The sequence below is a fragment of a genome, unplaced genomic scaffold (assembly GCF_019419815.1).
Source record: "Pyrus x bretschneideri cultivar Hongxiangsu unplaced genomic scaffold, Pyrus_bretschneideri_v1 Contig16, whole genome shotgun sequence".
Taxonomy (NCBI): Eukaryota; Viridiplantae; Streptophyta; class Magnoliopsida; order Rosales; family Rosaceae; genus Pyrus; species Pyrus x bretschneideri.
In genome coordinates, this window is record NW_025999457.1 from 1,929,487 (window position 1) to 1,995,608 (window position 66,122).

The 66,122-nt window shown below is 38.1% G+C and overlaps 3 protein-coding genes and 1 long non-coding RNA gene across 4 annotated transcripts; 2 read left to right on the forward strand and 2 right to left on the reverse strand.

Moving 5' to 3' along the window:
• Positions 1 to 27,749: 27,749 nt before the first annotated feature.
• On the reverse strand, positions 27,750 to 30,494 carry LOC103935586 (trihelix transcription factor DF1). Its single transcript, XM_018644579.2, is given in 3 exon segments — positions 27,750 to 29,320; positions 30,043 to 30,300; positions 30,302 to 30,494. Coding segments are annotated over 3 exon segments (1,689 nt in total). The 5' UTR covers positions 30,343 to 30,494; the 3' UTR covers positions 27,750 to 27,930.
• A 3,265-nt stretch (positions 30,495 to 33,759) lies between these two features.
• Positions 33,760 to 34,762, reverse strand: LOC125475799. The gene is made up of 2 exons (XR_007257222.1): positions 34,525 to 34,762; positions 33,760 to 34,489 (listed from the first exon to the last, which is right to left on the reverse strand). It is a non-coding gene; the product is annotated as an uncharacterized LOC125475799 (long non-coding RNA).
• Positions 34,763 to 55,446: 20,684 nt separating this feature from the next.
• On the forward strand, positions 55,447 to 58,656 carry LOC125475718 (WAT1-related protein At1g43650-like). The gene is made up of 7 exons (XM_048580888.1): positions 55,447 to 55,749; positions 55,841 to 55,903; positions 55,990 to 56,106; positions 56,230 to 56,479; positions 56,751 to 56,909; positions 57,907 to 58,058; positions 58,374 to 58,656. Exons 1-7 carry the CDS (start codon positions 55,547 to 55,549, stop codon positions 58,492 to 58,494), a joined length of 1,065 nt encoding a protein of 354 aa, XP_048436845.1. The 5' UTR covers positions 55,447 to 55,546; the 3' UTR covers positions 58,495 to 58,656.
• Positions 58,657 to 60,400: 1,744 nt separating this feature from the next.
• Positions 60,401 to 63,461, forward strand: LOC125467829 (DEAD-box ATP-dependent RNA helicase 21-like). The gene is made up of 2 exons (XM_048580889.1): positions 60,401 to 62,685; positions 63,001 to 63,461. Exon 1 carries the CDS (start codon positions 60,401 to 60,403, stop codon positions 62,579 to 62,581), a length of 2,181 nt encoding a protein of 726 aa, XP_048436846.1. The 3' UTR covers positions 62,582 to 62,685; positions 63,001 to 63,461.
• Positions 63,462 to 66,122: the final 2,661 nt, after the last annotated feature.

The window sequence follows — 66,122 nt, forward strand, 5'->3', positions numbered from 1 at the left end:
GATTTATGCGAAAAGAAACTAGAAAACCTTCTTCTCAAGGTTGCATATAATATGATGATAAGTTACTGTAAGGTGCAAGCCATAATAACAAGTAGAAGACGCAGACAACAAGAAAAGCATCTATCATGTCTTTCTGCTTATCCAGAATACCCTTTAATTCGGTGCAGTTAAAATACTAATGAACTAGGTTTAGTGACGACATTTTTAGTGGGGACAACTGTCGTATCTGCCACCGATGTTTGATGTTTATCTGCGATTACGACAATGTACAACTATTCGTATTCATTGGGGCCAATTATTTCCTAGTTTTTTTTTCTCAGAAAGTAAAACCCTTGACAGAGTGAGAGTTTAACTGAAGAATTTTAAATCCAAACCTGCTGTTAGATTTACAATTTCAGTTATACTGTCATTCCATTTAACATTGCGGTTTAGTAGTCTTATATTTGAATATTTCAAATGACATGTTTGTTACTATCTATTTGCCACATTTTAGTTCAAGTAGTATCGGAGTTTTTGAGTAAAAATCTATTCTAGCTCATTGTCTCGTATTGGTCATCACCAAAAGTTTTTCACATTTTATAAGACTTTGTCCCTCTCACACAGTGATTGGAGAGTTAGACATTGGAGAGTAAAATTGAGCTTGAACCTTTAGTTTGAGCTCTGGTGACACACCCCGACCGAGGTAGGAGCGTGCTGGCCGTCACACAAAGGCGACGTAGCCATGTGCACGTGCGGAAGCTAATAGAGTAGTAAAATAAAAGTACGAATAATTAAAAACTAGCATTCAAGTACTAGAATAAGTGCTAGTTAGTGCGATACAAATTCAGAGCAGGTCTATAGCAGTCCAAATAAAATAACAACCGTAGTACGCCCGAAGGCGAACCTACAATGTGGAGTATCTGTCAGAACGCCGAAAAGCTCGCAAGGGAAACCACCGCAACGGCTAAGCTACTAGAACCTGGAGGGGCGCAAAACAAAAGTGTGAGTGGGCAAAAACAAAGCTCTTTGAAAACCATTTAATAAAACACAATCTAACCCCTCGCCGTAAAACCTGTATACTTCCCAGAAAATAACATATGTACGTATGTATAGATATGCTCAAACATGCTCAAGGGTATGCCAATCATGTTCAATATATGCTATGTCAAAATCTCCTAATGATATGCAAGTGCTCAGGTGTGAGTCGTATCAATCACACAATCCTCTGGCAGCCGGAGTCACCTAACGTGACCTGTACGGCTGTATATAGAGCTCAAATGTCAGACTCAATAACTAAACCTGCCCACGAGTCGGAACCACCTAAAGGGGTCTGTACGACAGGCCTGGGTGTAACATGTATATACGCTCTAGTGCTACGATCACGTGAAGGCTGTGCGAATAATCGCGGGTCACCTACGAGTCGGAACCACCTACTGTGGTCTGTACGACAGGCCTATGCACCTAACTTGGATCCAAGCTGAGCGTGTGGTGCGGGAGGTGAACAACACGTGAAGGACTGTGCCCTACTCTGGGCGGGAGCACTAACACCGGGGGTGCAGGTTATGAGCTCTCTAATCATCTCTAACCACTATTTAATGCAATCGTTAATTAACGCTTACCTGGCACTTACCTATGCCTCCACAGCACCCACACATAAATATATATGACATATGCATATGTATATGTATGCCACAAATGATGCATGCAACGATGCATAAACGATAAATAATAAAGTACATGGCATAAGGCAAATAACCCTTTTTAAATCAATTTCTGGGAATATAAATGTATATAGGTATATACGGAAAACAAAAGCCCACTCACTGGTATGTAGAAGGGTCGTAGCCCCCCTGTCTCGCATGTGCACGCTCGTCCTCTGGGTACGTGTCACCTAGATGCGAAACAACTATAAAAACGTTAACTTTAAAGCACATAGCCCGTTTCTCGTAATAATTTCTCATACATTGCTCAAAATGGACAAATGAATATACCAACGTGATCTACACAACCTCACGATCACACACATATTTTTATAATAATTTTTGGACCACGCACGCGCCCCCACGCGCCTGGAATGGCACGGGTCCACGCGCCCCCACGCGCGGCCACGTGCACGGCACACCGACGGAATATTCCGTTGACTGACGGAATATTCCGTTGACTGACGGAATATTCCGTTGACTGACGCCGTTAGTCCTGTAGGAATATTCCGTTAAGTTTAACGGAATATTCCCCTGTCTTCTCCGGCGAGCCGCCGCCGCCGTCGCCGGCGCCGTCGCCGGAAAACTGGAAATTTTCAAACTTCGTTTTCTCACTCGTTTTTCAACCATTTTTCACGTTCTTTATACCAAAATGAAGCTTAGGACTAGTAGAATCACGTTAGACTACTCTTAAGGCCTAAAAATCAAAGAATCTCACCTGCAACAACGATCCAAGTTCGGCCAACTTTGAAACTAAGCTTTCCCGACGTCCAAATCCACCCAACGAAGTATTCCCAAGCTCCTTGAGGCCTCACTAACACATCTACAAGCTTAGAATGTCCAAAAACATACTAGATTAGGTTTGCATGAACAGTGCTCAAAACGGAGCTTACGAGATCGACGTGAAAACGACTGGTTTCTCACCTGAAAATGGCACCACTAGACTCCTCTCGGCCTCACCATCACGATGGTGTACTTGGTTCCCTCGATCCGCAAGGTTTTGGATGGTTTTGGGTTTGGTCCGTACATATATGGTGAAGAAGAAGGGGAAAGAGAGAGACACGGGAGGGAGAGAGTGATAGAGACAGAGACAGAGGGTGAGGGTGAGTGAGACAGTGTGTGTGTGTGTGTGGCCCAAGTTTTTCCAACACCACACAAACAACCAAACAACATAACAAAGTAACTAGGGGTAAAATGGTAATTTCACGCGTACGGTTCCGATAACTCCGGGACGGGATGTCACAACCTACCCACCTTAATAAAATTTCGTCCCGAAATTCAAAACGACCAAATAAAGCCCCTAGTAACCAAAGAACAATCTAGGATACAAATCCCTCATCCGATCTTCTGTCTCCCACGTCGCTTCCTCCACGGAATGGTTCCTCCACAAAACCTTCACTAATTTCACCGTCTTGTTCCGCAGAACTTTCTCTTTCCAATCGATGATCGTCACCGGTTCCTCGTCATACGTCAAGTCTGGGTTAATTTCTAACGGTTGAGGAGTTATCACATGGGATGAATCAGCAACATAATGTCGGAGCATAGACACGTGGAAAACGTTATGCACTCTGGCTAGCTCCGGAGGTAACTCCAACCTGTAAGCTACCTCACCAACTCGCTCCACGACCATGTATGGTCCGATGTACCGTGGACTTAATTTGCCTTTCTTCCCAAATCTCACCACACCTCTCCACGGCGAAAGCTTCAAAAATACCCAATCTCCGACCTCGTACACCCTGTCTGTAGCATGCCGATCCGCTAAACTCTTTTGTCTGTCTTGTGCCGCTTTCAAATTAGTCTTGATTACCTGAACGTTCTGGGTAGTCTCCTCAACAATCTCCGGACCTACTAAGACCCTTTCTCCGACTTCTGACCAACACAACGGTGTGCGACAAGCTCTACCATACAAAGCCTCAAATGGTGCCATGCCAATACTTGAATGAAAACTATTATTATAGGCAAATTCCATCAAATCCAGCCGCTGGTGCCAAGCATCACCAAATTGTAACACCGAAGTTCGCAACATATCCTCCAAGGTCTGTATAGTTCTCTCTGACTGTCCGTCGGTCTGTGGATGATACGCCGTACTATAAAGTAATCTCGTGCCCAAGGCTTCTTGGAAAGCTACCCAAAACTTCGATGTAAATCGTGGATCTCGATCCGAAACAATACTCACAGGGACACCGTGGTACTTCACAACCTTCGAGATGAACAACTCCGCTAAACGGCTCAAAGAATACTTCTCTCTCACTGGAATAAAATGAGCCGACTTAGTGAGTCGATCAACGATCACCCAAATGCCGTCAAAGCCATTATGTGTACGCGGCAACTTGTACACAAAATCCATGGTAATATTCTCCCATTTCCACTCGGGAACTGGAAGCGGCTGCAATAATCCAAACGGCTTCTTCCTTTCTGCTTTAACTTGCTGACAAACAGCACAACTGCTCACATACTCGGCTATCTCCCTCTTCATACCCGGCCAATAATAAAATGGTCGAATGGTATGATACATTTTAGTAGCTCCTGGATGCATGGCGTAAGCCGAGATATGTGCTTCATCCAGAATTTCTTTCTTCAACTCCACGCTCTTAGGCACGAACATTCTACCCTCTAGCATCAACATGCCATCCGAATCTCGAACTCTGAGGTCTCGCCTCCTTCCTTGTTCTCGAGCTTGAATTAGTTCTTGAGTCTCTTGATCAGCTACCTGAACTTCAAGTACCCGATCAATAAGAATTGGCCTAACTTGGAAATTAGCAAGTAACGCCACTTCTCGATCTTCAGCTTCTAATCTCACTCCCGTGGCACGCAAGTCAGCCAAAAGAGAAACACGACTAGTGTACAACGCATTAATGCGGCCCTGTGACTTCTTACTAAGTGCATCAGCCACTACGTTCGCACGACTAGGATGATAATCAATCGTGCAATCGTAATCGCTGAGCAACTCCAACCACCTCCGCTGACGAAGATTAAGTTCCTTCTGAGTAAAGAGATACTGGAGACTCTTGTGATCTGTAAAGATCCTGCACTTTTCTCCGTAAAGATAGTGTCTCCACAACTTCAACGCAAAAATAATAGCAGCCAACTCCAAATCATGTGTAGGGTAATTCATCTCATGAGGTTTCAACTGCCGCGAAGCATAAGCAATCACCCTACCCTGCTGCATCAATACACATCCCAAACCATTCAAGGAAGCATCGCTATAAACCTCGAAATCACCGCTATCGTCTGGGAGTGCCAAAACAGGTGCATGAGTGAGACAATGCTTCAACTGTTGGAAACTCTGTTCACACCTATCATCCCACTCAAATTTAACATCCTTCCTTGTTAACCTTGTCAGTGGTAAGGCAATCACCGAAAAATCTTTAACGAATCTCCGATAATACCCCGCCAATCCAAGGAAACTTCTCACCTCGGTGACGGTTCGCGGTTGCTCCCAACTCTCTACCGCTGCAACTTTCTGAGGGTCAACCAAAATACCCTGAGCAGAAATGACGTGCCCCAAGAACGCAACTTGGTCTAACCAGAACTGGCACTTGCTAAACTTAGCATATAGTTGGTGTTCCCTCAACCTCTTTAACACCAAAGTAAGATGTCGAACATGCTCCGCTTTCGACTTAGAATACACCAGAATATCGTCAATAAAGACAATGACAAATCTATCCAAGTAAGGCTGGAATACTCGGTTCATCAAATCCATGAAGGCAGCTGGTGCATTCGTCAACCCAAATGGCATAACCAGAAACTCGTAATGACCGTAACGAGTCCTGAACGCCGTCTTAGGGACATCATCCCTACTGATCTTCAGCTGATAGTAACCAGACCTCAAGTCTATCTTAGAGAACACGCAAGCACCTCTCAGTTGATCAAACAAATCATCGATACGAGGCAAGGGATAACGGTTTTTAATCGTCACCCGGTTCAATTGTCTGTAATCGATACACAGCCTTAAAGTTCCGTCTTTCTTTCTCACAAACAATACTGGAGCGCCCCAAGGTGAAGTACTAGGCTGAATGAATCCTTTATCCACTAATTCTTGCAGTTGCACTTTCAATTCCCTTAATTCAGCAGGTGCCATACGATAAGGAGTCAACGAAATAGGATTAGTACCTGGAAGCAGCTCGATAGTGAACTCCAAATCTCGATCTGGTGGTAACCCAGGCAAATCCTCGGGGAAAATATCTGGAAAGTGTCGGACGACCCTCACGTCCTCAACATTACAAGGAGGAGCCTCATCCAACACTACATGGGCTAAGTACCCCTGACAACCCTTAGTCAACAACTTTTTCGCTCGTAGCGTCGAAATAACACCATGTCTCACCCCACTCTGCTCACCAACAAAGGTAACCACGGGTAGTCCAGGACGACGAAATGTAACTATCTTCCCGTAACAATCAATATTGGCACGATTGGGGTGCAACCAATCCGCGCCCAAAATCACATCAAAATCCACAATATCTAACGGGATAAGATCAGCGGGCATAACCACGCCCTCCACTATCACTGGACAACCTGGGTACACGCGATCCACAATACATCTCTCCCCTCTAGGCATAGCGAACTCTAAATCATACCCTAGGGGTGTGGGGCGAGGTTGCGTCACTTGAGCAAATGTATGAGAAATCACAGAATGTGTAGCTCCACAATCAATCAAGACTCTAGCAAAATAACCAAGAATATTTAACGTACCCATAATCAGATCCGGGTTGTTCTGAGCATCCTGCAAAGAAATGTTGTGTATACGCCCCTGGCCCTGCTGCCGTCCGCCACGACCTCTGCTCGCCTGAGCACCACGACTCTGCGTACCACGCCCCTGACTGGGCTGACCGGTCTGTCTCGAAGACCCTGCACTACTGGTAGCAATCTCTCATGTCTGAAACTGTCCTCCTTGATACCATTGAGAACCGCCGGCTGAAGCTGGAGGATACGGCATATAGCCGCCCGAATACTGAGGGTAACTACCCTGGGAGTAGGGGTCCTGAGGATACTGATACTGTCCCGAGGCATAGGGTACAACATCACCCTGGTAGTGGTAGGCACCACCTCGACCTGCCTGTCCGTAACCACTAGGACCCTGGATCTGCTGGAGTGGTGCAGGTGGTGGCATAAAGGTCTGCTGTGGTTTCTGCTGCTGCTGGCCCTGGGGACAATGTGCCGCTCTATGTCCCACCTGTCCACATGTGAAGCAACCGTTGCTACCACGTCTACACTCACCGAAATGCCGGTTGTTACACCTACGACAAACTGGGGCTCTGCCTCGCCCACCATCGCCCTGCCTCTGGCCTCTAGCGCCACCAGAAAATCTACCTCCACGACCCTGCCCAGTGGCACTGAAGCCACCACTCGAAGAACTAGAACTAGCTCCACCTCTCTTGAAGTTCTGAGTCTGACGGGGCCCAAGCGATGCTTGACCTTTACCTTTGTCATCTCTCTTCTGGTTGCTGTCCTTCTCTTCATCAGTATCGCTTGACATATTCTCCGAATCCTCGATCCTCAGCAGTATCTCATAGAAGTCCCGGTAAGTCTCGCTGTGGATTGCAGACGCCATAGAACGCCATTTCTTCCTGGTGCCCAAACGAAAAAGACGGAGCATCTCCGCCGGATTACCAGCGACATCAGGGTGGTAACGGGACAAGTCCGTAAACTTACGGTAGTACTCATTTGCTGACATCTTCCGCTGTTTCAGTTCGGAAAACTCCTGTTTCTTACGGTCAATATACTCAGGGGGCACATACCTTCTCCTAAACAACCTCGTAAAAACATTCCACTCGACCCTCTGATCCGGAGTCAACCTACGAAGCTCCTGCTCCCACCAAGCTGCCGACTCCGTATCAAGAAACCAAGCAGTCGTCTCAACCCATCTCTCCATAGGCAAGTTCCCTTGATTATGCAGCACCCGAAAAGTCTTCTCTATGTGTTCTAGCCAGCGCTCTGCGTTCTCGGGTCCCTCACTGCCCTTAAACTTATCCAACTTCAGATTATACATAGTTTCCAGAGGAGTCCTCTGGGGAGGGCGCATCACTGCCTGAAGGGCTGTCGCAAAAGCTTCCCCCAATTGAGTAATATCGGGGAACATAGGCTCAGAAGAGCGACGGGGTTCCCGACGAGGCGGCATAGTTCTGACAGAAGACACCAAAATTATTAGAATACTCACAAGGACACAGGACTGCCAAACCTAGGCTCTGATACCAAACTGACACACCCCGACCGAGGTAGGAGCGTGCTGGCCGTCACACAAAGGCGACGTAGCCATGTGCACGTGCGGAAGCTAATAGAGTAGTAAAATAAAAGTACGAATAATTAAAAACTAGCATTCAAGTACTAGAATAAGTGCTAGTTAGTGCGATACAAATTCAGAGCAGGTCTATAGCAGTCCAAATAAAATAACAACCGTAGTACGCCCGAAGGCGAACCTACAATGTGGAGTATCTGTCAGAACGCCGAAAAGCTCGCAAGGGAAACCACCGCAACGGCTAAGCTACTAGAACCTGGAGGGGCGCAAAACAAAAGTGTGAGTGGGCAAAAACAAAGCTCTTTGAAAACCATTTAATAAAACACAATCTAACCCCTCGCCGTAAAACCTGTATACTTCCCAGAAAATAACATATGTACGTATGTATAGATATGCTCAAACATGCTCAAGGGTATGCCAATCATGTTCAATATATGCTATGTCAAAATCTCCTAATGATATGCAAGTGCTCAGGTGTGAGTCGTATCAATCACACAATCCTCTGGCAGCCGGAGTCACCTAACGTGACCTGTACGGCTGTATATAGAGCTCAAATGTCAGACTCAATAACTAAACCTGCCCACGAGTCGGAACCACCTAAAGGGGTCTGTACGACAGGCCTGGGTGTAACATGTATATACGCTCTAGTGCTACGATCACGTGAAGGCTGTGCGAATAATCGCGGGTCACCTACGAGTCGGAACCACCTACTGTGGTCTGTACGACAGGCCTATGCACCTAACTTGGATCCAAGCTGAGCGTGTGGTGCGGGAGGTGAACAACACGTGAAGGACTGTGCCCTACTCTGGGCGGGAGCACTAACACCGGGGGTGCAGGTTATGAGCTCTCTAATCATCTCTAACCACTATTTAATGCAATCGTTAATTAACGCTTACCTGGCACTTACCTATGCCTCCACAGCACCCACACATAAATATATATGACATATGCATATGTATATGTATGCCACAAATGATGCATGCAACGATGCATAAACGATAAATAATAAAGTACATGGCATAAGGCAAATAACCCTTTTTAAATCAATTTCTGGGAATATAAATGTATATAGGTATATACGGAAAACAAAAGCCCACTCACTGGTATGTAGAAGGGTCGTAGCCCCCCTGTCTCGCATGTGCACGCTCGTCCTCTGGGTACGTGTCACCTAGATGCGAAACAACTATAAAAACGTTAACTTTAAAGCACATAGCCCGTTTCTCGTAATAATTTCTCATACATTGCTCAAAATGGACAAATGAATATACCAACGTGATCTACACAACCTCACGATCACACACATATTTTTATAATAATTTTTGGACCACGCACGCGCCCCCACGCGCCTGGAATGGCACGGGTCCACGCGCCCCCACGCGCGGCCACGTGCACGGCACACCGACGGAATATTCCGTTGACTGACGGAATATTCCGTTGACTGACGGAATATTCCGTTGACTGACGCCGTTAGTCCTGTAGGAATATTCCGTTAAGTTTAACGGAATATTCCCCTGTCTTCTCCGGCGAGCCGCCGCCGCCTGCGCCGCCGCCGGCGCCGCCGCCGTCGCCGGCGCCGTCGCCGGAAAACTGGAAATTTTCAAACTTCGTTTTCTCACTCGTTTTTCAACCATTTTTCACGTTCTTTATACCAAAATGAAGCTTAGGACTAGTAGAATCACGTTAGACTACTCTTAAGGCCTAAAAATCAAAGAATCTCACCTGCAACAACGATCCAAGTTCGGCCAACTTTGAAACTAAGCTTTCCCGACGTCCAAATCCACCCAACGAAGTATTCCCAAGCTCCTTGAGGCCTCACTAACACATCTACAAGCTTAGAATGTCCAAAAACATACTAGATTAGGTTTGCATGAACAGTGCTCAAAACGGAGCTTACGAGATCGACATGAAAACGACTGGTTTCTCACCTGAAAATGGCACCACTAGACTCCTCTCGGCCTCACCATCACGATGGTGTACTTGGTTCCCTCGATCCGCAAGGTTTTGGATGGTTTTGGGTTTGGTCCGTACATATATGGTGAAGAAGAAGGGGAAAGAGAGAGACACGGGAGGGAGAGAGTGATAGAGACAGAGACAGAGGGTGAGGGTGAGTGAGACAGTGTGTGTGTGTGTGTGGCCCAAGTTTTTCCAACACCACACAAACAACCAAACAACATAACAAAGTAACTAGGGGTAAAATGGTAATTTCACGCGTACGGTTCCGATAACTCCGGGACGGGATGTCACATCTGGAGTGTGATAATTAATTAATAATTAATATATAGTTAATTATCAATTTTGGGCTCGGGCTTTAATAATTAAATTCATCAATGAATTATTTTGTAATTAATTATTTTTAAAATCAACAGACTTATCCTTTTGGATGAAGTTTGAGACGATGAAAGAACAACAAACAGCTAAGCACCCATCAGAGCATATGTCTCCCAAACGATGCATCCCATATCCATACTTGTTGCAAACAAGTATAAGTGCATTATACATACATCTATTTGCCTGGCATTTAAAACAGAGAAAAAAAAAATTCTCCTTCTAAAATCTCAAAACCTTCTTACTGAGAGAACCACAAAGATATTTGCCAGAACCCAAGTTTTTCAGTTATGAAATTCTGGTTTGATCGATGAATCTTGGTGAAGCAGACGTTCATCGAACTACAAGCATTGAGTAGGGATGAAATTATGTTTTAAGAATATTCCGATACGCAAGCCTCGATCAGTGTTTTTGTCCATTTTATATTAATTTTATTTTGTTCATAATCTCCCAAATTATTGATTCACATTTATTATTTATTAGCATATTCAAATTTATTTTTATATATAATTTTTTCATTAATTGTTGCAAGGTTCCAAAAGACGTTAGGCTAGTCGGGTGCGGGTTGAAGCCTAGCGCTTAGGCGACTAGGTTAGGCCTAGGCAGGCTCCTAGGTGGAATAGGCAGATTTAAATAATTATATTATATATCCTATAAATAAATGTCTGAATATACTTAAAAAAATATATAATTTCATTGGGATACATAAATTGCAAAATGGAATGACATATAGATTATAAAATATTAGAACATAATGAAAACATAGGAGACACACATATCATGTGTGTTTATCTAAGTATTCAATAAGTCTCTTACTATATATTGAAAAAAATATAATATAAAATGAAAGTTATATATTTTTTGTCTAAGTGAGAGTCGCGATCAAGGGTGTCTAGGCGAGTCTGGACGGGTTAGGCGGACGCCTAGGCAGTCTAAGCGCCTCTTCTTAATTTTTAAACGCTTATGAATTAATTGAGAAGGTGGCCAGTGGCCCAGTACCTAGGCCGGTGCTAAACGGAGATTTTTAGAATAGTGACTAGTTGATAAATATCCAACAAGCATATAGTCGTATAACAAAACTTATCGTGAACAAAGAAATTAATTAATAGGTTAGGGGTTATGGTGTAATAAAAAGATATTTATATGGACTCGAAGCCTCAACATTTATCATTAGTGTGCATTTTCGTTTTGATATTGCTTCCCAATCCATATTTTGTTTGACCCAAGTAGTTGAATCAGATAAAACATATGAACATAAACTTACCTGGAGCTGCCACGATCGAGAGCTTGTGTTGCTTGAAACTCAAAAAATCTGTTAAAACTCAAAACTGGGAGGTCAACACAAAATCAGTATGACCAATTTTTGATGGGTTCAAAATATAAAACTATATCAGAGACTACTAAATGGTTCACCCTTATAAATGTTCTACGTTCACTGGAGCGGTCTGACGTATATTTGCTTTGGATTACAATAGTTCTCAAGACGATGTAATGTAAATCTATTAACATGAATTCGATTGCTTATAAGGAGTACTTGGCCCCTTTATATAGGCCCTTAGTGAGCCCTAAAAGTCTTCGGCTTTGAGGTCGCTCACCACCTTATCAATAAATGAGTGGAACAAATAGGTAGGGTGTGTGGGCTACTTTTCTAATGTTCGACTAATATATGGAGAATAAGTGATATCTTCCTAGGCCTACTTGCTTGGTTCCCCGGGTTGATACGCTATGAGCGTTGGGCTCACACGACGGTGGTTGCAAAGCACTTAACTCGAGAGTTGACGTCTAGGCAGGAGCAGTCGTTGATGGCAATCTTCTTTCGTTGTTGCAACATCGCTCTGTCTACTGGATTCCTTGGGTTGGCTTGTTAGGCTCAAAATGTCTTGATCTTCTTATTCTTTAGTGGGCTCTCTCAAGTCCCCCAACACCTTGTTCAAGGGTTTCTTCTTGTGCGTGGAACTGTCAATCGTTCGGTTTTTCCCTTAAAATATAAGGTAAAGTTGTTTTTTATTTTGCCAAGTGTGAAGCACTCTGGTTTCTTCTTCAGTCAAAGCGCTCAGTCCTGCAGAATGATAATAGTCCTCTAACTCCTTGCACAAGGGGGAAACATATTCGGTCTGGTGTTCTAGTGCATGCAGTTCATATCGATTTCCGCTAGCGAAGGAATATAAGCGTTTTACAGTGGAGGCGTGGTCAGCATGTACCTCTAGTTTTATTGAAAAGGAAAAATTAGACCTATTTGTGTGTTTTTGCCTAATTTCGTTTTCCCTCCAATGAATGAAAGTTTTGAGAATACAAAGATATTTTTACACTAAAGAGTAAGGGATGAGCTAAGCGACTAGCCTTAATAATTTAGTATTGAACTCACCATCCACGGTAGTCAAATTTAAAACCTCTCACTTACAAGTGAAGAATAAACCCCTAAATTGTAGTATTTAAACAAAGTTTTCTTGGTCACTTAGTACTACGGTCTAGTGATATTTCTCTTCACTTGTAAGTGAGAGGTCTTAGATTCGATTCTCGCCAAATGAGAACTTTAATCATATTATTACTAGCCTATTATGAGGCTAAACCTACCATCTCTCTCTTAGAGTAGATAATATCGTTTGTTCGAAAAGAAAAAAAAAATTTCTTGAGATATTATATGTTTTAACCTTGATGCCCTTTGAATTCTTCATTTCTTTGTTTCTTGATTCCACCCCTTGTTAATTAAGAATAATCTGTAAAACTTACTAACTCAGTGTTTCACTATAATTGCATATCCCAACAATTATGGGATGCATGTATTTATAATACTTTCATGATAATAGTTTGGGTTTGAAAACCCTAGATACAAGGAGCATTTGAAAACCAAAGAGAAGATTACATCCACATGTTTAGATTACCACAGAAAACCAATCAAACAAACAAGTCCTAGAAACTAGGAACAGCTGAGAGGATAAGAGTTTGATCCAAGTCAAACTCCTTAAGTTGCGGTGATTTCCTTATCATACTGACCTCGTCTAACAGCCCCCCGCAAGCTGACAGGTTATGGAACAACGGGAAGCTTGGAGACAAGGAACTTAAACCGAGACGAAGACAGACCTTTGGTAAACAAGTCAGCAAGTTGATCTTGCGAACAAAGATAATTAACCAATAATTGCCCACGAACCACCTGCTCCCGTACATAGTGATAATCGACTTCTAAGTGTTTAGTTCGTGCATGGAAAACTGGATTAGACGCGAGAGCTATGGAAGATATATTGTCACACTAGATTTGAGGACGAAACAAATACAAATGCAGATCTTTGAATAATGATCTTAACCAGGAGAACTCAACCGCAGTGTATGCCAACTGCCTGTACTCGACTTTAGCACTAGACCTAGAAACAGTCTTCTGCTTCTTTGAACTCCAGGATATAAGGTTGGAACCAAGATATATACAAAAACCACCAGTTGAATGACGAGTATCCGGATTCCCTACATAATCTGCATCAAAGAAGCACTGAGTTGAGTAGGTCCAGGTTTATATAGAAGATCATGAGTATGCGTGGCCTTCAAATATCATAAAATCCGTTTAACAGCCATCCAGTGAGTTGTTTTGGGAGCATGCATAAACTGACATACTTGGTTGACAGCATAGGACAGATCTGGGCGTGTAATGGTGAGGTATTGTAGTGCTCCAACCACACTACGATACACCTCTGGTTTGTCATACAGTTCTCCCCCATGCGCACTGAGCTTTTGACCAGATGAGACTGGAGTAGAGATAGGCTTGGCTTTAGTAAATTTGGTGCGAGATAACAAGTCCAATGCATATTTAGATTGACAGAGATGCATAGTAGTCCCATAATAGTTAACTTCAACCCCCAAAAAATAATGAATGGTTCCTAAGTCTTTCATGGAGAACAACGTACCCAAGCGCTGAATCAATCGTGATATTTGGTGAGAACTATTGCCTGTGATGAGTATATCATCCACATAGATGAGGAGAAGCAAATACACACCGTTTTTTCTGAACACAAATAAACTGTAGTCGCATATGGATTCCTGGAACCCTAATTCAAGCAAAAAATCTGAAAACCTCTGAAACCAAGCCCTGGGCACTTGCTTTAAACCGTAAAGACTACGTTGAAGTTTACACATATAATTTGGGAATTGCTGATCAAAAAACCCCGGTGGCTGGCGCATGTAAACTTCTTCCTTCAGAAACCCATGCAGAAACGCATTTTGCACGTCAAGCTGCCTGACCTGCCATTTGTTAGACACAGCAAGACTTAAAACAAGCCTTATCGTACTGTGCTTGACAACAGGACTAAAGGTCTCACTGTAATCCACTCCAGCCTGTTGATGAAACCCATTGGCGACAAGCCTAGCTTTATGTCGTTCAATCGTTCCATCTGCACGTCTCTTCAACTTGAACACCCACTTGTTAGGAAGCAAATTCATGTTGGAATGATGGGGAACCAAACTCCAAGTTCCACATCGGTGCAATGCATTAAATTCTTGACTCATCGCATTTCTCCACTCCGGATATTTAACAGCTTGACTGAAACACGTTGGTTCAACAAGTAACGTGTCAACAGTTAAATGCATGGCATATTTGGGATTGGGTTTATGAATCCCTGACTTGGAATGAGTAGTAACTTGATAGTGTGGAACATCATGAGAAGCAGGGAGCACAAGTTCAAAATGTTCAGCGACTTGCTCATTTGATGGTGCAACAGACTGGATAGTAGGGGATGGCATAGGTATTGTAGGGCAAGGTAGAGATAAAATTGGGTTAGGATGGGTGTCAGTTAGAGAGGGTCCTGTGGCAAGAGGGATTGGATTAGGGTTAACTTCTTGGGAAAGAGATGAGACATCAGGATTAGGGTTAAGTGGTGGATGCAAACTAGGGCTGCTAGGGGTGTCAAACATCAATAAGAGATCTGGGGTCAGAAGGTTACCTAAAGGTGTGACGTTTTCTGAAGGAGATGTGAGTCCCTGAAAAGGGAAGCAGTCCTCATCGAATAGGACATGGCGAGACACATAAATGCGTCTTGTAGACAGATCCAAGCACTTGTAGCCCTGATGATTCAGTGAATAACCCAAGAAAACACAAGCTTTGGATTCAGTGAATAACCAAGGAAAACATCGACAACCAAACACCTTTAAAACATCATACTTGGGGTTTTTGTGAAAAAGTTTCTCATAAGGAGATGCGTAAGACAAAAGTTTAGTTGGCAAACGATTTATCAAGTAAACTGCCGTGGAACAGGCATCAAACCAAAAGGTTTTGGGCATGTGAGATTGTGAAAGCATGACTATACTTGTTTCAATAATGTGTCAATGTTTTCGCTTGGCAATTCCATTCTATTCAGGATGTTTAGTGTTGGAAATGTGCCCTAAAACCAATCATATGATGATACTTTATGGACATTTCACATGTTAAACTAATCTAGTTTAATATTAAGGGCAAACATTATTGTTTGAGCCGTCTCATATAAATGTTATATGCTTAAACGATAAGTCCAAGGAATATGTGATTGGAAGAATGCGATCTAAAGAAGTTAGATTCATGAGACCATTCTTTCGTTGACACATCCTAAACGTTCCTGATCATAGGATTGTCAATTGGGCATTGACAGTCCGTTAAGATCAGTACGTGCTATGTCTTCTCTCAGGGAGAGTGACTAGTCTCGAGTCATTGGTGTGTGTGACATCAAGACAAGTACGTAGGTGCTCAATAGAGAATGAGTTCACTGAACACGATCAACGAAGAGTTCTCATATTCATGTCACATGAGAACTCATGGTTGGGATAATGCAAATTAGTCTTTTGACCTGAGGCATCACAGTTGTCTTATGGTTAGGTCCTTAATCTTTGATTATGTCAAAGTCACTCCATCAGGAGGGTGTCCATGGCATCGTTGGGGTTAAGCCACTTAGCCATGGAGGCAAGTGAATGCGCAACAAGGGATCTCTAACCTTCAAACTGTTTGAGGGAGAATACTCTATGATATGATTAAGAATCTTTGGCCAAAGTATGAATGAGATTTAGGAATGTGTTCCAAATCACATTCAAGGTAATCATATAAGCACAAGACTCACATTGGATAGTAGACATGAATAAACTATCAAACCAAACAATGTGGTCAAGAGTATTGTATTAGAGAAAGACCGTATTGCATTTGTAATCCTAAAACTGAATAGGTTCTCCACCTCTTCTGATTAGCTTGGGTAACCATGACATGCTGCTAGGCGTCAACCATGGTTTGTGGAAGCCCTAAAAGTGTATTATCACTAACGGGAGAATTGAAAGTAAGTTTCAATTCACAATCGATTAGAAAGAGTTTTAATCGCCCACTGCCTCGCTAAAAGGAACCTAATGGATCGTTCACCGAGTAAGGTAGAGTTTGAAGAAACAACGGAGATGAGTAAGAATAAGTAAATGGTTTAATTATTTATCTAAGGCTAGGATTAATTAATATGTTAATTAATCAAACGAATAAGTTCGTTAAAGACCTCGGGTTAGTTTTGGGCCGCAAGGCCCAATGGGATTTGAATGTCAAGCCCATTAACTCAAGTTGTATGACAACTTGAATAAACAAAGGGCTTGAAAGCCCAATAAACCCTATAGGCTTGCCATGTTAGAAGAATAGGGCTTTTGGTCCATTAGGTCACTTATTTGAAGGGACTATATAAAGGACTTTATAGTCTAAAATTTACATATGGTAATTTTTGGGGAAAGGATGAGAACACAAGCTCTCCTTTCTCTCTAAAATTTAGGCCACCTTGGAGGGATCATCTAGCAATCAAACTCCTCCAAGGTCACTCATTTCTTCTTCATTATGCCTTGGTGATGAATCATTAGAGGTTCTCAATTTTGGGAACTTGGAGAAACCTTTTCATCCATCCAAATCCATGGATCTAAGATGCAAGGAATGAAGGCCCTCTCTTTGGGTGATTAGCCTTTGCTTATGCAAAGAGGAATCTACAAAGGTATTGATTTCTCAACTCACTTTGTTTTGAGTTGAGTCTTGGTTCACCTATCTACTAGGCTTTGAATTTCATGGGTAAATGTTTTGTTTTTAAGTGCATACAAGCATGATTCCGCCTTTAATTGTTAATTGCATGCTATTGATGTTGCTTAAATGAACATGTTTTTCACAAATCTTCCTTCAAGTGGTATCAAGAGCCTAAGTCTAGTAGTTGGTGAATCCTTTTGGGTTTTGTAGTTCATAGTTTGTGATTTGAATGTTGTAATTGTTACAAGCTTTATTCTTGCTTCTTTGAATGTAAATTTTGTTAGAAAATTTGCCATCTCAAATGTTGTAGATGTAGTTCATATGAGCATGAATTTTGGAGCTAAAATTTGGTGCCATGTTTTTGGGGAAATTCGGCCAAATCCAAAGGGTGGATTTTTGGGTTCTTGTTTGACTTGTTAAAAGTGTTTTAAAGTGACTTTTGGAACCCCAATGTACCCTAGTATGGTTGTATGTTATTTCCCTTAAGTTTGAGTGGTTTTGGTATGTTTTTGGGTGAAGAATGTTCATGGAGCTCTTATGGGTTTTCATGGATGTTCTTCATTGTTCTTGACATGTTCTTGCCAAGAACAAAAGGTTTGGTGTTTTGATTCAAAGTTTTGATTTATTTCATAAAGTTTTTGTTTTGAAATATTTCTTATGTTTAAATATATTAGATATTTATTTTGAAAAATTAAAGAAATTTTAGTGGGTTGGTGTGTAATGATTTATTCCATTACACACACCCCACTTACAAAAACTTTGAAATTTTTATACATTTTGTTTCAAATGGCAAACCACCCTAATCACTTAGGGTCCTTGTGGGGCTTTTGTGCTATATAAAGTTTTGATACTTTTGTGTATTTGCATTTTGACCCAAAAGTTTACGTTTTTACGTAAAGGTCCAAAATCACTAAAAGGACAAATTGTTTTGCTCCTTTAATGAAGTTTTATTTTTTTGTGGAAATTTTTGGGTTCTAGTTGTAATTACATGAAGTAGTGGACTTTTGTGTTTTTACAAAGTGACCCCAAAAGTTTAAGTTTTTGCAAAATAGCCCAAAAGTTGAGGTTAATTGCACTATGGCCCAAACAAGTTGAGGTCATAGCATTTTGGCCCAAATTAGGTAGAGAACAAAAAATTGTTTTGTCTCTTTAAATGAGAATTGGATTTTCATTTCATTAGCTCCATTTAAATCAATTCTATGGATACAAAAACCAAATGAAAATGTTGCATTCAAGTTTAATTAGTTAAAGCGTTAATTAATTAAAGAAAGGGTGATTATGAACCTTAGCCTACGATAATTGAGTTATGTGAAAGGCCGTTTCAAATTTGTTTGAACCATGGGAATGTGTAGATTAAATTTTGGTTGTAATTTGATATGATCAATTGTTGTAAAAGAGCATAAGCTCTTCTTTACTTTAAAGTAATTTGATTTGATCAATTGTTGTAAAAGAGCATAAGCTCTTATTTACTTTGAAGTACTCCTTTCTTGTTTTATTCGATATGCATGAAATTGGAGTAGTTGGGTCTAACGCCCAATAAGACAACACGCCTTAATGTGATTAAATGCGTAACTAAAATCAATCACCATCCCTAGACCGAGATTCAACACTAGGCTCGTGTTGAATCGAATCAAAGGTTCATAGTCATCCTAAGGCCCTAAGGCAACTATATAGTCCATCAATGAATGCAAATCTTATGTTAGTAGTACCATATAGTCTTGCTTTAAAAACCGTTTTAAAAGCATAGTGGGAGTATTATATACTACTAAATCAATCATATGGACCAATAGTTGTAATAGGACCAAAATGTTTTAATTGGATTAAAATGTATGTTTATATGTGATGAGACCTAAAAACCCTCAACCAAATCAATATTAAGTTGATAAGCGAGAGATGCTTTGAATATCTCTTCGTGGTCTTCCACCGTGGTAGGCTCCAATCGTTTGTGACTTGTACACTGGCTTCACCCTATCATGGGGGAGTACAAAGTGCATGCTTACACTCAGGAGGAGTCTATACGCATATGATGAGGTGAGTGTAGGCAACGAGGATGGCCAATATCATATCATTGTGAGGCTATTCTTGAACCCCTTCATGAACTAAGCATGGTGGGAATAACTTAACTAAGTGCAATGACGCCGATATCATATCATTGTGAGGCAACATTCTCTAGAGGCCAAATAAGATGGGTACTTGCAAGAGATGCAAATGAGTAAGCGTACTCTCTCATTATTATTAATGTTAGCCGATATCGTATCATCGTGAGGTAGGCTTGGTAATAGTGAGTCTCCCATACCCTACTAAGAGTTTCCTCCAAAACTCTCGAATTCCGATGAGGGATATGGAATTTGCTAAAAATAGTGGGTGGTGCTATTTGATTTAAAGACCCGAATCAAATGGCTTAAAATCAATCAATTTATATTCGTTATGTATTTGTTTACCAATATATTTGCAAACGCTATCCAAAACTTGACAAAGAAAAGACGAATGCTTTAATTTCCGGACTTAGTTCTACAATCCCATAGATTGTCTTTAATGGCTTGTAGATGTAACTAAGTAGTCTCATCCTCACAATCTTCCTATTGATAATGTATCATTGGAAGAATATGTTAGATAAGTCTAACATGAGAAGGACAACACTTTTAATGTCATAATTCTTCAAAAACAAATTGTTGTATGAAGAAATAAGAGTTGCTTTGAACAACCCTTAATCAACACAAACTTTAGTGCTTGTCTCTTTGTTACACGAACAAGGAACTTGAGAAGTAAGCACAAGGGCATGGACACTTTATGTGCCATGATTCTTCACTTACAAATTGTTGTATGAAGAAATGAGAGTTGCCTTGAACAACTCTTGAAAGTTTGTTATTATGTTTAGAACATAACGGTTGTTTGACAAAAATAGTCCATTTATATGGACTTATGATGATTTTGAATCATTGAGTGTTGAAGTGTTAAACCACTTAACGAGACGGAAACTAGGCAAGGACTTCACCTTTGTGTCCCTATCCTAATGGTTCACTAAGTTTATTGTAAACTATACAGTGAACAATAACCGCACACTCTCCAAATCGTTTGATATGTATAACACATTTGAAATAAGTTTCAAGAGAGATAGTGGGAGTTTAGGGACCATGACTATTGTAGTCAAAAGGGAAGTCAAATGAAGAAGGCAAAATAACTCTAAGGGAACAAACTTTCTTTATGAAAGGATGGACATTGGAAGGGGTATTTGCAAGAAATGTCTTGCAAGTGTCAAGAACACACCTTTTGAAAGGGTTGTAAAATGTTCTTGAAAAGTTCATAACAGTTGGTTCTTCTACTTGAATGCATGATTCTGTATTAGTAACTATGTTTTACAATTGTTGTAAAAGTGTGCTAATAAGAAGTAGAAGATTAATGAGAGAAGAGAAAGTACTTCACATTCCAAACGTGAATCGAATATAGATCTCTGCGAAAGCGGATTGTACTTACTTCCTCATATGAACTACCAAAGAAATTGGAAAATACTAAAGATTGTCTTTACATTCCAATTTTAAGGAACTTAAAACCGTCACTATAGTAGAGATGGATGAATGTTTTGTTTGACAAAACATTGTTCTTTATTAATCAATAATTAGATTATTGTAATTTAATTGGTTGTCTCTCTAGTAGAGATGATGTGGTAGTGTTAACTGTTTAAGAATATAACGATGCTTAAAACCCAAAAGGTTGCAAGGTAGTGACTAATCCCAACTGAGTTGTGATACCTCTAAAACATAAGTTACGAGTTGGTCATAGATGGATGCTTTGGATCGTTAGATCCGGATCCAATACCTTCTTGTTAAAATTGTATAGAGGCGAAATGTTTGAATCTTTATTCTTTTGGAAAGAAGAAAGAATCACAAAGTTGTTGAGGTTAATTCACTTAGATGTTAGTGGCACTTGTCCACAACATAATACTACTCATGTTGTATGACATTCACCGAAGATCACTCTCGGTTGGACTATAGTTTATTTTGAATAAACACAAGTCCGAATACTTTGCAAAAGGTTTCAAAGAATTCAAGAAATGTAAGTAGATGAGTAAGACGTCTAAAGTATTTACCTCCTTAGATTTGATCCAAGGAAAAAGTAACACTTTAGATTAATTTCCTTGAAAAATATCAAGGAAAGTAGCATCATAAGATAATGAATTTCTCCATTAGGAGAAGAATGAACATGAATAAGATTTAGTTCGTTGGACGTTATCAATTACCCATATATATATGATATATACTTCTAAGACATGTTAGTTGTAGAGATCCATCCATCATGGATCTTAGCAAGCTAGTGGGAGCTATAAGCGTCTTATGAGAAAAGATCAATTGTTTGATTTCTCATAAAGATGTAAATGAATCTTTTGTTTACTAGGTTTACAAAAGATTAGTGGGAGTTGATCATATTCCTAAATTTGAATATATATACATGATATATATTAATTTTGAAAATGAAAGGAATTCTTCATCGTTAAAGTTATGACTTTAAACATTCTATAATGATAGAATGTATATGGGAGACATAATCTATATACATGGGATGGAAATCTATAATGATAGATTTCAAGATATAATTGGATTATATCAATCCCTAAATAGACAATGAGATGCTAGGAAGTTTCTCATATGATGATAAACTTCAATTAGAATGACAATTCTAGTGAGACTAGGAAGTTGTTCTTCTCAAAGGGAATGTACCCTTTGACTCCCAAAGAAATAATGCGTAAATAGAATCCTTTATGCATACACAGAAAGGTGATTTATGTATTTCATATTGTATGAAAACATTGATATAAGTTGTACCTAGAACGGTACAAGATGATATCAGTGCAAGCCCAGGATCAGAACCATGGCAACTGTCAAGTGAATGCTTAGGTATTTAAGAAATACTAAGGATGGATTCCTCAAGAATGAGGAAGAATTAGAGTAACGTAATGGAAGCGTAAATGTATTAGATTATGAATCTAATCCATCATAGAATATCTCTTCATTATGAATGAAGTGATAATGACATATCTCTTTATTATGACTAAAGAGATATTTGGGTGGAAACGTTAAAAGTAATGACTTTAATGTGTTCCATCATGTATGCAAAATATATTGCCATATAGAAGCTTACAACATTGTTGTTTGGATGGGAAAGTTCATTTATGAACTCTCCATTCGGTTCCAACCAGAAAGTGTATGACATTAATGGGGCGATAGCTCAAGCCAGGGAATCAAGGTCTCATCAAGGTCCGAACTCAAATGAGAGACTGAACCACATGATTGAGAATCATGTATAATGGTGACGTCATTATTCTCAAGGTTGCTTCTATGGATAACATATAGATATCCATTGTCTAGGCCTACTACTCAGCCATTTATGAAATGACTACAGAAGAGGTATCATCACTGATGACTAAGCTGATTGGCTCTAGTGCAAGTGGGAGATTGTTGGAAATGTGCCCTAAAACCAATCATATGATGATACTTTATGGACATTTCACATATTAAACTAATCTAGTTTAATATTAAGGGCAAACATTATTGTTTGAGCCGTCTCATATAAATGTTATATGCTTAAACGATAAGTCCAAGGAATATGTGATTGGAAGAATGCGATCTAAAGAAGTTAGATTCATGAGACCATTCTTTCGTTGACACATCCTAAACGTTCCTGATCATAGGATTGTCAATTGGGCATTGACAGTCCGTTAAGATCAGTACGTGCTATGTCTTCTCTCAGGGAGAGTGACTAGTCTCGAGTCATTGGTGTGTGTGACATCAAGACAAGTACGTAGGTGCTCAATAGAGAATGAGTTCACTGAACACGATCAACGAAGAGTTCTCATATTCATGTCACATGAGAACTCATGGTTGGGATAATGCAAATTAGTCTTTTGACCTGAGGCATCACAGTTGTCTTATGGTTAGGTCCTTAATCTTTGATTATGTCAAAGTCACTCCATCAGGAGGGTGTCCATGGCATCGTTGGGGTTAAGCCACTTAGCCATGGAGGCAAGTGAATGCGCAACAAGGGATCTCTAACCTTCAAACTGTTTGAGGGAGAATACTCTATGATATGATTAAGAATCTTTGGCCAAAGTATGAATGAGATTTAGGAATGTGTTCCAAATCACATTCAAGGTAATCATATAAGCACAAGACTCACATTGGATAGTAGACATGAATAAACTATCAAACCAAACAATGTGGTCAAGAGTATTGTATTAGAGAAAGACCGTATTGCATTTGTAATCCTAAAACTGAATAGGTTCTCCACCTCTTCTGATTAGCTTGGGTAACCATGACATGCTGCTAGGCGTCAACCATGGTTTGTGGAAGCCCTAAAAGTGTATTATCACTAACGGGAGAATTGAAAGTAAGTTTCAATTCACAATCGATTAGAAAGAGTTTTAATCGCCCACTGCCTCGCTAAAAGGAACCTAATGGATCGTTCACCGAGTAAGGTAGAGTTTGAAGAAACAACGGAGATGAGTAAGAATAATTAAATGGTTTAATTATTTATCTAAGGCTAGGATTAATTAATATGTTAATTAATCAAACGAATAAGTTCGTTAAAGACCTCGGGTTAGTTTTGGGCCACAAGGCCCAATGGGATTTGAATGTCAAGCCCATTAACTCAAGTTGTATGACAACTTGAATAAACAAAGGGCTTGAAAGCCCAATAAACCCTATAGGCTTGCCATGTTAGAAGAATAGGGCTTTTGGTCCATTAGGTCACTTATTTGAAGGGACTATATAAAGGACTTTATAGCCTAAAATTTACATATGGTAATTTTTGGGGAAAGGATGAGAACACAAGCTCTCATTTCTCTCTAAAATTTAGGCCACCTTGGAGGGATCATCTAGCAATCAAATTCCTCCAAGGTCACTCATTTCTTCTTCATTATGCCTTGGTGATGAATCATTAGAGGTTCTCAATTTTGGGAACTTGGAGAAACCTTTTCATCCATCCAAATCCATGGATCTAAGATGCAAGGAATGAAGGCCCTCTCTTTGGGTGATTAGCCTTTGCTTATGCAAAGAGGAATCTACAAAGGTATTGATTTCTCAACTCACTTTATTTTGAGTTGAGTCTTGGTTCACCTATCTACTAGGCTTTGAATTTCATGGGTAAATGTTTTGTTTTTAAGTGCATACAAGCATGATTCCGCCTTTAATTGTTAATTGCATGCTATTGATGTTGCTTAAATGAACATGTTTTTCACAAATCTTCCTTCATTTAGGACAAGAAAATCGTTGTGAAATGCCATTATCATTAAGAAATTTTTGAAAGGCTTGGCTTTTATACTCTCCACCTTCATCACACTGAAGGGTTTTAATGGACAAATCAAACATTTTTTCAACTTTGGCCTTAAATGTAACAAAGATTTCGAACACTTCACTCTTGTTTTTCATAGGAAAGATCCAAGAATAGCGAGAGTAGTCATCCACAAACAAAACGTAATAACGAAAACCTTCATTAGAATTAATGGGAGAACACCACACATCAGAGTGTAGAAGTTGCAAAGGAGATTGAGACATTGACTTAGACAATTTGAAAGGTAACTTTGTACTCTTTCCTAAGGGACACGACTAACAAAAGCTTACATTTGAAGTACCGTGAATTGGTACCAAGTTATTGGAAATTAAAAACTTAATTATAGAATTTGCAGGATGACCTAGTCTTGCATGCCATGTATTCACTGAACACCGAAGGCCTACAAATGCTGAAATTGGATGCTTGAGTTGTCCAGTGCCACATGGAAATGGATATAATCCATTTTCACATCTCCCTCGGAAAAGCGTCTTCCGAGTCTTGAGGTCCTTAACAAGGAAAAAATAGGGAAAGATTAGGAGATAGCAATTGTTGTCCAAAATAAACTTATGCGCAGAAAGTATATTTTGGGAGGCAGAAGGACAATGAAGGATATTATTCATGTCAAACGAGCAAGTTGGAGTATGTAATTTATTTGAACCAGAATGAGAGATAGAAATGCCAGAGCCATTACCTACACCCCCAATAGCTTCATTACCATTATACTCTTTAGGGTTAACAAGGTTCTGAATCTCAGAAGTTATGTGAGCATTGGCGCCGGTGTCCAACAGCCAGGTACCATTCTGTTGTTTGTTGAGAGTGACGGGGGCAGACGACATGGCTGCAAGGCGTTGAGTGGGAATTCGTCCTTCAAAAGCAGCATTCATCCTATTATAACAATCAAGGGCCGGATGACCTGGTTTGCCACAGATTTGGCAAACAATTCTCTCACCATTAGAGCCAACCTGCTCTTCACTGCATGGCATGATGCGAGAGTTGTTGTTGGTCCGAGGACCATTTCCTCGTTGGTTGAACACATTACCTCGATAGGATGAAGAAGCACCTCTCCCAGTCCCTCGAGTACGGCCACCACCTCGACCACGAGAAGCAACAAAAGCATTGACTTGCGCAGATTCCACCAAAGGAGCAGTGTGCGCAGCCATTCTACGCTCAGTAGTTAACAACAGCGCCTCAAGAGTAGGGTAAGTGATTGGAGAATCACAGGCTTGAGTAGCACTGACAGTCATCTCGAAGGCACGTCCTAGGTTATTTAACACAATCTGGACCAGTTCATCATCACTCACTGGTTGCCCTGCTAGGGCAAGGTTGTCAGCGATCGCGTTCATGCGATCAAGGTAATCCGCCACAGTAAGATCACCTTTCTTCGTCTGCAATAATTCATTTCTCAGAAATAAAATCCTGTTTTGTGAAGTAGAAGCATACCAGGTGTGAAGTAGAAGCATATCAAATGAAGTAGAAGCATACCAGGTGGCTCGAGCAGTCCTCTTGCTCGCCACGATAGACAGGACAGAAGCTGTCAACGAGCCATTGATCCAACTAAGGATCATTTGATCCTGTTGGACCCATGCAGTGTACGCAGGGTTCACAGTTGTTACACCAGGCAGATGCTTGGGAGGAGACACCATCGTACCATCAACATATCCCATCAGATATCTGCTCTTGAGAATTGGAAGAATTTGGGCCAACCACAGTGGGTAGTTGGTCCTGTCAAGTTTGATGTTAACGACAGTGGTGAAGGGGTGGAACGGATGAGGGGAAGTGGGGTTAGAAGCGGAGGAGGAGGGGACAACATTGTTCTCAGCCATTGAAGCGTGGGAAGAAAGGAGGATCGGTGTCGTTAGACCAAAAAAGGGCTCAATACCATGTAAAACTTACTAACTCAGTGTTTCACTATAATTGCATATCCCAACAATTATGGGATGCATGTATTTATAATACTTTCATGATAACAGTTTGGGTTTGAAAACCCTAGATACAAGGAGCGTTTGAAAAACAAACTACAAACAGAAAACCAAAGAGAAGATTACATCCACATGTTTAGATTACCACAGAAAACCAATCAAACAAACAAGTTCTAAAAACTAGGAACAGCTGAGAGGATAAGAGTTTGATCCAAGTCAAACTCCTCAAGTTGCGGTGATTTCCTTATCATACTGACCTCGTCTAACAGAATCATCTTCAAGTTGAACGATGAGTGGGATGAGTGTATAATCAAGGAAACGGTTAAGTGAGAAAGTCAAAAGGTGTGGATACATACATTGATAATACTCAAAACAATTTTTATATGAGAACTTTGAAGATTCCTTCTGTACGGTGGTTGGGTATTCAAATGAAATGAGATTAGCGGATGTTGGCATGCTGTAAGAAGCCACCTTCTGCAAAGTGGAAAGGGCTACTTCTCGGTCCCCTTCATTTTTAGCTCATATGTGCGCACTATATATCTAAATCGAGTAATGTTGATTTCTGCAATGCCAATCAAAATCCTCCGATAAAAAAATGCTTAGTATGTGCTCGCACTTTCATAATTCTTATGTGATCTTAGTGGCAAGGCCAAGCTAGCTATGTCTATAAGTAGTTTAGTCTGATCGTGGAGTTTGTTTATTCCAATCAACTACAAAATAACCCTTCCACTAATTCCCCCGTTTACATGAACACACAAGGAAACATACAACTTTGGTTTTTGGCTGATTTTATTTTAGGTTTGAGGAATCTCCACCTCCCTATTAACACAAAAATACATACAACAAATACAAAAACTATATGCATATAGCTTCTCCTTTTATTCTTGAGATATATCTATGTGTGTATATATCACAAAAATTAGATAGAGGTAAATAATGCATAAAGAAGTAAGAACCATCTCATCCTACTAAAATAAAATCAGCCATTAATACACTGTTTAATGGTATTCTCCCTGCGTGTAAATGGAGGTTTTATGTTCAACTTCCACAAATGATTCATTGTGTGACTTGACCCTAAATTTTTACCTTCTTGTAAAAAACTAAAAATAAAATTCGCACTAAAGTTACTATTTTAGGACCTTATGTATTACAATATATAACTAATTGGGTGTGTGGTTTCGAAATTTTCAACCTTAAAACCTGATCCACCTAGTTAGAGAGGATCATTATTTTGGTGCAAACCCACTTGATGATTAATTACTAGACTGAGATCAGTTGGGACCTGAGGAAAAATAATTCACTATCCTTTTTATCTTATTTTTTGTATGTGCCTTTACAGTCATGTGTTGGGATAGTTTTTGGGATTGACATTTTATGTCAAATGGATCTGAAGAGTAAAAACAAAGAGACTTAGATATTCTATCTCACTCATCATGAATCCACCATGTCCATTGATGACTCTTTCTAGTTGGTTACCATCTCCATCTGGTCATCATTCCGATCTTCTTCCTCTGTACTCTCTCCATCTTCGTCGTCTTCATTTCGATCCCCATTTTCCCTTTCGATATCTTCAATTGCTGGCTGGTCTGGCTGGACATTGATCAATGGCTGCATTGTTTCAGCATTGGGCTTCACCACATGACCAGCATTATTCTTATTGTTCTTTTTACAGTGCAAGATGTCCAGCTGGTGAAAATATGGACATGTTTTTGAATCCTCAGACCGTGTTTTGCTGCTCACCTTCACCTTCTTGTAGTACTTGTTGATGTTCTCCCACTTCTCTTTGCACCTCTTTGCACTCCTATTGTATCCGAGCCGCCTCATCCCCGCCGATATCTCCTCCCAAAGAGACCCCTTAGGCCCGGCTTCTTGGTACTTCACGTCAAGATATGTCCTCAAGTTTATCAAAGCTTCAACTTCAACGCTCGGCCATCTTGTGGATCCTCCAGGAAACGGACTTTCACCGTTATTTAGTTTCGGAACATCAAAAGTACTACTTGTGATCACTGCCACCGGAGCTTGCAGCGGTGGTGGCATTAGTACTGGCAGTGGATGGGGCCGTGATGATGGTGCCTCGAGTGCTTGAATATTTGTCGAGTTTTGTTGCCCCGAAAACTTTTGCAAGAATTCAATTACCGCGGCATCTTGTGCTGCTGCTAATGATCTTTCTTGGGCTAAAATTTCGTGCTCTTTACTCATTCTCGCCATCTCTTCCTTCCTCCAAGCTGCTTCTCTCACCATTCGTTGGTGCTCGCACTTCGCTATGGCTTCTAAGAATTTCTCCTGCAGCTTCTCTTGCTTCTCCAGCACGTCCTTGGTCAGCCTTCTGAAGAAGTACTTCCACTTCATTTTCCTCTTGTCACGGGGTTGAACTTGAAACTCTTTATCAGAGGCAGACGAGGAAGTAGAGCTCAAAAAAAGATTGTTTGTTGCCGAGTTCGGCTTGAAACCATTAATATTTTGCTGAGAGAGATTGAGAGGTGATTTTGTAATGTGTGGTGGTGAAATTTGAGGACAATTTGGAAGAGAACCATTTGTTGGGGCCATGATGCTTGGCGTTGAAGAAAGAGGAAGAGTAGTAGTGGTGACATGAGGAACTACAAGACTAGGGTTGTTTGGATGGTTATTGTTCATGATTGGCCACAGGACTACTTGAGGTTTTGCTGGTATTATTGTTGATGAATGGTGATGATTTTGATGATCGAAAGCTTCAAGTTCATCGAAAAATCGATAAGTTTTTCCTTCTTGTTTTTTAGACCGGCCTTCTTTGGTTCTCCTGTGGTACTTGTACACATTCTCGAATTTCTCCCTGCATTTCTTAGCGCTTCGGTAATAACCAAGCTCATCTAGCTTTCTACAGAGATTAAAAATAAAGATTAGATAGAAAAAAGCTCATGGACTGCTGTAATTTTATTTTTTATTAAGTCGGATCATCTCGTAAACTCAGTAACAATTGGGAAAAGAATATTTACAAGAATATGAACACATTGGTTAAAATAATAAGATCAAAATTCCATAAGGAAGCAACAAAATCTGGTTTCATCTCCACCTTGCAAGGTACTTCTACCCTTTTATTTTTAAATTACCTTAGCCTCCTGATTAAAACTATGGCATGTACATAATTTGGGTCATCATTTGCTTTTTTTTTTTTTTTTTTTTTAATATCAATTAACAAAAAAATACAGGAGACTTAAGAAAACAGATTACCCTTGTAAAATACGAAATTCAAATCCTAAAAATTAACAAAACCACCCTTTAATCCGAAAACAAATAACCAAACTAGCTATACCTAGATTGCCTGCAAAAGTACGTATGAACTTCTTATGGATAAAAAAAAATCGAAATATTTGTAGAAGTTTGTAGCTTTAGTATTAAGAACATTTACTCCGACTCTAAGGCTAAAGCTCTAACCCTCTGGCCTCACTTGCAACCCAAAAACAAATTATAAAAGAAAAGAACAAAACACATTAAAAAAAAAGGAAGATGAGTGACGATCGATCTCAGGTGAATAATTAAGGTTAAACAAGTACACAAACTAGCTAGCTTGTACTTTTTCGATCGAGAAGATAAATTCACCTTGAAACATCTTCCCACAATGGAGCTTTGAGACTTGAGTCACGAAAAGCGGCATCCATTTGAGACCGTATCTTCAGAAGCGCCACTGTTTCTTGTCGAGGCCATCGGTTTCCCCCATATAAGCTCCGGTGACCCTTGTTTCCCTCTTGAACTGAATTTGACAAGACCTCTGTCGTTTCGGATTCTTGCCTGCCTTCACGAACCACTTCTGCCATGGTGGCCGCTTCCCCGCCGGAGCTCCGCCCTGATGATGCTACTGGTTGATCAGTTGTCAGGCACAGGCACAGGAAGCGCAGGCATCTGCTTAGCGCAGTCAGAGCTGAGAAATATGTGACAAGAGAAAGGTGAAATTCTCTCCTGAGTTTTATGAAGGCGGGATTATATATCTATGTTTCATTTTTGGAATTAATTAACTTATTGTGGTGGCTTTTGCCTGTCAATCTCAATAATCCATTCTTTTTATCAATTAACAATTATCAAACTTTAATTGTGCACATAAGCTAGGGATTCTTCAGTTATTTTTGGTTGTTGTGGGTTAAAAATGTCCATCACAGCTCATTTGGTTCCCTTCACACATGTTCTTCTTAGTAATTATACGAGTGACAGCAAGGTATAACCTACCATATATTAATAAAAATACGACATTGTATCACTCGAATTCTTAATTCAAAATATACATTCAAGTAATAATTTAGCTTACCATTAAACGTAAATGTAACTAAAATATGAAAAATATAGTTTATTGCATCCCAAGTTTGTTGTATATAATTGTACATATATATTTACATGTTATACGATCGTATTCAAGTATATAGAATAATGAGAATAAAGTATATTTTTTTGTACAAACAAATATTCTACACTTAAATCAATCAAACTTTTAGCATTAAAAAAGACCTTTTAACTAAAATAGTCTATGCCTTTTGCCTTTAAGATTTAAAATTGATAGAAATGATTTATGAAATTATTCACCGTTAATTATTTTAGTAATTCCGTATAAAATTTACATTAAATGAGGGTATTTGTCAAATCACCCCTCCAATTGGACTTGTGGGTTCTTCATAATGATATTTTTTTACAAAATGAATGACAGTGAACAATTTCATAATCATTTCTATCGATTTTAAATTTTAAGGATCAAACTGAAAAGTTATGACAATCTTATGAATCATTTTAACATAAAAACCTTAAAAAATTATAGTTCAATTGAATTATGAGAAGAGAGATCCAAACTACAATGCAAAAACTCGAGGGCATCGCGATAGACAAATTAAATATCCAAACTACAATGCAATAACTCGAGGGCATCGTGATAGACAAATTAAATAAGTCAAGGTCTAGAAATAAAATTGTTTATTTGAAATGATCATATTTATCAGTAGGAGTGACATCAACAGCTGCAGATAGAGCCGAGAGGATAATAAGTTGGCCCATTTGTAGGTCAGCTTTGGTTATTGTCTCTTGCCCTCTTGGGGGTTCGGTTTCGGAATTCGGTGGTCGTTGCGTAAACAACGTAGCTGCAATGACTGAGTTGCCCCCACCCATCAAACGTGGCACCCATTGACCATTTTAATCATGCAGGCTAATATGCAGGGAATAGGATCTCTTTGGATTCTTTTTGTTGATATCTGGAAGATCAATCAATTGTGTCCGTTTATCGTATATCGTTTGATTAAAAATTATTATAAAATTGAATATAAATAGTACCTAATGAAAAATAACCGTACGATATATGATAAATAAACACGATTGATTGATCTCTAAATCCTCGTAAAGAGGATTCTTATTCAATATGCAGGCACTATTCAATACGGAAATGACCAAATCAATTCTGTGATATTGTCTCTGTAATAATTCTGATTCTTTATTACTTGGTACTTCTTGTGATGCCCAAATTACCCTTGGTTTTGAAAACTAATCATTTTCTTTCCTCAACTTTTGGGAGAAACTTTGGCGCTGGTCAGGCCACATGACCCAGACAAAAGTCGGCCATTCACAAGTTTTTATTTTGGGAGTTTTAACGAAAAATCTTCGGTACTGTTCATTTTAACGAAAAATCATATTTTTATATTAAAAAGTTAATCCTGTTACTATTCACTTTACCTTTTATTTTATTCTTATCTTTAAAACTCAAAGTTTTCAAGTCATTTTCATTAGTTTTCCTTTTTATTTTCTCTTGTAAATAATAACATTATATCTGGATAATATTATAAAAAAATTTAAAATAAAGGTCATAAGAATGACGAAATTTTATTTTTTAAAATTTTTAAATTTTCTTAGTTAATTAACTTAAAAGAACAATGAAACTTGAATGTAAATTTTTTTTATTTTAACCTTTTTCTTAAAAATTTAGAAATGACACTTATATACATGAAATTTTAACTTAGAAATTAAAGGTCTCAAATTTCAAGTTATTTTTTTCCACATAGAAATTCTAAATTTCTATTTTATGACCAAATAAAGGAATTGGTACAATTCAATTTGTAAATCCTGGCTTTGTCAAAATTTTAAGTTTTTTTCGTATTCAAACATGGTATAAGTCATCCAAAAATAATGAGTGGTGCTATTTACATACTCCTTAATTTATGGCCTTTGATTTTATTTTTTTTGTAAATTTATTCGATCTAATGGCTTAAATTGAGAAATTGAGATTGGTTAGGTTGCAACCTGCCATACATATTAATGGGATTGGAAATTTCATGGGGGTGTGATATCCACACCCAATTTTACTTCTCACACACTCTTCTAATTTTCGACCGTCAGATTGGATGAATTGAAGAAGGTTAACGGACAGAAATTAACAAAGGGTGTGTGAGAAGTAATTTAGGGTGTGTGGATAGCACATCCATTTTCATGGCTGAGCCTATGATCTTATAAACTGTCACGTTTTTTACAATTTATTTATTTTTTGGACCATTTATGTCATTTCCCAAGGCAGTTTTTTACACAACAAAATAAATTATGCGAAGAAACAAGGAGTTCATGTTTCCGATCCACACATAAATGAAGAGGAAGGTACCATGACTTAGCTCTAGTTTGGTACTGAGGTGATTCTGAAAAAAATGACTATCAAAAAAAGTTGAGAGATTTTTTATGTTTGGTAAACATTCAGCTTTAGCTTTTTCTCATAGATTTTGATGAAAAAAAAGCCAAAAGCACAAAGCTGCAAAATACAGCTTTGAAAAACCAGCTTTTTTCACATCTGTTTTACATAAAAGTTTATCAAACACTATAATACTGCTTTTTTTTTTTTAAAAAAACACTTTTTACAAAAAAGTTTACCAAACACTCTGCTACTTTATTTCACAACTGCTTATTCTCACAGTACAACAAAAATAGTTTTTTTTCTCAAAACACAACAATACCAAACCAGCCCTTAGTCCTACTACGATGAAATAGTTTTCTTGTTACATATTGCATTGTGAAGTCTTTGAAACTATCATCTCGTTTGCTTAAAGAAAAATTGAACGAAATAACTAGCTAGGTTAGCAAAAGCATTTAACATGCAGTAGGTTTTCCATCTCAGATTTTACAGTTAATCAACTAGGACGTTGTGTTTGTTTGACATTCACTAGGTTTCACTAGATTAGACTAGATTAAATGTTAGTGTAGTCTGTTGTTTGTTTCCTAACCGGACTAGTTTTAATGGGATTAGTCCAGACTCGAGAAATTTTTAGTTATGACGGAAACACGGATGATACACTACATGTTTGTATCTAAGTTGTGAAATTTTTAATTTTTAAGTTATTAACCTTTTAATACACATATCTCACACTTTATATAGGTACACGTCATGTACACCTCGTGACGGCCACGCTGAAAAATTTCTCCCAGACTCGCCTTCATTAGCGACCTCACTAAACGGTCTTAGCTTGTCCCAACGAAAACCATGGGACTGGCTAAGAACTTCTTCTTCCTGCTCAAATCACCTCATCGACCTTGATTTTGAAGGCACAAGCTTCGGGCACGGCTTCATCTCCCACGATGAACTCGTCGATCGCTTCATCTTCGACGATGACCTCGTCGACTGGGTCATCTCCGTCATCTTCTTATCCTTCGCTGCTTCACAAGCGCCATGGCTGTGGCTTTGAATATGCTGATTTGGTTTTGGCTTAGGCTTGCCTCCTCGTCGACTGGGTCATTTCCGTCTTGGCTGCTTCGTAATCTCCGTCATCTTCTTCTGTATGACTTTTTATATTAGAGAAATTGGGGATTCATCTTGCCGCTGAGAGAGGTGTTCGTCTTGCAAATTAGGGATTCGTCTTGCAGCGAGAGAAGGGAGATTCATCGTGCAAATTGGGGATTCTTCCTGATTCATCTTTCTGCCATTTCATGGATCTACAGGCAACAAGTTAAGAGAAAAAAAAATAAAGACCAAAAAGAATTTATTTATTTTTTAATTCATTGAATTTAGAAGATGACGGAGATGGTATTTAAACTTAGTTATCTTCCTGATTCATCTTGTTCTGCCATTTCATGGACCTTCCTGATTCATCTTGTTCTGCCATTTCATGGATGCAGGCAACAAGTTTGATTTTTTGGTGTCTGAAATGTTGATTAATTTTAGGACATGGGTTCTTTGAAATAAGTGTGACGTGGGTTTTCTGAAATAAGTATGATTGTTAGTTTGGAAGTTCGTGAGTTCAATTAGAAGTTTTCATAACTAGTAATTAAAAATAAAAATTTAGTCCTAATTAGTCTGGTACTATACTAAACGTTTCACAATTCTAGTACTGTTTAATCCATGCCAAGCCAATCCAACATAGTTCCTAAAGCTAATCCAGTCAGAAATAGTTCGGTGCAACAAACGCACCCTTAATGACTTTTGCATGCTTCCCATTGAATATATCTTCCAAAATTCCGTCATTTTTTTCTTCTATTATTTTGAACCTTCTTGATAATATTAAATTTCTTTATGCAAACACAGTGTTATTATATACAGAGGTAATAAAAGCTTGTCAAAATGTTGTTTTGTCAATTAATACCACAAGTTAGTGTTATTCCTCTTTACTTATAAGTGAGAAGTTTTAAGTTTGATTTTCACTAAAGGCGAATTTAAACACATTATTACTAGCACATTATGAGATTTAACCCACTATCGCACCCCTTTAGTGTAGATACTATCGTTTGCTAAAAAAAAAATTAAGTTCAAATCCTCAGGATCCGTTAATTAAAATAACAGTATAGACATACTTGAGACGGACGTACGTATTGTTATATTTTTGCCACAACTCAGACTACTCAGTAACTCAATTATTTGTGACACATACGGATAAAAAAGCTCAATTATTGAGAAGAAAGAAAATGGTTAGCGGACATTATGCAAGCAGAGTGGGACCAAAATCACCGAACCAATCACATTATTAAATATTGATTCATAAACCCCATAGCTTAATTAAACTTATAGATTTTGAATCATATTAAACTTTCTCTTGGTTAATTATACACATGTTATGCAGGGTTGCTTATTAAAATTGTGAAAATAAAACTTACAAAGAGAAAAATATAAAATAATTGCCAAAGCTTTTTGGTAACAACCTTTAGACAATTTTTTGTTGTTGAAGAGGTTGTGCATATTTTTAGTGACTGTTTCTGCATAATTATCTCGTATTAAAGATTTGTTTTATTTGAGGAAAAAAAAAAAACAAAGAAGAGAAAATGGGGGCAGCTGATATGGTTATCTGACTATGATGCTTTGAAAAAAACAGTAAAATTATTTTGTGTTTAATTTACTATATTGCCCATAACTTATATCAAATCAGCTGTTAACGAGAATCAATTTTAAAATCTCTTACTTATAAGTTAAAAAGTAAATAAATAAATACTAAAACTTTATATATAGCTGGATTTTACTGCATTATTTTAAAAAATTGTCGAATAATACGCGTATATATTTATCCATATTTCTTCTGGTAACTTTATATAAGACTATCATTAGACTGTTGGTGTTTATGGGTTCGTGTACATATCTTGTAAACAAGATAAATATGATCTTCACTGGTTATTGTGTTTTTATCTTTGAATTATATAAGTTATGTCTGTTTATTATCTCAATTCTTATATACTATTGTTACTATATATCAGTCTAGTAGTAGTCATCTCTATTTGTAATTAAGTGAGAGATTTGAAGTTCAGATTCTTGGCAAGTTTAATACTAAATTATTACTAACACATTGCAGTGACTTAGCCGAACTTTTTAAACCCTCTTTGGTATCGATTCATTTAAAAAAATAAAAACTAAAAATTGTAAATTATTTTGATTCTTGAGTTTTTTGCATTTACTTCAGTTAAAGGATTTGCATATCTATATTTTAGTAAATGCGAAAAACTCAAGAATCAAAATAATTCTAATTATTATTTCTGGTAAGTAAATATGCCTTAAATTATGTTAAAGGATTTGCATATCTATATTTTAGTAAATACGAAAAACTCAAGAATCAAAATAATTCTAATTATCATTCCTGGTAAGTAAATATGTCATAAATTACATACAAGATGTTTGAAAGAGAGGGAAAAGAAATAAACAAATAAGAAGCCTATTTGTGTGGGCCCGTGAAAACACGTGAAGCCCATATAAATGCGTGAAACTTAATGGTGAGCACATAGGGCTAAATTATATACATTATTGTGTGATAACCACCTTGATAGCATGGAAAATTGAAACTCGATCATCTAACTAATAGAATCATGTTGGTTGTGGTGAATTGCTTTCGTGGTTAAGATTTTTCTTTTAACTCATTGTGTTCTAATTTCAAATAATTTCCTCTTTTTTTTAATATAAATTAGTGTAAAATATCATTTTTAATAAAAAATAGAATATAGAACTAATGAAGACATATTACTAGAAAATTTCGCTAAACAAGTGTAGTCTAGAGGCATTCCTTCTTTAATTTTAGAAAAGGTATTTATGTTCTACCTAATAAAGGCATCTAACCATATAAGTGTTGTACAATTCCACACACTGGGACAAACTTTACCCTTGAGATTGAACCATCATGGAGGTAGATTGTTTTTTTACCTGTTTTTCTTGGAGAAATAACACACACATTTTTTATCTCACACATCTCTGTTTAATTATATTGAAATATGCTCAAACTGCAGTGATGGTTGATTCTGACGTGAGGCTGCATATTTAATGGTTTTGATATTTTGGGCTTTTGGTTTACTTGTCTTCAGCTTGGGCATACCTTCCAAGGCTTGCATAGTTTTTGGTTGGGAACTCCTGTATAACAAAATCGTGAAACTCTATCATGTGGTGGCGTGACAGGGACATGGTGTGGTAGACGTGACAACATCATGCATGACTTGATCATCTGACACAAAAAGGTCACATTTCAGATCAGTGGCGGCTTAACGAGTGAATAAAGTCTACTCGCAGGTAACTGTTTCAACCCCTTTAAACTCGTTAAACTAAAAGGTTAACATCACTAGAGCTTCATGTATTCATGTTTTGGAATTGTTGACATGCAAGTGGGTCAATTTCAATTGAGGTAATAATATTGCTCCAATTTAGGAGTGGGCAAATGGGCCTGCAAGTTGGGGAGAGTCCAAGTGGTTCGGGGCGGGGTCCAAAAATTCTAAATAAAAAACGGGACGGGATGGGGCGGGTTCATGAAATTAGCAGGGTAGGGCGGGTCCAAAATTTTGAGAAAACATGCCTCCGCCCCTGACCGTTTCCACCTTTGATTTAATATCACTCAAATCAACATCGTTGATTCCCAACCCTATCTGTAAGATCCCACATCGACCAACAGAGAAGGGGTGATGTGTCTTATATGTACATGCTCCCCTCCCTATAGCACGAGGTATTTTGGGAACTCACTGGTTCCGGATCCTATAAGAACTCCGAAGTTAAGTGAGTTTGGGCGAAAGCAGTCCTGGGATGGGTGATCCCCTTGGGAAGTTCTCGTGCTGAAACCCATAAACAAAACCGTGAGGGAATGGTAAGCCCAGAGCGGACAATATTGTGCTACGGTGAAGTTAAGCTAGGATGTGACACTATCACAAGTCACAACACTCAAGCTGAGATGTGACACCATCACAAGTTACAACACTCACTCTCTCTGAATCTCAATCTTAGACTTGCAGCACGTAGCGTGCAACCAATCAAGCTCATCCTTTGTCCCCATCTCTCTCGCTCATCTCTCCCAACCCTAACTCGATGTCTCTATCTCTCAACTCTGGCTGTCGAAGATGGCATCGACGATGACACGAGGCTCCAAATTGGGGATGCTCTAAGGGACCTGAGGGATATCAAAGATCGAAGATGGACGATGATGGCACTACGACGATAGCAAACCTCGTCGATGACGGTGGGCTCCAGATTGACGAAGATAGAGTGAGAGACGTGTTTTCCAGCAACGGTTTCGGAGAAGATGGTGTTAAAGGTGGGTTTTTGGACCTATGGACTCAACTTGAAGAGGAATGTGTGGTTTTTTACCTATGGACCAGACTTGACAGAGGAATCAACGGTGGTTTTTGATGATGTTGTCAAAGAGGAAATGCTCTGAGCTTGAAAGCGGAGAGAGACCTGTCTCAGAAAAAAAAATCATCAACTTCAACGACGTTATTCCCATTTGTGGACTCGATCCGAACCAGCCTGTTTTCAACCAGCTAGATTAGGTCCAGTTCAAATTCCAAAATTCAATTACCCGCCCCATTGCCTTTTAAAACGCGTCCAGTTCGGTCCCTTCAAATTTGAGCCTAGCCCGTGCCCAGTCCTACTCCAACTCAATCTACCTAGTGAATGGGAGTATCAAGATTTTACATGAGTTTTTTTTTTTAATTTAGAACTCAACTCAACCTAACTCGTTTCCATTGGATTGATCGATTGATCCACTAAAATGCCCACCCCATAATCCATAATGATAGGAGTCACGACACTATCATCAATACTCTGGAACCCATTGTTTTATGGATATCTTTTGCTGTTCGTGTCAATTCTATCACCACAACGATGTTTCGTAAGAAAGAGTAACGGCTTTTTCAAAACTGGTATATGCAGAACAAGGCAACTTTTAATGGAACAAGTCGCGTAATTATGTTGGACAGTGACATTCCATGTCGGCCCACAATCAAAGCCCTAAAGAAAAAGAACCCACAACAGTATATTGGCATCCCATGGTCCATACCCAAGCTTTAAACGGTGACGGAAACGATGACGAACAAAGCAACTTTTTGGTCGCGTACCTAAATTGGGAACCCTACTTTGAAGTTCCCAAATGCCAACTTTCATAGAAGTAGCAAAAAATGGACTTCTCGTCGATCTTAATTAAACAGAATATATGGCCCTACTAAGCATTACCCTGGCTAGCATTGCTTGGACAATCTTCGTGTAGGAATAGTGATGTCCACAAACAATATATGTTGACAGTCAATTTTGATGGATAAGGTAGTAGTGGACAGTGGACTTGTAGGGTTTACAAGTCACTATTATTAAGCATTGGGCGGTTGCTATTAATCAACAGTATTGCACAAAGAACACATGCGTATTTGTGAGAAAGAGACCTCAAATCTGGGGATGACCTTCTATATATATGTAGAAACATAGATGCATGTGGATGCATGTACTACACTTCTATCTAGCTGCAACATGCGCGCACACACAAATACATATCAAATACATCATATATGTATTAAGGGATGCATGGTAGAACATGATGCAATATTATATACCTACAGGTACACATGCACACACATAAAATACAACCATGAGTCAGGAACGGGAGACACAATCGTTGAGGCCACTTCATAATGTATATCATGATCAAGCCGTTTATCTCTTAGGTATTCCCTCAAAATCAAAGAATATTATATCTACCAAAAATCACCTGAATAAAAAAAATTGGATTGTTGGATTCAATGGGAGTCATTTCTTTCTAGACGCGTATTTGTCGATTTTCTTCACTGCAAATGAATGTCTTAATGATTTTAAATTTGTCTAATTTTTTACAAGAAGGAATTTCAAAATGGATGTGCCCCTATCCTAACCCTATAACCATATACAGATTATACTACATATTTGCTAATAGCAAGTTAGCAATTATGTATGTATTTACGTATCCAAACATCAATGTATGTATTCATATGCATGTTAGATTGTCAATTTGCATCATATTTAACAGTTTAAGTAAGAACTAACTTTATCATATTCTGTATGGTAAAGTAATAATTATCTTATTGCTACTAAAAATTTATTACTTCATTTTTCTGCTACTTTTCTTGATGGGCTTTATGAATTATTTTAGATTCTAGCTAGACTCTATGGTTACAATGGTTTTTATAATATATGATGATTAATTATTTATTATATAACTTGATTTAGCTCACAATAACAAAAAATAAAAAACAAAAAACCCTAATTAAAACTAAAAAATTTAAACAAAAATGAGTAATGTTATTTACGTGCACAAAATGACACACTCTAATAATAGTAGGTCTTACATATATACAATGGTACGATCATCTCTATTAGATCCTAGTGAATCATGTGCAGGACTCAAATTTATGTTTTATGTACTATTAAAATTCACAAAAATATATAAGAAATAAAATTGAAAATGGTTGCATTATTATTATTGTTTCTTTTTCTGAGAAATGTTGCATGATTGATACTACGGCAAAACACACACAGACACACGCACTTGTGAAGTTATTTGCACCGAAAAACGTCAAGATACAATCTTCGGAATGCAGTTTCCTCCTAACTATAGAATTTAATTATTAGAAAAAACCGGAGAAGTGCATGATTGCATGCGGATGGAGATATTTTGGTTTTTTTTTGGTCGAGAAGGAGATATTTTGGTTAGCTAGGGTTTTCTTTTTGAGATGTGATATTCACACACCATTTTTTACTTCTCATATACTTTTTTAATTTTCGACCGTCGGATTGAATGAATGAAAAAATGTCAAATGACAGAAATTAGCAAGAGGTGTGTGAGAAATAAAAAAAATGTGTAGATAGCACATCTCTTCTTTTTATCTCTTACATTCATAAAGATAAAGTTAGACCATGCAATGCATAAACTTTTAGCTGCCAATCCAAAGCTCGACAAGCTTTATGTATTTTATGTATCTCCACCACTCCACTCTTTAATTGGAGATTGTATCTCATGGGTAGCTCCAAGTCTGTCACTTTTCCACCCAAAAATACGGAAAAAGTGCTTTTATAGATATGTACTGTAAATTCCCCAATTAGGTTCATAGATTTGCATCATCTAAATTTTAGCTGGTCAAGCTATTACTGTTCCCTACCAAATCCAAACCAAAGAAAAGAGAAACATATTTGTAGAGACATAAATTAACTATATCCAGTCACTTAGTACAACAATTTAGTAGTATTCCTCTTTATTGGTAAGTGAAATGTTTTGGGTTTGATTTTCGCCAAATGTGAATTAGAACCATATTATTGCTAGCCTATTGTGAGACTTAGCCCACTCCCCCATCCCCTCTTAGTGTTAGATAATATCGTTTATTCAAAAAAAAAAAAATTAACTACATCCAATAGAAAAATGATACATGAACTTTATGCTCGCTATGATAATTTTATCCTTGACATCATGAGCAGACCACAGAGCACTCCAAAGAACATGATATATGTTTGTCTTCTATGGGAAACTATGACACCTGCCTATCCTGTGAGTGTTAGGCCTCTAGGCCACCAACGTATCACAGGTGCTTTGGACTCATGATATGTCCTACCACTGGGCCATATCCAACCTAATGGTGGCAGGAAGCCAACTCTTCGAGTCTCCCTTGGGTGTCTGGTGTGCTAGCTCTCTTACCAACAAGGACCTTCAAGATTACTAGCTGATATAATTGCGGAGACTAGTCTGCACTACCTAGTATGGCGTGGAACCTCCCAGCCAGCAACCTTCTAGGATTCAGGTCTATAAATAGTCAAATGAAACAATGAAAATGGCAATTGCTACTAAGTTCATAGTTTCTCTCAAACAACTTTTCTGACTTAGACAAATACCCCTTGGTGAACACCCTCCCTTTTTTTTGAATGTTCGTCAATTAGACTAACAATATTTCTTATTTAATTATAGGTAAAATTCAACCATGTACGAAATGCAATATTATTTACGAATATTGCGCCACTATAGAACTCAGTTCATCAAAGTAAAAGGATATATTGTACCATTTTTTTAATGGGAAGCTGGGAAAGCTTTCTATCATGCACTCTGTTTTCCTTCTCTCTTCTCTCTCCGGCGCCTTTTATTTCGGGGCCTGAAGTCTCCCTCCCTCCCCTCTCCCCCCTTCATTTTTCTTCTTTTTCATTACTCATACATCGTGCATTAGGCCATTTTTAAGCATTCATATCCTAACAGTCAGAAAACAAAAGGCAACATGAATGCCCTTTTGTTGGAACTTGCGGTGGACTCCCAGTCCCACATCGCCCAAAATCTTTTTGAAAGTCACCTTTATAAGTGAGTTCACTCACTTATATTTTATAAGAATTGGGCCAAAGATGGAGTATTTGGGTGTTTACGTTAAGGGATGTGATATTCATACGTTCTATTTTATTTATTACACACCCTTGTTAATTTGTTTTTCTATTTATTACACACCCTTGTTAATTTGTTTTTCTGTTGATTTTCTTCAATTCATTCAATCCGATGGCCGAAAATTGTGTAAGAAATAAAATGAGATGTGTGGATAGCACACCCTTATGTTAAATGTCAAAGATGGGCCTTGGGGCTTGGATGGACGAAAAACACAAGTATTATTATTACGTTTTTTATTTTTGCATTCAGTTTTTTCCAAAATGATAAAACTGATCACGTGAACAGTTACAACCGTTCTTAAAGATAAACATGAACGGCTTTAACTGCTCCATTATGCCATTATATATATGGCCGTCAGATCAGAAACCAACAAAAAAAAACAATTTCATCGCATCCTTTCATACTTCACAAAGAAACAAACAATTTCATCGCATCCTTTCATACTTCACAAAGAAACACCACAACCAATTCGCCAAGAATCCAAGTTCGAGTGCAACAACTTGGGTTAGATAGTTGTATCCTGCAAGATAGATGTTCATTAAACTGCTGCACTGGTGTAGGGACGAATTTCTGTCTTAGGAGATTGTTTCTGCGAGCCTCTATCTTCAAAGAACAAGTCAGTGATTTGTGATTTTATATGCAATTTCATTAAGTAATTATATTTTGATATATTGTATCTGTTGTTCAATTTTTCCATTAGAAATAAACTGTGCAAATTATTATATATTATACACTTGACATTTGATTATTTCTACCACTGTTAAGGGTAACTAATCAAAGAAACGAGTGGGCAGATGTACATGTCAGCATAGCAAGTGGAAAGGGTTATTAGTAGATGTATCCACTTGATCTACCACTGCTACATAATGCATGGTAGGGTCCGATGTGAGAATCATCAGAAGTTATTTCCAAATTTTGATCATATATATGCATATATCGATTTATATATACAAATTTTGATCATATTAGAGAAAAAAGTTCACGATGTACATATGCATATTAGTCGGCTTGAAATTTTACGCGTATGATCTTCAAGCTACATTCTATTGGAGAGCGGTGGACTCCAAAAGATTCAGTGTTATAAAATGAACTAATCTACGTCAAGATAAAGTGTATATTGCTAAGAAGCATGTGTTAGGAAAGCAATGGAGATAGTAACAGTATCGGCCATTCATATTAAAGTCAAACCACCATTTTTATTCATGATTTGTTCTTTGACGGATGAGGATTTTTGTTCTGTTTTGTTTATATTGGAGGGTGCCGATGCCGAACTTAAACCTAATCAACTCATACATATCCAGAACCCTACCATCCTTACTATTGGGCTAACCCTAGTGGCTTAAGAGGAAGAAATTAGTTGTAGCAATAATAGTAAGAATTGCAACGCAAAATATAGTATTACAATTAGAAACACAAAGTGCATAAAAAGCCTGATGACCCATTTGTTTCGAAAGTGTTGCCTATCGACTATCATCGGCCAAGCAATCAATAGGTCAATAGATCAGTGGGAGATCTGAAACATAAAAAATTTACCACGTTAAAATAGGTTGCAGGTCTGCTGTCTCCTTTTATGTGTCTCTTTTGTATTTTTTTGCTAATATTTTGATACATATCTTCTAGCTTAACTGAAAGATAACTCTATTAACTTTTCTATTTGACATTTAAAAACTAAAAAAAAAAATCCAATATGCGAAGAAATACGCTATCATTGTAGGCTGTTTCAAGAAATATGCGGTCAATATTCTTCTAAACTCAACTCTCATCTCTCAAACCCGAGCAAAACCCTAGCACCATTAATCTTCACTTCTTTTTCCTTGGCTGTTGGGTTAACAAGGTGTCCCAATCTTTTCTCCATGGTTGTACTGCTATTTTCTCTATGGTAATGAAAATCTCAATTATATGGAAATTTTGGCGTACTTTCTCGAGTAGTGTCTCGTTCAACAGATCCAATCTTTGAGAAGCTGAGCAACGAAATACCACCTATAACAATACATAGGATTCATATGAATCAGGTATTGGGGGTGTATATATATTGAATCATTTATAATTTTCTTGCTTCTTATTCATATATAAATTTGACTCTTAGATATGTTGCGATTTTCATTTTTCCTTGAGGACATGGGCGAGAAATTAATCCCGGAGAAACCAATGGGATATAAGCGTATGAAAAGCCAAAATTATGAAACGAGAGTATTGACTTGAACCCTATTATAGACTGTGGAAACAACCAAGCAGTAGCAAATATGAAATCTTCCCTCTGAGGAAGAATTGGCACCATAAAATCACATTTGACTCCATAGATAATACAGTTTTATGCCGTTGTAATAAGTATGATTTTGTAGGAATCTTGTGTGCACATGCTGTAAAGATTCTTTCTACAAGAAATATTACAAGTATTCCAACTGAGTACGTCTTGGAGATATGGACAAAAAAATATCAAGTCTAGGAGTGCAAAAGCTACTCTCAAGATCTCAAATAAAAATGACTCAAAGGCCAACATTCTAAGACCTTATAGAGAACTATGTCGACTGCATATTCAATTAGCAACACGAACAGTACAGTAGCCAAAAGCATATGAAAGTGCTATATGAAGACTGAACAAGACAGTGGGACATATTGATGCATGTTTGAAGGAGAAGCAACTCAACAACCAACTCAATTGAGTGCATCTGAGCTCAATGAGACTATATGCATTGATGGTAATGTCATTAAAGTTAGAGGAATCAAAACAAAGAAAACAGTTGCTGGAGGTTTTAAGAGGCCAAGAAATGCTCTAAAAAGATCATGAAAAAGAAAAAGCCTCGAAATAAGGAACTACATTCTTCAATTGTTGACTTCGTTGCCAATTCTACACAAACAGCTCTACCTCCTACTACCATATTGCAACTAGTGTGTAGCCTTTTGATCTGTCAATTAATTGAAAGTTATGGTTTTGAAGATTTATTTTACTGTCATTTAGTGATGACTAACATCTAGTTCTGGACGGTTATATAAATTTAGGTTTACTTATACATCTACAAGCTTGCACTTATTTATAAGCATTTTTTTTCACTTGTCTTTATATATATAGCAAACTATTTAGGGTTTAGGAACCCAGAATCCTACAAGCAGTTATCCGCAAAATCCAACTACCATGGTTACTTTATTGCTAGTAACTCCTTGTAAATTTGTAATTGGTTGATATATACTTATTTATTTTTCTAGTTATAATTTCTTTCTTGAAGGAGTACGTAATTTTATCTCAATATATCTGCATATAGGCGCACATACAATTACCACCAAAGAAGGATTAGGCTTTGATGAGCTGTCAAATAACAAGCACCACGAAGACTATGACAATGATATGAAAGTGCAAGATGCTATGAAAAGAATGCTAAAGGAATTTACTTTGTTTTAGGACTAAAGTTTCAGTTAATACTTCTTATTAAAGATCAATTTAATTTTGTTTAATGTTGAATAAGTGGTATTGCTTATGTAAAGACTATTGATTTGGAATCCGGATCTTCGTCGGATTCTTTTTGTGAGGATTCTGGAGATTCGTAATCTTATTCGTTCGTTGTACATCGTGCGGTCATAAATTATTTTACATATTTTTATTTCAAATTAAATACAAATAGTACTAGACAAAAACTGATCGCATAATGTACGATTTACAAATCTTCAAGATTCTCATCAAAGGATCTGGATAGAATCCTCTTGGATTGATTTGTCCTCTTTTGGGATACTGTCATTATTATGACGGATTGGGAAGTAGTGACTATCAATTCTGTGATTTGCTTTTGATCCAAAAGTGAATTAATTTTACCTTGTTTCTAGTGTGAAATTGGCATTTTAGATTTTTCTCTTAATTTTAAATGCCAAACGAAAAGTTGACGAAGTTACCTCTCGATTAAATTAAAGAATATACGTCAAAATATTAGTAAAGAGACACAATGAATACACATAAAAGAGGACATCAGACCTACAACCTACACATTATGCTTACTTAAAGTACTCACATATAAATATATACATGCGAACATTGTTTCCATGGCCATCAAATTATACAATTCAACGATTGAAACCGTTTATTCTTTTAATCGCTCCTTACAAGTTATTATTGTATAAATTTAGGCAAATCAGCAACTGTTTATGCCATCTGAATTGTGTAAAACAAGTGCAACCTTGCAGTTGCAGATAAAAAAAAAAAAGAGGGTAAACCTTAAAAGCATGAGCCCTTAATGGGATCTGAAATGGAAGGCAATGACAGATTCATTTTATTGACCCCTACTTGCCAGCAAATATCTCGAGATAGCTACTTGATTTGTTGGATTCAAATGCAAATTACTCTCTATGCTAGGCTGCTACTGCCTACTGCTAGCTAGCTAGCTCTTTTTTGTAAAAAATGCTAGATCACATCTACCTATCCTCAGACTATATCATGCCATTATTAAAATTCTCAACAACTAACAATGTTTTGAATAGTCCATGGGATAAGAATGTGAAGCGTGTGAATGAAGTTACCAAATGGCATCCTCCTGACTCAAGTTTTGTCGAAATTAGTTTGTATGGCTCTGTGGCCGGAAACAATTTGCAATTGGGTTTATAATTGGTGATGACAATTGTTGCCCTAGAATTGCTGGAGCTGGTGCATTAGGTAGTTGTAACGTCACGGTGGCTGAAGCTCTTGCTTTCAGAGATGTTCTTAAATTTTCCTTTTAGAGATACTCTTAAATTTGCCTGCCAAAAGTCTCAGTGGAGGGAGACTCAAAGCTTGTTATAGACGCGGCGGAAGGAAGATGTGGTGTTTCCTGGAGAATTCGAGATACGATTGCGGATATCCAATTGTTGGTTTCTTTTGTGCAACCTGGAAGCATGTTTATCGGGATGCTAATTTGTGGCTGATGCTGTGAATAATTTAGGTCTTCTCTTCCTAATATGTATGTTTGGGAGCGTGAACTCCCAGTGAATTACTTTCTTGTTTGACTGTTCAGTACTGATTGTTCGTGAGTTTCTTGCTTTAATGCATTCCTTTCTTGAGAAAAGAAGAAGAAGAAAAAAGCCCCTACATTGTCAAAGTAAAAGAAACAATTTTTACGCATTTTAAACTTTTTTTGCACTCATATTTTTTTGGGAACTTTAACGAAAAGCTTTTAGTACTATTCACTTTAACAAAAAATCACATTTTTACATTAAAAGTCAATCATGGTACACTCTACTCTTTATTTTATCATTTTCGTTAAAACTCAAAGTTTTCAAGCATTTTTCATTAATTTTCTTTATTTTTTTCTGCTTCTTAATTCTTTTTTACTTTATTCGGTTGATGGTTTGCATGAAAAGGTAAAAGATCAAACACTCAACCCCACCCCAAAGTTAATACAGTAGATGTCACATCCTTCAAAGTTAATACAGTAGATGTCACATCTCAGCCTTGTCTTCGTCGTAACACGATATTGTCCGCTTTGAATTTACCGTTCCCTCACGACTTTGTTTCTGGGAACTCACGAGCAACTTCTCAGTTGATCATCCATCCTAGGATTGCTTTAGCCCAAACTCGCTTAACTTCAGAGTTCCGATGGAATCCGAAATCAATAAGCTCCCAAAAGACACTATAAGAGGTGGGCATATACATATAAGGCACATCACCCCCTCTTCGTTGGTGGATATGAGATGTTACAGTAGAACAATACCTTTCGACAATTAAGTGTTGGAGGACAATTTAAAAATAAATAAAAATAACAAAACTTGAAATACTAAATTCTTTATTAATGAAAGTACTTGCAATACAGAATGACAAAACAGAAATAATTATAGGAATTAAATGATACTAATTTGAATAAACCACAGATAGAGGCTAGCACAAAAATCATGTCCTTCGAACAGTATTTCCGTCTCATTCTTGTGCTTGTGGTTCGATGACGTCTGTCTGACCAGAATACAACTATCTAATCCTACAATTTGCATCGGATTATAAAATTCTGGCAAATTGCTTTGTGTGTTTACTCTCTGTAAGGTTTTGTATGGAAGAGATAGAAAAGGAAAAAGATAAGATACGATGAAACTGAGTCTTCAGTTATATAGGTTATTTCATACTTTTCAAATACCGTTTAGATGTATGTGAAACCACACAAGTCTTTCCAAACAGTTGTGTCTATTAATCAAAATGATTTTTAATTAATTTAATTAGAAACTTAATTCAAAATTATATTAATTTTAACTTCTTAGGCTCCAAGGCCCTTGTCTTGATTAATTAATATTAATATTATATTAATTATGGTATAATCATCACAAGCCTAATTCACACAATTAATGGCTCAAACCTCAATTCTCATTCCAAATGGTCAAATATCTTATCAATAATGAAAGTGACTAGCCTAATATAAGGACCTCTAAGGAACTCGTGTTTCCCGATATGGCACTAAAGGAGGCTAGAAACTCCACGGTAGGCACCGTTATGTAGAATGAATTCTCTCGATCAAATACCTCCATCATTTTATGAAGATAATCCTACATTATATTTTAAACAGGTGGGAGAGTCATACCTTTTTTTTTTCTTTTTCAAACTTGTAATAAAATCTATCCTATTTACTTGAAATATTTTTGGAGATAAATCTTTTAATTTTCTTTTATCTAAATTGTAGGAATAAAAGAACGTTCTTTCTTGTGAGCAAAAATCATACAGTTTGAGAAGCCAACTTTACAACCGCTCTCTCTCTCTAACGGTCTAACCTTTCTTCTCCAACCAAAAAAAAAAAAACCTATAACTCAAAGCCTGACAGCCGCCGGTCCCTTGCTTCGGCTTGGGAACGGCGGCAACCCAGTAAACCCTCGTATAGTCCTTCCTCACGTCCTCTCTCCTACCTTTTTGCAAACAACCCTCCAAATTTTGTTGCACTTTTCTTTCCAAACCCAAGTGGCCCTCGAATCTGGCCTTGATTTGTGGTTATGGGCAAGATTTATGGTTGCCGTGGTCGGATCCACTTCCTACGATTTGTTCTCCATGATGGTTGTGCGCTCCTCAGCCTACCCGCCGCTAAGCTGCCTTTCTTGGCCATATATGTGGTGTATTTTCGATGGAGGCAACAAATCTGTCTAGAAACGGTGTTGCCCTCGCTATGAAGACGGGCTGATTTGTGGTTCTATTCTCAAATTAGCTGCTTTTATTGTTTTGTGATGTATTTTGTGGTTGCTTTAATAATTGTTGTGGCCTTACTATTTTAGCAATGGTTGTTGGCCTCACTTTTTTGAGCAATTACTTTGTGTAGGCATTCGGTACCAAATATGACGTTTCTATCGTCCTTGTGTTAGATTTGCATTGTTTGTTGTTCGTGTTTGTGGTAATAATTGGTGGTAGCTATGTGGAGGTCTATCTAATGATTTAGTTGTGGAAATTTCTCTCCAGGTCAAGGTTTGGTCTGGATAATATGTACCTAATATGGCATCCTCTTGTATTTTTCAGTTCTTATCAATGAAATCACTCTATCATTGCTGTTCAAATTTTTTTTGTAAAGTTGGTCTTAACTATATCAGGACTTGCATTTTTGTTTATGAACTCTAGTAATAGTTGCTCTCATCTTCAAATTATGTCCAACGTTGGATTAATAGTCTTTTTCACGAACGCCATTAATTTTTTGCTTTTGAAGAGAAAACGATAGCTTTATTGATAAATAAACTCAACGAGAGTACAAATCTTGGTAGGATACATCCCTACTAACATCCAGAAGCTCCTCAAACTAAACTATTGAATCACCACTATATAAGTTTGACTTGATGAAGTGATGAGCCACTTTATAACAATTTTGCGGAATATACAGTATTGTACAAACTTGGTAAGTTGAAGGATAAATTATGAATTTTATCTCACGTCGTTAAGATGAATAAGAAATTATTAAACAAAATGAGGAAAACAGTCAAAAAGAAGTTAGGCTTTCATTTTATGAGTATAAACAACAATATAGTAATAAAGGCTAATGTAAGTGGTTTCACACCCTCCCCCTTTCTTTTGAAAAAGCGACGACGAAGTCAAGACGTTTTAATTATGGATAGTCTCACATAGGCGATATCTTGAAGCATGAGGGGATGCGGTATCTAGAATTATTATAATACTTAATATATATGTATATATAGGTTCATTACAAGGATGGTCTATTGTAAGAATGATCTATGAAGTACAATTTGAAAAAATAAACGATTTGGATCGTTAAATTTCGACATGATGTGGGTCCCAAAAAACCAATTGACACATGCGTCTGCATGAGACAAGAGGCTGATATGTATTATATAAGAAGAAATAAAATACACCAGACTTTAAAAAGAATTGATAAGAAAATAGGGGGGCTGGGATGGCCAACTTCTAATTCTCTTTAATTTTATATAAACAATTAACCTTCTACTTGTGGTATTTTGAATGTTGCATTTGCACCAAATTTGTCTTCTCTCTTATAATAAACAACAAACTAAAAAAAACAAAAGAAAATAGAACTTTTGAAGGAATAACACCAGCCGCCACCCCTGTCCGGCCGCCAAGCCACCCATAACACTAACGGAAACTTCCATCTATAAGACTATACCCACTCTGAAAAGAAGGTCCTTAAAAAAGGCATCAAGAAGCTATCCATGCAAAGAACCAGCCATTTGGATCACAGCAGCCAAGTTGGAGGAAGCTAGTCAATGGGAATGCGTCAGTACAGGATGAACCATTAACTTGTCAAATTGGAGAGGTATACCATTAAATTTTGGAAGGAAAACTCAATTGTCCCACCCCATTTTAACTAACGCATTATAACTAAGAAATATTCTAATCGGAATTATTCAATCTTTTCATCACATCTTAAGATTATCTATGCAAATGATCTAAAAATAATCATTCAATTTGAAGATCCTTTACCAATTCACATGCATAAAAAATGAACGATTCATCGTAAAAATGTTAATTATGACTAAAAGAGTTGATTTGTTTGACACAGCATGGATGAGTAAACAATCTCTAAATTAGATGATTTGACAATACAAGAAAATATATGATTCCGATTATGATGTTTATACGATAAAAATATATTATTACAAAACGGATAGACAAGTCGGTTAGGTGGAAACAACAAAGTGTTATCCCACAAGATTTGCATGTTACAAAATGGTACGGTTCCACCAAATTGTCAGTTAGCTGATATTTTTGGTCTAGTGCATTTCCACTCAACGATCGTACTCGTCTGAGTGGTTTTCAATAGCAGGCAGGTGGGATGCTTGACTATGGTCTTTTGAAATTGATTGGAAGACACCTGAGATCTCTCTCGCAGGCCTCACGATCATAATAGCAGAGGAAATGTGGACTATCCAAGCTTATCTTAATTAATTGTACCAATAATTTTCGTAATTGTATATTTTATATAAGTAATATTGGTATTTTCCATCTCTGTCTAGGCACATCAATTATCCGGCATCATCCTTGAGCATGGTCATATCATGACACAATGCATGACATATAAAGCCTACGAAAAAAAAGAAGGAAATAAAAAATAGTAGTTTATCAAAGCTTTTTGAGTATCTGGTAATAATTTACATTAAATTCATTTAAATTATGAAAGAAAAGTGAGTGTGAATTCGGGACATGGTGAGTTGAAAAGGATAACCCTATTCATCAAAATATCCACCATTTGTTAAGTACCTAAGCTTAGAAGAACACTAATGCTAAATCACATTTTAAGTATTTATCGAGCTCGTCCATTGCACAACAATTAGTTCAGAGGCAATTCGGCTAGGACACATGTGGTTCAAGCTGGAGCAAGCTAATGATCAAGAAGGTTACTTGTGACAACCCGTCCCAGAAATATTACAACGTACGTGTGAAAAGACAAAATTGCCCCTAGTTCGATTTCTTTACGTTTATTTGTTGTTTTTGAGTTTGGTTGGCATGTTTGGAGCCACACACACCTTCCCACACACCACAGCCTTTTTCCTCCTGTTTTCTGCACTGTCCCGAGTCCCCATTCCTTCCATTTCCTTTGAAAACGTATGGACACACCCATAACCCTATCAAACCTTCACAGATCGTGGAATCCAAGGCCATATTCGAGCTCGTGAGGCTTGCAGGAGTCCAACCATACCATTTCCAGGTAAGAACACCATCGTTTTCACGTCGAATCCACGATATCCGATTTCGAGTACTGTTCATGCACACGTGATTTTTCACGTTTTAGGGAATTTCAAGCTTGTAGGTAGCTTGGTGAGGTCCCTAGGAGGCTCGGGGTGGTTCGTTTGATGGTTTTGGACGTCGGGAACATTAGTTTCGAAGTTGGCCGGAATTGGGTTGAATTTTCAGGTGAGATTTCGTGGTTTTTAGCCCTTGAAAGTAGTATGATTGTGTTCCTCTAGTTCTAAGCTTCATTTTGGTACCAATTTTGTGAAATTTGGATGAAAAACGAAGAAGATATTGAAGTTTAAAGTTTTCGCGATTTCGCCGGCGCTGGAGGCTCGCCGGAGAAGATGACGGAATATTCCGTCAAGTCTGACGGAATATTCCTGACGCCGTTGAAGGAATCTGTTAAAACTGACGGAATATTCCCTACGGCATCAGTTGACGCTGTCAGCGTGCCAGGCATGTGCCTGCGCGTGGCCGGCGCGTGCAGCGGTGAAAAATTATTTTAAAAATATGGGGATGTTCCTGAGGTTGAGTAGATCACGTTGGTGTATTCATACACCCTATTTGAGCAATGTATGAGAAGTTATTTCAAAAGTTTGGTTATGTGCTTTAAAAATTAACGTTTTTATAGTTATTTCGCATATAGGTGAGACGTATCCCGAGGACGAGCGTGGTCACTCGAGGCAGGGGGGTTACGACCCTTCCACTTACCAGTGAGTGGGCTTTTGGTTTTCCGTACATACCTATATACTTATATTTTTCCCAGAAATTGATTTGAATTATCATTTGCCATATGCCATGCATTAGATTATCGTTATTTATGCATCGTTAGTTGCATCATTAGTGTATACATATATATATATATACACATATGCATATTGGGTGCTGCGGACGCACAGGTAAGTGTTATTTATGTTTACATTCAGTAGTGATTCGAGATGCTTAGAGAGCTCATAACCTGCACCCCCGATGTTAGTGCTCCCGCCCAGAGTAGGGCACAGTCCTTCACGTGTTGTTCACCTTCCGCACCACATGCTCAGCTTGGATCCAAGTTAGGTGCACAGTCCTGTCGTACAGACCACTTTAGGTGGTTCCGACTCGTAGGTGACCCGCGATTATTCGCACAGCCTTCACGTGATCGTAGCACTAGAGCGTTTATATGTATTACACCCAGGCATGTCGTACAGACCACTTTAGGTGGTTCCGACTCGTGGGCAGGTTTAGTTATTGATATTGAGATTTGAGCTCTAGATACAGCCGTACAGGTCACGTTAGGTGACTCCGGCTGCCAGATTATATGTTATTGATATGATTTATACCTAAGCACTTGCATTTCATTTTGAGGTTCCGACATGGCACATTCTAGAGCATGATTGGCATATATATATATATATATATATATATATATATATATACGTATGTTTATTTTCTGGGAAGTATACAGATTTTACGGCGAGGGGTTAGAACTTATTTGTTAAATGGTTTTCGAAAAGCTTTGTTTTTGCCCACTCACGCTTTTGTTTTGCGCCCCTCCAGGTTCTAGCGGTCTAACTGGTTCGGTGGTTTCCCAGAGGGCTTTCCCGGCATTTCTGACAGACGATCATCAGTGTAGGGCCACCTTCGGGTGTATAGTTGTCGCGTCGTTTTAGTTGGACTACTTAGGCGTCATGCTCTGAACTTGTGTCTCACTTACGCTAGCACTTGTTCTATTACCATATGTATGCTAGTTTTTATTTATTCGTATTTCTTCTATTATTATTTTATTAGCTTCCGCACTGTGCACATGGTTACGTCACTTCCACGTGACGGCCAGCATGCCCTGACCTCGATCGGGGTGTGTCATTACTGGTGACTCAAGTAAAATACTTGATTAAGTTGAGCATGTTCAAGAAAACCTAGAGCCTAGAGGTGGTTAAATTTCCTAGCTAGGTGGAGCATTGCTTAACAACTCCTAATCGAAGGTGAAGTTGCAAAAAAACCATGTCACACTTGCAAGTGCGAGGGTTGTAAGGGGCACGTCAACTTGGCCTTGGTCTTGCTTGACTAGTTTGACTATTCAATGATGAGTAGGAATTTTTACTCAAGATTCTTTGTAGCTGATTAGTAGAATTTCGTACTTATGATTAAGTCTGGTCTTATTATAAATCACTCTGTCAAGATCATGTTTACAAAAAATCAATTAAAACTAAAGTCGTTTAATCAATCAACTATAAAAATTAGATAAATGGTTCGTAATACTATTGTGGATTGACTAAATAAACTGTCTATCTATTTGCTGCAACTGATTGACTAAACAATCTTAGTTTTAATTGATTTTTTGTAGAAATGATCTCCGTAAAGAAGGATTTATAATATGATCGGTTCTGATAATAAGCTTGACGTTCTTTGAATTGGCCACAAAGAGTTTGGAGTAGGAATTTTTACTCATTCTCGAATAGTCAAGTACTATTCGTCTTGCTTTGTTTGGGTAGTGTGGCTTGGTACAAGCATGGAGTTAATCATACATTGAAAAAGTACCACAAATAAAATAAAATTACATAAACGGTTCACCATTAATAACATAAAAACATTTTAAGATAAAACCTCACACTAAGATGCGTCTAGAAAAATTGTGGCTACTAAGCTTTATTAAAAAGTTGAAAAGTCTATTGACATATCTACTGAAATATGAAATTATTTGTTGGACTGACCCAAATTTCGTATTCAATTTAAATATGTGTGTGTTTTCATGTATGTATACATAAAAAGTAGCAAGTAGCCAATAAAACCTTGAAGCTGACTGAAAGCTCCTTGGAGCAAAGCAAAGTTTAGACTTCAGATTCAAGCAAGCACCTTTGTCTATATATATTGAAATCCGAGTTGCTCAAATTGGAGACCAATGCCATATATGAAAATGAAGTGCCTAGTAATGGAGAGGCATAAGGCTTATGTTGCAATGCTCTTCATACAGTTTGTGTATGCAGGTATGGCCTTGTTCTCAAAGGCAGCAATTTCTAAAGGAATGAACCCTTATGTCTTTGTGGTTTATCGTCAAGGTTTTGCCTCCCTTGCCTTGGCTCCCTTTGCGTTCTTCCTTGAAAGGTTGTTAGTTACTCCTCCTAATTAAACCCACTCTCCCACTTAATTAGTGTTATATTGTTTTTGAATCTTTTTTTGTTTTCTGAATTTTCAGTTCAAAAGAAGCTCCTCTTTCCTACACCTTACTCTGCAAGATTTTCTTAGTCTCCTTATCTGGGTACGTATGAACTTGGTTTAGTTTTTGCTCTCATCAACATTTCAATTAATCAAGTTCTCTAATCTTGTATTATCTCTCTAATCTAGGATTACCCTGAGTTTAAATCTCTATTATGTTGCAATCAACTACACCTCTGCAACCTTTGCTGCAGCCACCACCACTTTAATTCCTGCGATCACTTTTTTCATGGCCGTTTTATTAAGGTAATTAAATTAAACTTTATATGATATTTTACTTATTACTTAAGGTGTGTGTGTATATATAGATAGATAGTTTTGTCAAATATTGACGAAGAAAGTTGGTTTTTAATTAACTTTTTTGTGCAGGATGGAAAGCATTTCTATGAAACATTTGAACGGAGTGGCCAAGGTGTTGGGTTCTCTCACAAGCCTTTCAGGAGCATTGGTGTTTGCTTTAGTGAAAGGGCCTTCCATAAACTTCAACTGGTTTCCATCAAATCAAAGGCAAATTCCACACCCCTCCTCATCAACTTCCTCCACAGGAGGAGACTGGTTAAAAGGTTCCCTCATCATGATCTCGGCTAATACTGCATGGGCTTTGTGGTTAATTTTGCAGGTTCATCTCATCACCACCACTATATTTATTTATTGTTTATGCACGAGAGATTAGAACTTAAGACTTCAGGTGCATCTTATCACCGTTATTAGCTTAAACTAAATGGAATTCTTCTTTGCTAGATATTTTATAATTAAGAAAAAAGGGTTTTCTTACCAGACGGTGAATTTGGAAGATATTAAGCTTGGTAAAATAACGTTTTTCGTTTTTTTTTTTTTTTTTTTTTTTTTTTGGGTGCCTCTTGCCTTGTTAACTAGTGCTTATGTTCTAGGGTCCCATTATCAAGCAATATCCGGCAAAGTTGAGGCTTACCACTTTGCAATGCTTCTTCAGCTGCATCCTGTCAGCTTTCTGGGCCATTGCATTTGAGAGAAACCCATCAGCTTGGAAGATTGGATGGGACATTCATCTTCTCTCTGTTGTCTATTGTGTAAGTCATTCCTACATAACCACGGGCATATAGAATTCTTGCATACAACATGTATATGTTTTGTGCGGTTTTTTCTCATTTTTTTGATAACTATAACAACGATAAAATGAGTGAAAAGATCATTATATACACACGTCGTATGCAAGAAATTACTATTCCCAGTTAGTATTTTATGATAGTCATTTGTATGTACCGACTTAAAAAATACTTGCACACAACGTGTATATGTTTTACATGACATTTTTCTTGTTTATATCATACCATTCAAAAAATATGTAACAAAATCACTTCATACATCCGTTGTATGCATGAAATTACCATCCTCGACAATCAAATTTAACCATGCATGAAATGACTGCATGATAAAACAAAACAATTAATATTTGCAACTAAATCACAAAGATCTTTTGTCTTGAGAACTATTTGGACCACTTATATATGTCTTCTCAGACATTAAGGATTGCATGCCGTGCAGATCCCTTTGGACCATATAACTATTTGGACCACTTGTATATGTTATCTTAGACATTGAGGATTGCATGCCGTGCAGATCCCTTTGGACCATATATATGTAAGTGGCTCAATTAGTTCCTAAAAAGGTACTATTTGAAAATGTTCTGGATTTGTATATGGCTCCTATTCCCTCAAAGAGATGGGATAATGACTCATATTTTGATCTATTAGTATTCATAGGGTTGTTATGAGATCACATGCATATTTATCCAGCATTACATATAATATACATGGGCATGCATCTATATAAATATATCACATACATATACAAACATAGGGGAGCGCTCACATGCTAAATGATTAGTAACTTAATACAACAATATCACATGTTTGAGCTCATTTCGTCATATTTTTTTCATGATCTAAACCGTTCATCTTTTAAATTTTTATCTATAGATTATTTTTATAAAATTTTCATTTGATCAGTAGATTTTTGTCGTGAACATTTCATTGAGTTCTCATGGTAATTAATTGGTAATGGCAGGGTGTAATTGTAACTGGGATTACTTATTGGCTGCAAGTTTGGGTTATAGAGAAGAAGGGCCCGGTATTCACTGCATCGTTCACTCCATTATCACTTATTATAACAGCCGTCTTCTCAGCGTTCATGTGGAAAGAAGCCATCTACTTGGGAAGGTCCATATCTTTATCTATCATACATTTTATTTCTGAATGGTGCCGAACATACCATTTACTTCAATTATATTTTATAGACTACAAGATGTGACGGCTAATAATTGAATTTCTTCTTTAAATCATTAGAAAAAGAATTCAACTATCAACCGTCACATCATGTGATTACATCCTCATTATTCAAATCACTTGATGCTGAAAAAGTGAAAAATTGAGACAATCACCAATGCGTGTAGCGGTATTCTTTTAAGTATTGATGTCGAATTACACATATGAATGTGACTATTTTTGTGATCGAATTTAAATAACGTGTTGCAGTATCGGAGGGGGTGTATTGCTAGTTGCGGGTCTCTATGGGGTGTTGTGGGTAAAGAAGAAAGAGGACCAAAGGAGGCAAGAAAGTGATCAAAAACAAGAAAACAAGCCGGAAGTCGTATAACATGATATAGATGGGATGGGAGGGAATTTAGTATTTCTAAGTTTTGATTGCAGTGTATATAGACATGGATGCTATCACATAGATTTGTATTTGCTAATTAACTTCGAAACTCGGAGCTGTGCTAAAAATTATCAATGGTTAAATCTCGTGGATAAGCGTAAATTCCCATGGTGCATATATGGTTAAATTTGCAAGATACTAACAAATACTCTTAGTTTGAAAAATTCGACACGAAAAAGAACACTTGCTATAATAAAGGTTAGCAGAGAGCACACACTTTGTATGTATGAACAATTTCTCTTAATAAGTAATTTTTTTTTTAATATTACATCATTACTGTTTTGTCCTTCTTATGTAAATATTGTGTATTAAAAGTGAGGGTAAAATTGAAAAAATAAGTATATGATTGTCATTTTCTAAAAAAAAAAACAAAAGGATAAAATAGGAAAAATAAGTATATGATTGTCATTTTCTAAATAAAAAAAAGAGGGTAAAATAGGAAAAATAGGGATATGATTGTCATTTTGTCAAAGAGTAGAAAATTACTATTTTGCCCTCTTTTTGTCAATAGATCAAAAGTGTGGGCAAAATAGAAAAAAAAAAAAGTTGATAAGAAGGATTCTCTTAATAGGTATAGATAATATTTGAATAATAACCGGTACCCAAATATATTAAATGGGTCAATAGTATTATAACTAGTATGTTGATATGGTGTTTTAGGGAAATTTAAAGTAATTAAGGACTTAAAATTGACTAAAAAATAAGTTATAATAGTTGAGTAGTAGGGGGTCATGCTAATCGTCTCTGTATTGTTTCAGTCTATTAGATTAGGAATGTGATTGTGTATATCCTAACATATCTAGGATATCCTTATGAGATTCTACCACATCTCTTAGACTATATATTATTCTATTAGAGTTCTAATTCTATTAGGATAAGAAATTATCCTTCCATACTACTATAGATAAATGTATAATAAAGTGGAATAGAACACACCTCACAATTACACATCTCTCTTTCTCTCTACTATTGGCGCACCCTCTCTCTATGGCCTCCATAAACGTTCAGTAAATTATGCCTACAATAGAGCTGAATTTATTTGTACATTCTAATGTAGCGGGCCATGCTAATCATCTCTGTATTGTTTGAATTTTGTTGTCTCTGTATTGTTGAATTTTATCGAATGGCCCATGGAGAGGACTAGGCTGAATTTTTTATTTGTATTGTAGTCCATGAGATTTGAACTCAAGTTTTCCTCTAGGTACTGTTTGGTATGTGGGACGGGACGGAACAGAGTGGGACAAGGCGTTCCGTCCCACGTTTGGTGCGCCTAAAACAGGTGGAACGAGCTGTTCCACAGAACGAGTTTTGGGTGAATTTTCGTTCCGCCTCACCCTCCTGGAACGACTCATTCCACATCCGTGGAACACAAAATTATAACCTCTCCGTCTCCGTCTCCTTCTTCTTCCTCCTTGTTTCCATCCGAGGGCATCTTTGCTCCCGCTCCGTCCCATTTCGTTCCGTTCCGTCCCGTCCCATTCCGTTCCGTCCCGTCCCGTCTGCATACCAAACAATACCCTAGCGAACTAAAAAATAATTTTTGCTAGATCAAAGAATTAATAATGCAATAAAAATCATATGGGCTTTGGGTTTTGGGCCCTCGTATGGGCTTTGGGTTTGGACCCCCCATATGGGCTTTGGGGTTTGGGCTCACAAATTTAACGAAATTTCACTTTGATCCTTACAAGTATTTATGTTTCAATTTCAACTGTAAAATTGTTTCGTTTTCACAATCGGTCCAATTCCACTTGGTAGTTTAATCGAAAGTTTCCCCTCCTTCAAAGTTTCAAACCCTTAACCCTCCGCAACTCAAAATCCCTTCTCTTCCCTTCCAAGTTTTCACACAATGAAGCGCTCAGCCGATGGCGTTCCCATCGCCGCTTCCTCCGCCACCGCCTCCTCCTCGCTGCCGCCCAAGAAACCCGTTTTCTTAACTAAAGCCCAACGCGAGCAATTAGCCCTCCAACGCCGTCAAGAACAAACCGAAGATCAAAAGCGCCACCAGAACCATCTCCTCTCCAGTCTTTCCCACTCGCGCCCTTCCTCTGACGCTGCACCGCCCGCAACCACCGCCAATTCTGACCGAGACCGAGATCGAGACAGAGACAGAGACCGAGATCATAGGGACCGAGACCGGGATAGAGACAGGGACCGATACTCCCGTGACCGGGAACGAGACCGGGAACGAGATTCCGAGCGGCGGAACCGAGACCGAGACCGAGATAGGGAGCGGGAAGAGGAGGCAAAGGCTCGAGAGCGTGCCCGCTTAGACAAATTAGCGGAGCGCGAGCGGGACAAAGAGTTGGAAGCCATTAAAGAGCAGTATCTCGGATCGAAGAAGCCCAAGAAGCGAGTCATCAAACCCAGCGAGAAGTTCCGATTCTCTTTCGATTGGGAGAACACGGAGGACACCTCTCGGGATATGAATGCTTTGTACCAAAACCCTCATGAGGCCCAGCTTTTGTTTGGGCGAGGGTTTCGAGCCGGGATGGATAGAAGGGAGCAGAAGAAGCTTGCTGTGAAGTACGAGAGGGAGCTGCGTGAGGAGATTCGGAAGAAGGACGGCGTAGAGGAGAGGCCCGAGGAGGCCGCTGCGCAGAGGCTCAAGGAGGAGGCTGCGGAAATGTATGACACTTTTGACATGAGGGTTGATCGCCATTGGACTGATAAGAAGCTTGAAGAGATGACTGAGAGGGATTGGAGGATTTTTAGGGAGGATTTTAACATTTCGTACAAGGGGTCGAGGATTCCGAGGCCAATGAGGAGTTGGGCTGAGAGTAAATTGAGTGAGGAGTTGCTTAAGACTGTGGAGAAAGCTGGGTACAAAAAGCCTTCTCCTATTCAGATGGCGGCAATTCCACTTGGGATGCAACAGCGCGACGTTATTGGCATTGCTGAGACTGGTTCGGGTAAGACTGCTGCCTTTGTTCTTCCTATGTTGACTTATATTTCGAGGTTGCCTCCCATTAGTGAGGAGAATGCGGCCGAAGGGCCTTATGCTGTTGTTATGGCGCCTACTCGTGAGCTTGCACAACAGATTGAGGATGAGACTAACAAGTTTGCGCAATACTTGGGTATCAAAGTGGTTTCCATTGTTGGCGGGCAGTCGATCGAGGATCAAGGTTTTAGAATTAGGCAAGGCTGTGCGGTTGTAATTGCTACTCCAGGGCGTTTGATTGATTGCTTGGAGAGGCGTTATGCTGTTCTTAACCAGTGCAACTATGTTGTTCTGGATGAGGCTGATAGGATGATTGATATGGGGTTTGAGCCACAGGTTGTCGGTGTTTTAGATGCAATGCCCTCCAGCAATTTCAAACCTGAGAATGAGGACGAAGAACTTGATGAGAAGAAGATTTATAGAACCACTTATATGTTCAGTGCCACCATGCCCCCTGCTGTGGAACGGCTTGCTAGGAAGTACTTGAGGAATCCTGTTGTGGTCACAATTGGAACAGCTGGAAAGACAACTGATTTAATTACTCAGAATGTAATCATGACCAAGGAATCAGAAAAGTTCGAGAGGTTAAAGAGATTGCTTGACGAACTTGGTGATAAGACTGCTATTGTGTTCGTTAACACCAAGAAGAATGCAGACTATGTTGCTAAGAGTTTGGATAAAAATGGATATCGTGTGACCACTTTGCATGGAGGGAAGTCACAGGAGCAGAGAGAAATTAGCCTCGAAGGTTTTCGGACCAAGAAATACAATGTTCTAGTTGCGACCGATGTTGCAGGTCGTGGGATTGACATACCTGATGTGGCCTATGTTATTAATTACGATATGCCTGGGAATATCGAACAGTACACTCATCGTATTGGGCGTACTGGCCGTGCAGGGAAGACTGGTGTGGCCACAACATTCTTGACTATGCATGACACAGATGTATTTTATGATCTCAAGCAGATGCTTATTCAGAGTAATAGTCATGTTCCTCCTGAACTGGCGAAACATGAGGCCTCAAAGTTCAAGCCGGGTTCAGTGCCTGATAGACCACCAAGGCGTAATGATACTATTTTTACTCACTAAGAAGTTAGGAGTTTACCAGAGTTTTCGACGGAGGGCCCAACTTATTCTCCGTGTGATGGTGTTTGGTGGCTGAGACATCTTTGCTTAATGCTGGAACTGAAGAAGAAAGTTGCTTTGTATGGGATTGTGCTCATCTAAAATTTGTGCCGTACTGTAATTGGCAAATTGATGTCATAGACTCTTTTGCTCTAGAATAATGTTGTTAACTGTTATGTTTGCTAGAATTATGACGATATCAGTTTGAATGTTTACTTTTTCACTCATCATTGAGTTTTGCAAATTATTCATTCACTTGAGTGGGTTGTCTTCAAATACTATCTTTGTCTGTTGATGTTTTCATATCACATTTGTATGCAGAAATAAACATTAAAGCTACTCTTGTATGCTCGTTATGTATTATGTGTGTATTATGTTCACAGTGTGGTGGTCACTTCCACCTTGGAGGTTCTTGGCAACATATCTCCGAGAATCTGCTGGACCACCTTGCTGGATGGCACTGGTTGGTTTGGCGCTTTTCTGTGCATGCTAGATTTGTCGAAGCAATTTGGTATTAAGGTGCTGTTTTCTACTATGGTATGTGATTTAAGTTATTGCTGATATGTGGTATTATTGAGGATTAACTGTGATTAGCAAGGAAATAAATATGAAGGAAGAGAAAATAAAGAAAGCTCTGTTTATGAATCATAACATTAAGTTTGTAAGTATTGGATAAGAATAGATGGTTATCTTTTATAGAGTTATAAGATTTTGACAAACCAATACCATGTCGAAATAATTAGTGTCGTTGCTAGCTACTGCTGTAGTTTTGGCTTTTGATAGAATGTAATTTTGAGTTCTTGACAGCACATAATATACCAATAACAATGTTGATATTACAAAACATGATCAGGAATCGAAGCATATAACATTTGAAGCACGTTGGTGTACATAAGTGCAATATCTTTTACCTCCAATGAGCTTAATCTTCCAACTGATGTTAACATATATTCGTATGCATTTGTAATTGTTTCATGTTTTTGGTATTGAAAAGTGGTGTATTGTTGAACTGCATTTCGTAATATCACCTTTGCATAACTGTTTATTTACTCTGGTTTTGCAAGCCCTTTATAGTCTTAATCTCGTAGACATAATTAGGTTTTCGATATATCGTGTGCAGATAGTCAGCCTCATGCATCTTAATACAGAAAGTTATCTTGTATTGAAACTCAATAAGCCAAATAAGTCGACGAAAAGAGTACTTTGTTCCATATAATTTACATGCTGTTGCGTCTGAAAATTGCTCATTCTATGATCAAGGTTTGTTTTGACCGGAAACTCTTGCATGTGTAATCTAGGTCATAAATCTGTGTTTATACATATTTAGTGAACTAAGGTGACATTGATTAGTAGGAACGATTAGCAGCTGTTCATAGATTTGGATACATTCTGCAGATAAGTTTGCATATATTTGAGCATATTACAGTCCAGATGAAATAAATAAATGAACAAGACGAGCAAAGTACTGAAAATTTCAGAACCATGTCAAGGAGGCCTTCTTGCCTGAGGTTATAATATGCAAATATGTCATTGTTAACTACACCTTTGTGAGACAAGCAGTAGTTTGCAAAACGCTCATCGAGGTGCGCCTAGGCGGCTTTTGAAGGCAGGGGCGATGATGTTAACGCGAATGCCCATCGGGAGTAGGCTTAAACGCCCTGGCTTTTGGAGAGCCGGGGCGGTGATGAGGAATAGTCGTACTATCAGAATTTTGGTGAGCAGTCAGTAGCGTCCCCGAGATCATGGTCGTGGCACTTTAGCCGTTAAGCATCCGCCGGGTCCAGTTCCATCTTTTGAGACATGATTATTTGGGCTTGCTGATTTTCTGTCTCACCATTTTATGATTTCCTCCAAATTCAAAGTAAAGAAACCATAGCCAAAAGGAACTACTAGCATTCTAGGAAAGCGTAACGATGAGATTATTTATGCTTTATATTTAATTTTCGGCCCTCCCTAGCTTCGAATCCTTAGCTCCGCCCCTAAAAGAGAGCTAATGAAATTCGTAGAGGGCCTCAGGGGAGACCATTGACCAAGAAGTGATGTAAAATATTAGTATAGCATTAGATAGTTTTGAACTCAACAACGTTACGCTATGAATAAAGGAATACATAGAATTAAACATAGGAAAATTTTCTTCGTAACGTCTGAGATTTTTCAAAAAATGATTAACATCTTCATTCTCCTCCCACCGCTCCCACAAGTGAAATGCCATCATGAAATGCCTAAATCCGCTTACAAGGCAAGGTGTTAATTTTCACTTAAAAATCCCAAGTGCGACAAAAATGCTTTCCAACTAACTTCGGGAAATTTGGTGATAAATCACATCATCCGAAACCTTGCCTATCTAACAATTTAGCACTTACATGTTTGTCTAATTAGATTTGCACTACCACTTAATATTATGGTTTAGCGGTATTTTTTTTTAATTTGTAATGAGATATTTTAGGTTCGATTTTCGTTAAAGGCGAATATAAACCACATTATTATGGTTAACCCACAATGTGACTTAACTCACTCCCTCACCTCTTAGTGTAGATAATGTTGCTTGTATTTATAAAAAATAATAATTAGTTGCACTATTTTCTTCTTTGTTTCTGTTTTGCTTCCAAGTTAGATTTCAAGTTTCAACCACCATAATGAGTACGGTTGGTTTTTTAAATAAATAAATTCATGTTTTTGAGCCAAGAGAAGGGCAAGAGTAAAAAAGTTCGATCTTAAGTACTCAGCCAATATATACCAAATTTACTGAGAATATAATATTGGTACATGAGTACATACTTTGAGCTTTACGACCTTCATTCGAAATCTTTGTAAACAATTTCATGACATTTTCATACTTTAAGAAATGGCTTTGAGAGATAAATTCTTAAGTAGTAAGTATACAACTTTCACATACCATAAGTCTCATGTATAAAGTAACAATGTACTTATAGAAATGTGGTTGCTTAGGAAACTCAGTGGGACAAAACCAAGCAAAGGAGAAAAATCGAGGCAAATTGGTGGACATCCAAGGAGAAGTGTTGTATATATTATTCATTATGTGGTTGTTCACTTTCTAGGTTAATAAGTAATATCTCAATAATTGAACACCTTTTTATGTAAATCATATACTAATAAATAGGCACTCTAATAAGAAGGAAATGACACCTAGATTTCTCCTCCCCATTTCTATATCGTCCCTCTATTCTTTGTTAATAAAGAAAAAAAAAAACGAGAGACAGTCGTGCTGATAACGTGTTGAAAACAACTAAGGTAATAAAAATAATTTTCTCACCAATTAACTTCAATATCACTTGTTTTCTCTTCATTGACTTATTTTAGAACATAAAATGTGACATCCCACATCGCCCAGGGGAGTGATCCTTAAATGTATATTCCCATCCTTACCTAGCACGAGGTATTTTGGGAGCTCATTGGCTTCGGGTTTCGTAGGAACTCCGAAGTTAAGCGAGAAGGGGGCTAGAGCAATCTCATGATGGGTGACCCACTGGGAAGTTGCTCGTGA

Excerpts from the sequence above, each read along its gene's own strand:
- LOC125467829 (XM_048580889.1), top strand. The coding sequence starts at position 60,401 with ATGAAGCGCTCAGCCGATGGCGTTCCCATCGCCGCTTCCTCCGCCACC.
- LOC125475718 (XM_048580888.1), top strand. The coding sequence starts at position 55,547 with ATGCCATATATGAAAATGAAGTGCCTAGTAATGGAGAGGCATAAGGCT. Across the intron at positions 56,910-57,906 it reads TTCTCTCTGTTGTCTATTGT|GGTGTAATTGTAACTGGGAT; the intron begins GTAAGTCATTCC and ends TGGTAATGGCAG. Across the intron at positions 58,059-58,373 it reads GAAGCCATCTACTTGGGAAG|TATCGGAGGGGGTGTATTGC; the intron begins GTCCATATCTTT and ends AACGTGTTGCAG.